The sequence below is a fragment of the Ipomoea nil genome, unplaced genomic scaffold (assembly GCF_001879475.1).
Source record: "Ipomoea nil cultivar Tokyo-kokei standard unplaced genomic scaffold, Asagao_1.1 scaffold0688, whole genome shotgun sequence".
Taxonomy (NCBI): domain Eukaryota; kingdom Viridiplantae; phylum Streptophyta; class Magnoliopsida; order Solanales; family Convolvulaceae; genus Ipomoea; species Ipomoea nil.
The window spans coordinates 5937174-5995715 of record NW_017617116.1 but is presented as its reverse complement, the minus strand read 5'-3'; the positions used below and the strand labels follow the sequence as shown (position 1 = coordinate 5995715).

The 58542-nt window shown below is 33.6% G+C and overlaps 4 protein-coding genes and 1 long non-coding RNA gene across 6 annotated transcripts; 1 reads left to right on the top strand and 4 right to left on the bottom strand.

Moving 5' to 3' along the window:
* The first annotated feature begins 15803 nt into the window (after positions 1-15803).
* Positions 15804-24777, top strand: LOC109176172. Its single transcript, XR_002053348.1, has 3 exons — positions 15804-15814; positions 22125-22130; positions 24640-24777. It is a non-coding gene; the product is annotated as an uncharacterized LOC109176172 (long non-coding RNA).
* LOC109176171 (heavy metal-associated isoprenylated plant protein 33-like) lies at positions 22735-25671 on the bottom strand. Its single transcript, XM_019325615.1, has 3 exons — positions 25141-25671; positions 24786-24861; positions 22735-24596 (listed from the first exon to the last, which is right to left on the bottom strand). Exons 1-3 carry the CDS (start codon positions 25168-25170, stop codon positions 23134-23136), a joined length of 1569 nt encoding a protein of 522 aa, XP_019181160.1. The 5' UTR covers positions 25171-25671; the 3' UTR covers positions 22735-23133.
* Positions 25672-38485: 12814 nt separating this feature from the next.
* LOC109175669 lies at positions 38486-39469 on the bottom strand. Its single transcript, XM_019324988.1, has 2 exons — positions 38840-39469; positions 38486-38676 (listed from the first exon to the last, which is right to left on the bottom strand). The coding sequence occupies exon 1, from the start codon at positions 39422-39424 to the stop codon at positions 38873-38875; it is 552 nt and encodes a 183-aa protein (XP_019180533.1). The 5' UTR covers positions 39425-39469; the 3' UTR covers positions 38486-38676; positions 38840-38872.
* Positions 39470-42440: 2971 nt separating this feature from the next.
* On the bottom strand, positions 42441-44905 carry LOC109175663. Its single transcript, XM_019324979.1, has one exon. The coding sequence runs from the start codon at positions 44395-44397 to the stop codon at positions 42703-42705; it is 1695 nt and encodes a 564-aa protein (XP_019180524.1). The 5' UTR covers positions 44398-44905; the 3' UTR covers positions 42441-42702.
* Positions 44906-47005: 2100 nt separating this feature from the next.
* Positions 47006-52075, bottom strand: LOC109175667 (UPF0613 protein PB24D3.06c). 2 transcript variants are annotated; one of them, XM_019324985.1, is made up of 9 exons: positions 51755-52075; positions 51161-51237; positions 50409-50514; positions 49491-49583; positions 49287-49352; positions 48608-48753; positions 47836-47944; positions 47486-47550; positions 47006-47329 (listed from the first exon to the last, which is right to left on the bottom strand). In XM_019324985.1, the coding sequence occupies exons 1-9, from the start codon at positions 51956-51958 to the stop codon at positions 47182-47184; spliced, it is 1014 nt and encodes a 337-aa protein (XP_019180530.1). In that variant the 5' UTR covers positions 51959-52075; the 3' UTR covers positions 47006-47181. The 2 variants fall into 2 exon arrangements, with proteins under 2 accessions (XP_019180530.1, XP_019180531.1); XM_019324986.1 differs by lacking the exon at positions 49287-49352.
* Between the last annotated feature and the right edge of the window lie 6467 nt (positions 52076-58542).

Sequence of the window (58542 nt, the reverse complement as noted above, 5' to 3'; positions counted from 1 at the left end):
AAGCTGAGCGGTGAATGTGGCTGTAATTCTCTGTGAACATCTGCAGTAATAGTCGGCGTCCCATTTGCTTATCCAAGGGAAATGTTAAATTTATTTTTTTTAAAAAATATTATTCTCAATGAAAGGGTAAAAATATAAATTACCGTCTAAGAGCAACCTCAATAGATTGAAATTTAACTTGGTTTTTACATGGGTCATTGGAAGAAAGAAAATGAAAGAGAAGGAAAAGGAAGAAAAAAAAAAGTAACAGAACTAACGTGCCCAGATGACACGTGCAATCACGCGTTTTCTGGACGGATGAGAAAGTCAGTAAGAATTAATCATAGTTGATCGACTCAAATAAAAAATATCAAAATATAGCTCTTATCAATTATCAAACTTAGTATCTTTTAATTACGAAGCAAATTACACGATCAACTTAAATAGAAAAAAAAATTGACAACTATATAAAAAAAAAAAACGAATTATATAGAGGAAAATAAAACAATAAAAAAATGCAGCTATTGATAGTAACGTATAGGACGTTATAGTCATGTGACTATCCTGCAAGATAACAAGTCATTGGGCACTGAGCATTGAACGTAGAAAATTTTGCACTCACTTTTTTGACCTCTATTATTCAACTCCTTCTTGTCCTCCTTTAAGTCTCTCTTTTTTTCTTTTTTTTTTTTTAGTGTAGCGAGAATTTCTATTGTTAAATACAGTGACTAATCTACTCGTAAATTGTAAGTATCTTTTTTGTATAGGACAGTTGACCTAGAAATTTATGAATGCTTTATACTCAAAACCAATGATCAAACTATTGACATTTGGTTAAGGATAGATGAGTCCCTTTCACTCAACGACACCCTCAGATTACTTATGACTTCTTTAATTCTTGATTTCATTTAATTTTGTGTGTGATCATTATCATCAATTTAAGATCACAAGATTGAGTCTATCTTTTGTAAAGTATTACTACAATCACTTTAGGTGATTGATGTTTATACAATTATATATGGATGAACTTTATATAATTTACTTTTATAATTTGTTCAAATATTTTTATATCAATTATTATACATAGAATCGAGCTATCATTGAAATTCATTATCAACTAAACAACTTCTTTTGATTATAGTTTGGAACTTGAGTTTCATGATCGAGTTCAATTCCATGAATTAACCACCACTTTTGCCCCCTCTAAACCCCAAGTTATGTGGGAATTGCATTGTCACATTTTATGTAGGTTCAATTTCTTTGTTCATTTTTTTTTCTTTGTATTTGTGTAAAATATTAATACAAAGAGCATTCTCTAAGCATTAGTTATTCTACTAACAACATTCAATCGCAATACCCTTCTAGAATATTTCAACTAATGATACATACAAGAAAATAAAATGAAGCCCACATGAGAAAATGAAGCCCACATGAGCTACCTCACTGGTTTAGTAGACAATATTTAGGAGAAAAGATCAGGTTTGAATCTCAGCAGCGACAATGTGAAAATTATGCTCAATGTGAGCAGATCCTTGTTATTGAGTCATCCATCGTGATTTACATCATTTCAAATACTCTGTCAGGCCAAGCTCTGGGGGACTCTTGAGATTGGGATTCAACTTTTTTTTTAAAAAAAATTCAAGTGTATTTATTTCTTTATCCTATTATATGAATATTGTACTTATGCATTAATACTTCTTGTAAATGACAACTTGGATTGACTTCATAGGATATGAACATCCTTTTGTGATGATCAATGTCTTACTTTTTGTATAGATACATTGAAATAAGCACATATTGCCATATATGGACGACATGCACAGTTTAATTTTAAAGTCCACGTATTTTTTATATTTTTTTTTGAAGAGAAAAGTCCACGTAATTTTATGTTGTATTGTTTCCTAAGTCCCAACTCCTAATAACTATTGCCCATTGTACCATATTTATTGTGTTGTGACTGTAAAATAATTTGTTTCCTGAAAGAGTAATTGCATAGATTGAGCATAATTCTCATACCAAAAAAAATTTATAAATTTAATTTTTATCAACATATATTTTCTCAATTAAACATGTTATACAGATTAACTAATGATTTCACCTGCTCCACCAATTTTTCTCGTAATACTATGCGAATATGTGTATTTATATACTCTTAAGCCTCCCACTAAACTAAAAATAATACAATTTAATAGCATATTCAAGTGAATACCAATCAATTGATCGAATTTAAAATAATTACAATTAGTTAAACAAATTCTAAATCAAATATGTAAAGTCCTAATATATGCATAAATATAAGTTATATATAGTATTTGTTTGTCAATGCGAATATAATTTTGGGAAAATGGTCAAATAGGTCATTGAATTTTACACGAAAGTGAAATTAAGTCCTTGAATTTAAAAAAATTCAATTGATCACTTAAACTTATCAATTTGGTGCATCTAAACCCAATAGTCGGTTATCCACTTGAGAAAAATTGTCATTAGGGTTACGACGACACTTCTGACAGCCGGTGAACCATTCTAACAGCTAGCCAACAGTCACCGGCCGTAAGTACGATTGAAGAAGGTTGGTCACCTTCTTCGGTGGAGAAGGTAACCAGACGGCGGCCACCTTCTCCAACTGGAGAAGGCGTCGATCACCGCCTTTTCTAGTTGGAGAAAGCAACCAGACCGCCACCTTCTCCAAAGGCGCCGATCTCCTTCTCCAATTGGAGAAGGCGACTGGAATGGCGCCTTCTCCAACTGGAGAATGCCCCGGTCGCCTTCTCCAGTTGGAGAAGGAGAAGGCGATCTGAATAACGCATTCTCCAATTAGAGAAGGGGACTAGACAGTCGCCTTCTGCAACTGGAGAAGGCGCCGGTCACTTTCTCCATCGGTCAACGTTGGATATTTTTTAAATTTTGATAATGGGGAGTGGTATATGGTGGTCAACGGTTGTTAATAGTGATCATCAACGGATAATTTACCGGTAACTTATTGGTTATATGTAAATAGGATTTATTTAACTAATTTTTACAAGTTCAAATGTTTAATTGCACATTTAAAAAGTTCAGGGATTTAATTACATTTTTACGTATAGTTTAAGGGTTTATTTGACCATTTTCCTATAATTTTTTTATTTTCAATTTCTTTTCTCATCAATTGGTGGATTAACAAAAAATATATTCCAAAGGCATGTGATTTAATAATATTCATATACCCCTTACCATATATATATATATATATATATATATATATATATATATATATATATATATATATATATATTCATTTTTAAATATTTCTATGTCACACACATCTATGAGTATACGATATAATGAATAAAATCAATTAATTTTAATACATTATACTAGGAATCTTTGACCATAGCTGCAGAAGGAATTATTTAAATAAATACAATTTTTTTTATTAATGGAATTAGGACAAATAAATTTTTTTTTATGGTTAAATAAGAAGAATAATTGAAAGTTATGTACTTCTTGGAAAAAAGCGATGTCTCTCCCTCTCGTAGATCGATACAATTGCTTAAATCTATAAGATATCCAGCAAATTTCTGAATATTAAATTAATCCGTACAACTTAATTCTAAGAATTCAATTGTTACTAATATTTTATATTATTTTTTCAGTTAATAATAATTGGTTCAACTTACTTAAAATTTTGCAACTTTTCACCCAAATTGGTCTGATAATTAACTTACTAACCATAATATATGTTTCAAGTTTAACGTACTCCTCATAAGTGTGTTTATTAGTCTTTTTTATTTAATCTGATCAACTATATACTAAGAGAGGGTCTGATCTCATCCAAAGTGCACATCCTTATGGCAGGGCCGATTTTTAGATTTTGGTGGCCCCGTTCTGGTAAATAAATGGGCCCTACCAAAGTCATAATCTTTAAAATTAATACCGTATTTTTTTAATAATAAGGTGATAAAATATTGTCGTGCGCAAAAAAAAAAAAAACATGTTATATAATAATAATAATAATAATAATAATAATAATAATAATAATAGTATTTGCAAACTCACAATGTAAAAGGATTTAAAAAAATAGAAGAAAAAAACCAAAAAAACATATTATGGAATAATAATAATGTGCGCAACTCAGAATGCAAGTTAAAGCAGCACTCAAGTTTCGAACCTTTGACCTCTAAGTTAAAATATAATAAACACATATTCTTATCATTCCTCCATGGAGCCTTTTAAATTTATTTGAAAATTTTTAATTTTTATTTCTAAACTAGCTAGGTAAAAATTAAATATTGAATCCTCTAAAATTTGGGGCCCCCTAAAATTTGGGGGCCCTGTGCGATAGCCCAGCTTGCACAGCCTAAAATCCGGCCCTGCCTTATGGTGGTTGTGATTGTGCGCTTCTACATAAATCAAAATATTAATTTCGTAGCACTTTAGGTCTTCAATCAAAATTTTATTATTGAATCTCCCTAAATCATTTAACTTTTTAAAGAAAAATACCAAAATTTATCCAAATTAGGAGATATGGTGAAAAGAATAAGAGACCTTTTTTTTTTTTTTTTTTTTTTTTTTTTACCTAGTTTTGTTGAATTTCGAACAATATATGAATATTGAATAATGAAATTATATATTTGATCTTATTTTAAACAATCATTTGACATAAAATCTATTTAGAAACCAAAAGTGATACAATGTGTATATAAAACTTACATCAAAGTATTACTCCGTATTAAACGTTAAAAAGTTAATATTATTATCTTCAAAAAAAAGTTAATATTATTGAATAAAATTTAAAAAATAAATTTATAATATGATTCACATATATAAAATTATTCAATCTTTTTAATTAAAAATAATTAAAATTAGTTAATTGTAAAAAAAAAAAAAAAAACAAAAAAAAAAAAAACAACTTACTCCATAACTTATTTTCAAAAAAATACATTCTAGCTAATACCTCAAGTCATTGACTTAGTGGATATGAAGAAGACTTATTCCCAACGAGCAGGATAGATTGAAACTCTTCTTGCCACAAACCTTAGAAGTTTAAGTTTGAATTTTTAGTTAGATTGGGCTCTTGAGCTTCGAAGCAAGATCATCATAAAGTCCTCTGTAGAGTAAGTTTACATGTACTTCTATTCTATACTCCTTATGATGAGACGTGTTTTGATTGCTTAATACAAGACGGTCATGATTTTTATTCATTAATTTTTTATTCTCCAATAAAAATTAAACATTTAGTAAGAGTAAAAGTTTGGAGTAAGTTTTTGGAGTTCAAGTAGTATTTTTGATCATGTGAAACCTAATAAGTTATTTAAAAAAAAAATACATTATAATTTTGTTTTATCTATATCTATATTTGGATATAAAAGTCAAAAGTTACAAAATTCGAGGATCAATCAATCTTTACTGGATTTTTAAGTTATCTTCTCAATAAATAAATAAAATATAATAATATTCATCACATTTCATCAAACGTGCATGGCCTGCATTTGTTTGGTCTTTTTTTTTTTTTTTTTTTTTTTTTTTTTTTTTTTTAATTTCCTTTAGGCGACCAATTATGAATCGAAAATGTGTTAATACCAAAATGGTTCTCGATTATAATGATTTTTTTCAATTTCGTCCTAAACAATTTTGGTGACCTAATGTAGTCTCAGACTTTTGTGTTTTTGTTCAAATTAATCATATGTTTGTTATTCCGTCTATTTGGTGTTAAATAGATGGACTATTCAGTAATTTCAATATTGACATCTCTTTACTTTTAGACCTGTGAAGTGCGAAATCTCTTCTACTTTTATGAATTACTCACAGAATTACTTTTAAACCTACGAATATAAAATTTGATTCGTAGATTTGAAAATAATTTTAGATCATGTCACAACTCACAAGAACGTAACTAATGATGTCTGAATATTAAGAGTAACACTTATCACCAGTTCTATCATTCACGATATGATACAATGGGAGTTATATTTCACAATCATTAATCCCTTGTAATTAATAAGCTAGGTTTCCTTCTTAAGATGGACATAGTATAGTACAGATTAACTTTAATTATTCATTCACTATTCAAAAAAAGATGAAAGAATTATAATTTATAATTACAAATTGAACTAAAAGATGCCTCAAAGGTTAATAACTGAGTAGGTAAACATAATTCTTGTATTAGAAAGTGATAAGTTTGATTTTTAACAATCGGGATGTTTGGTAAATAGTTGTTAGCTGATTGAGTTAGTGTGTTTGACTAGTTGATAGCATTAGCTGATTGTAGAAAGATGTTGATAAATTAGTTGTATGTTGATAGCTGATTAGGTGCCAAATGAAATTCTCAAAAAGCCAATCGAACAGGTTTTTTGAATTTTAACATTTTAGAGCAATAAATGATTACACAAAGGTAATTAATCAAACATTTATATTGGTTGTTTAATCAAGTCAAACATCTAGTTGTGATCAAATAAGTCAAAATTAATTGATAAGCTAACTATATTATTAAACAGGACCCGTTTTCAGTCAAATCCATTATATATATATATATATATATATATATATATATATATATATATATATATATATATATATATATATATATATGATCTTACTAATGCGTTTTATTTTTTATTTTTTAAAAATGATTTACGAACTTTGTATAAAAAATAATAATAAAATTTACTCCCTCTCAAGTAGTTTCTCCTATAACTAGAACTCTATAGATATTGATGGGTTTAGTGTGCAATAATTGTAATTGTTAAATTAGCAGTTTTGGTGAGTGGAGTGAGCAGGTTTCAGGTTTAGCTTAATCTTTATTTATGTTGACTTGAAGTGCAATGGATTTGTATGCAAATTTGATGACAGTGACAAGAGTTATGACTTTATTGGAGTACATGCCATGGTGGATAGTAGTTGAAAATTTTCAGTGAATCTTTTTTTTTTTTTTTTTTTTTTTTTTTTTTTTTTTAAACCACGAGATAGTTCAGATCTTTCTCTGTTCGTTTAATAGTCACGGAAGTTGACCCGAGGAGAATCGTCACTTGTGGAATTGAATTCGGGTTATTCTGAAATTCTCCTTATAAAGAGAGCTCATTTGCCACTTGAGCTACCCATTAGGTTTTTTTTTTTTTTTTTTGACTCTGAGCTACCCATTAGGTTATTTGTTTATTTTTTTATTATTTTTTTAGTGAATCTATTACTCTACATTTAATTCTATACTTGATTACTATAACCTGGGATGTGGTTGAGTGAAAGAAAGTCATTTATTCTTTAATTAAAGTAAAGCGTTCGATTCTTGACTTTAGGTATGGAACAATCTTAAATTTCCATATCAGCTATCCCACTCAAAAGAGGTGTCTACAAAATTAGTCACTATGTTTAACGGTGACAACCTCGGATACACCCAACACAAAATAATTGATTACTATATTTTTGTTTTTTTTTTAAATAATACGGAGTAATTCTTTTACTCTATTAGTAGATTTTTTGGGTATTATCCAAACATTATCTCTTTGTGCTCGGGTTTACGATTTTTAATATTTATACTCTAATCGACATTAATTAAATTAACTATATGTTAAAAATTTCGTATTAAAAATATTCTGTGTGACAGAATTGACAGTGATAATGTTGGCAAGTATCAAATTCATGACATACATTTAAGTATGAAATTCATGTTCCATCGATCTACTCGACCATCCTTTTCGAGCCCTATTATATATATATATATATATATATATATATATATATATATATATATATATATATATATATATATATATATACCTATGTTATGATAATTTGACCTAAAAATATTGCTTTTATTTGCAGTATGGGAAGGGATCTTCTAGCATGAAATCAGTGATATGCTATTACTTTAAAAAAAAAAGATTTATATTAGGTATGCTGCTTGACCTAATCCACCACTTTCCAATCAATTTAGGTAGCTTTGTATCCTTTAGCCTACTACATACTACAGTAATATATAGGTTTTGGTCAGAAAGTGCATGTAACAATGCAACTCCAATTACATTTCAATTGAATTGACATCCTCAAAATTAAATTAATCATTTAATGTTCTTTTTAATAAAAAAAATCATTTAATTTCATCTTAAATATACATATATTTCTTAATTCGGTCTGGACTCTGAATTGCATTTCTAAAACTTATAATTCAAACTCGAAAAACGATTTTACCCATATATAGAATCGGTGGGTATCTAAATATAATTTTATAATTCTTCCAAAACATATATATATATATATATATAGAGGAGCGCTCACATGTGGCCATGTTGTTAGGTGTGGTCATATGGTCAATTATAGACCATTAGATTAGATAGATCTAATGATTCATATTAATCAAGATTTTTTCCAGTATTTTCGCGCACATTCTCCTACCCAGAGAACTGTAAGGGTAAACTTGTCATAAAACACCGGAATAGAAAAAATCACATTGTTGTGTGTTTTATTACACTATTGGTGCATGTTGTCAACACTGTTGGTGTATTCTGGAACCCGACCGCTATAAATGGCCATTGTAATTACCATAACACGGGAATACACCATTGGTGTGTTTCACTGTGGTGTATTTTATTACACTATTGGTGTATGTTGTCAACACTGTTGGTGTATTCTGGAACCCGCCCGCTATAAATGGTCACTGTAATTACCATAACACCCCCACTTACTAAAACGCGCGAAAATTCTCAGAATTACCACTGCCTTTAGATTAAACTGATTCAACGACCCAGATACGACCACACGACCATACCTAATGACATGACCACATAGGAGCGTTTTTCTATATATATATATATATATATATATATATATATATATATATATATATATATATATATAATTTTATAATGAAAAAAAATCAGATTTGAAACTTATCAACATCTATCGACGAGTTGTCGTGTTTATTTAAACAAAAATAATCGACATTTTCAAGGTAGTGTTGCATGCACAAACTAAATAGGGTTTCAGAGGATGTCACCCTCCTACCATGTCAAATGCATTGGTTCTCCCCATATTCCCTCCCCCTCTCTCTCTCTCTCTATATATATATATATATATATATATATATATATATATATATATATATATATATATATCTCAAACCTCAATCCTTCCTATGTAGCTCTGCTGTGCCTATTTGTCTGCAAATGTCCGTTACAACTTACAAGGAAATACCCTACCTATCCCACTATCTCTTCACTCTTCAACCATTCTTTTCTGTCTGGGAGAAGGTGAAATAATAAACATTTGATTTTTTTTTTTTAAAAAAACTTCTCAATTTGTCTTTTGTTTTATCTTTCCTTTATTTCTATTGAATTCTAGTATACTCCTATGTGACAAGATCTGATAAGCTAATTTTTTCATGTGAGTCCTAGTAAAGTATCCACGTGGAAGTAAAATAGTTAGAAGTAAAAAATGAGAGTATATATAACATTTTTCATTTGTCCTTCTCTTTTGTTGTTGGATCTGAAAAATTTGAGCAAAAATTTAAACTATTAGATTTGCTTTAATAACACTCGAGCAAGTACGATTTTAACAAATACTCGATTAAAATTTCATTGGATAACAAATTATGAATATCGGTTAAGAGAAAAAGAAGGGAGGGAGAAAGTTAAGAGAGATCGAATATAATACATGATTAAGTGTGAATGAGATGGTGATAGTGAAGAGATGATGACAAAAGACATGTAGCTTATGTATACCAAATAGAAGACCATATTCTAAGCAATGTTGGTCAAACGTTACTTAAACAAGCAATATAAAAAATAATAATAATAATAACGACAGGCAAGCTAAGAAACAATGGAAGAAGAAAATGTTGATGAACTTTAGACTTTAGTCCACTGTATAGAATTGCTGTTGAAGATTTCATGGTCACCTTTAAACATCATGTAAGCTTTTTATAGGCTGCTTTTATGGATGTAATGATTGTTAAAACTGCATGATTGGCATGGGGGGCATGGCTAACATCCAAGACCTGCTACCACGTGAATGAACATTTCACTGAAAAAACAAAAGCCACCCTGTCTTGCCTGCCCTATAATTTCGCAGCTTTTCTTGACTTCAAACTTAATCAACTTTTTATTAGGTGGTGGAATATATATTAATCTAATAGAAAATGGGTTCTATATCTATATTATTTTAATGACTTCATATATATTTGAAAAGTGGTATGTGATGGGGTCTTAAATTTATTATAGACGTAATATTGGTGATTTCGTTGAGAGTCGGTAAAATGACGGGATGACGCATAAAAGGTAATTTAGTGGCACTTGCTCGATCGGGTACTGTGGAGTTGAAACGAGTTTGGAGTAACAACTAATCAACTTTTATTGATTGATGGTGATAGGGATATTAATTAGGATTGGACTTCGGCCAACTACTGGCATGGGGTGGCTTGCGGAGGAGGTTCGAGAGGGGGTAGCCGCGGGCACTCAACAACCACCGGGTGGTGCAACGGATTCCGGCCACTGAGGAGCCTTGGGGTAGCCGGGTGCGCCCACGTTTATGGCACGACAAAAGTCCTCGGCGGGTGCGCCCTGCCGCGCCCCGGTAGCGTGGCCAGGCGCCGGGGTGTTGTGGGACGTGGTCGGGGGTGTGTTAGGCAGTGGGGGTGGTAGGTGACGATGTGGGACACGTGGTTGGCCGATACTGACTTGCATAGATGGCGTACACGTGGACGAGGCATGTTAGGGGTATGACAATATAAAAGGAGGGGGATGGTATGCTTAGGACAGGACACATAACATAGAAACCCTTTTAGTTGGGTGGTCTGGGCCTCTTTCCACAGTCCCTTAGACTAGTGTTCGATTCTCAACAGTATTGGCTTATGTTGGGCTCAGCTAGCTGGCCATGTTCGTTTGGGTCAGTAGCTTTCCCGGCGCAAAAATTATTGCCTTGCATATCCGATTTTTGAAGTACTCAGTCTTAATAAAACAATTGTATGGAATATATATTATATTTTATCTCGAGTATGTAAACGAGATCTTGTTTACTCAAAAAATAAATGTAAAGGGTTCACACATTTGAAAAATGTTATATCATCATATTTTCCTAAGTTCATTATAAAAGGCATAATATTGGTGGTTTCATCAAGAGACGTGGAGGAGCGACCTAGGAAAAAGTTGACAAGGTCCTATATAAGAGCTAAAAAGAGTTCAAAGTGCGGGTTGAGTTGAGTGATTTTTTTTTTTTTTTTTTTTTAGGTGATGAGTGAGTGATACAAATGTGACATAAAAACTTCTATAATGTTTAGTATTCCTACTACTATGAAATTAATCCAAATTCAATATGAATCACAATCACAAAATTTAACTCTTATTAAAAAAATTTAGCACAAAACTCTTCCCTCTTTACATCTCAATAACAAATTAACAATCCCTCCCTGCCTCAAGTCCAATCAATATTCTCTTTTAACCTAATTTGGTTAAGGCTTACTCAGAAGCAATATCTCTGCCAGATCAATTTTTTTGGATTTTTGTACCCAAAATAAGTGTGATAATTGTGGACATGAGATACTTAAATGTTGCAAGTCATACAACGCGACAACATACAAAGTTATAAAAGCTTGGATTTATCTTAAAATGGGTTTGGATAACAAATGAGTTAACACAAAAAAATAAGTCTTTAACAAATTAAATGGTTAGTTTTTGACACAACTGGTTTGAGAGTTGGAAAAAAATTCGATATACGTAATAGATCGCGTCACGATATATTTATTAACTTTTATATTTAAAGTAATCTTTTCTTTGTGTGTTACACAAAAATAAATCATTAATATTAATACTTAATGTTTAAAATATAATTATATTGAAATATTTTTTCAATATATATATAATTTTCACAAAATTCATAGTTCTAGAATTCATATTATTATTTAAAAGTATACTTGATAATTTGAGTAATAATTGTTAAAATAAAATATTGAGATCAGAGTTAAATTACTCAAAGTCTTTAACTTGATCTCAATATTATTATTTTATTCAAAATGTTAAATTAAAAATTTTATTTAAAAGAAATCGAATTCTTTTCGTCCACACTATAAATATCTATCTATCATGAATTATTTTCCACATTTATGGAGTTTGGTTATAACCATATTCCTATGCATGCCAAGCTGCCAACCTTTTTTTGGAGCAAGTAAACAACTGATGAAGACATGCACCAAATTAATGTCAAATCTAGTATCTAATTGTCAACAGAATTAAATATTATTCTCGTACTAGAAAATCATAAATTTTATTGTTGGTAACAATGCCTTCACGGTCAAGTTTATTACACATAATCTTTTTAGTGCGGTTTACCTCTCGTGTGTGATTTGTAGACTATTACACAAAAATGAAATTTACGTAATACGTACTTTCAGAAAATAACTGTTGTTTCCCACGTCATCAAAATAAATTATTATCTAAATAACTTATAAATCAAAGCATTTCAAGTTTACAAAAAAAAAAAAAAAAAAAAAAAGAAGAAAAAAAAAAAAAAAGACCTAAACTTTTGACTATTTTTCACCCGTTAAGAATCTTGAATTTTCTCACAATGATATAATTCAATAATGTCTAATTTAACCGAACTACTCATTCTTTTTAGAATTTCACAATCAATTACTCCAAATCTTCAATGCTCTTTTCTGTAAGCGCGCACAACAAACAATCTTGACAAAATCCCTTCTCTACAAGCCTAACACAACAAAGAAAAAGTGAAGATTTTTGGGTAAAACTTAGAAGTAGGCAAGTTTAGAAGTTGAAGATTGAACTTTTTGAAGGGTTTTTCTTTAATTTGTCAAAACTCAAAAGCCTTTTTTTTTTTTTTTTTTCTAAGTTAACCTTACAAATTAAGTATGATGAAGTGATGGGGACTTCATGATTTTACTGCACTGCACTCCCCCTACAATTTGGGACAAGTGGCTCTAGCTACAAGCTGAGTACTAGGACGACATACACATAATATGTCCTTTTAGTATTGGGACTCATGTCTCATCTGTTGTTCCAATCAACATACATGTCAATGCATGTCTTTTGTTTTTTCAAAAGTGATTTCCAATTGAATCCAACCACAATGTGTCTCTCTCTTGTCACAAGTCAACTTGCTAATAAAACCTTCAAAAAGTTTGTAACACATCATCTCCTTCTTACACACTATCTATAAAATTGAGTACATCTGCTATTTAAATATGCGCTCTAAATGACGTTATATTGTGACCTTAACCGTCTAACTGGCAAAGAATTACAAGGTAAATATGATTGCAGTTCAATTTCAATTTTGAACCGCCGATTCACGATTTCAAAAGAAATAATAAATTGAAACAGTGGTTCCGATTTGAACTTTTTTTTTCCAATTCGGAACCGGAACGAGCATTCTCAATTTTAATAAACCAAAATCAGAACCTTTAGAGTCCCAGTTTTTAAACCATAGTCAGAACATTTTGAGTTTCGATTTCGGTTCAGTTGCTACAGTGTTCGATTCAGTTTGAATTGAATGGTGATCATCTCTACTGCAAGGAGGAGAACCACAATGAGATAAATCAGCCGTAGATTGTCCATAACTGAGCGACTCAAACTAAGAAGGCTTATACACAATCTTGATAAAGAGTCGAACTTGAAAACCTTGTAGTAATCAAGCCAACTGTCCAGCCAATTTTATAAGAAAAATTCTGAAGTGTTGAATATCATCATTCTAATTTGTTTTATATATCATCATAAGCTACAGCATATAGCACCAAAGTAATTTTGTTTTCGGGGGAAGAAAATTCATTTTCTTTAATCAATTCTTGATAAAATTTGTGAATTCATATATAGTTATAATGAATATAAAGAGTAAAATTTTAATCTGCACGGTAAGCTACAATATAGGGTAAGGTTATACACAAATCTTTTTAAGGAAACTTGCTCTTTTAAAACTGTAATAACTTTTTAATTTAAAAAGAAAAAGTAAATTAAAGTGTGAAGTACAAGGTTATTCGTGATGAGAATCATCAACTCATATCAAAAACTGTCTAAAATATATACTGAGGTACAGAAAGTCAGAAATTGCATCATCACTGGAAATTTAGTTTATTTTATTTTTTATTTAAAAAACAAATCATCCCAAGAATATTAAATCAAGCACATTAATTAAAGTGTGCCCTCTAATTTTTATTTTTTAACAATTGTTCATTTTTTTTTAACGGGAAAGGCATCTTATAACATGTATTCGATGAATTATAAATAAACTTTTTAAATTTGAAATTAATTAATTATAACATGACGTATGAGACGAGATTTTTTTCGAGAGAATTATACTCTATTATTTCTCATACATAAATTTGTTCTCACGTATTTCTTTAAAAAAATGTCATATCATATGACTATATGAGATTGACCCAAGAGTACTGTACTATGCCATTTTTCATAAGTTACTATGTGTTTGCTTATTTCTTAAAAGATATCATATCAGACAAAATTGACCTAAAAATATTACACTTATTTTCTTAAAAAATAAGACTACTGTACTCTATCATATCACTTATTTTCTCACTTATTTCTTAAAAAATGTCATATCAGATGAGAATGGCCTAAGACTACTGTACTCTATCATTTTTCATACGTTAATCTATTATCACGAGCATCTTCAATAACTTAATTTTTGCACAAATTTTAAGATGACAAGTATGAGAGAATGATGGAGGAAAAAAAACAAGAAAAATATATTTCAAGAAGAAAAAAAAAAAAAAAAAAAAAAAAAAACTAAACTTGCGTTAACGTGCCCAGCGAGCACGTGGAGTGCACGCGCCCGACTGGATGCTTCTGGTGAGCTTCACGTGCACCAGAAGAATTAACGTTTTTTTTTAGTATGGCCCACTTTTCTTCCAAAAACCTTATTCTACTACAACAACTCATTTTCTTCTCTTTCCTCCACATAAGCACTAACCTGCAAAAATCAATGAAAATTCCCCTATTAAAGATGCATTTATAAATAATAGAGGTCCGGAACTATTTGATATGACTGTAATTTGTCAATATTAAATCATTACGAATTATCCTATAGTCCTTCCCACATATTTTACGTTTATACTAATAATTTAATGTAAAAAGGATAACTATTAGAAAGAAAAAAAAATAGGAAAATAGATAAGGAGAAAATGAAGTGATGATAGAGGTCACATGCAACTCATACAAACTAAAGTCGTATGCTTAAATTACACTAGAAACAAATCACTGCAAACAGAGTTGTACTTTTAGCCAAAAGTACAACTCACCTTCTTAATAAAACAGATTACGCTGGGTCCCATCATTTTGTCATAATACATTGATAAATTTTATTTAAACATCTCTAAAGTCTAACCATTCAAAAATAATATATATATATATATATATATATATATATATATATATATATATATATATATATATATATAGGCGGGTTCAGGTGCGGCAGTGTCTTACGGTGCGGTTATTTCTTACGGTGCGGCAACACCAATAGTTCACCAAATATGCACTATCAACGTTAAGAAATACACCACACAAAACAGAGTAAACAGAGCCCTGCATCACCAAACACACACCATTAGGTGTGAGTAAAAACACCATACAATGTTCGGAAATACACCATTGGGGGTGGTGAGTTATATGATGTGTTTTTTTGAGTCTGTGGTGTATTTTGTGATGTTTTATTACATTTCATTGGGGTGTGTTTTTATTACACTGTTGGTGCATATTGTTAACACTGTTGGTGTATTCTGGAATTTGACCGCACCGCCGCACCGTAAGACCCCGCCGCATATGAGCGCTCTTCTATATATATATATATATATATATATATATATATATATATATATATATATATAAAGTATACATAAGCATATATAATAGTAAAGAAAATTTATGCCCCGAAAGAGATATACGAGTAGCTGGAACATGATTTTAGTATAAAAATATCACGAGAAATAATGACAAAATTACAATCATTATCCGAGAGTTTTAAACTATATAGGAGAGGTAACTGCACTAGAGTACCATGTGTGACGAATTTGACAAAAAAAAAATATTGGTAATAATCAAACTCGTGACATCTAAGTACAAGAATCATGTTTCAATACGAGAATGTTTATTTTTTCCCTTTATATGTTCGGATGCACATACATATAATGGCACTTTCAAATACCATTTAAAACCTTTAATTTTTCTTTTCAAGTATTACATACAATTTTTTATTTTTTTTTAAAATTACATTCTTAAAATCTATATGAAAAAAAGAGTTGAAATTGTATACATTCTAGAAATTTAGGAAAATTTTATTGTGTTGTGAATTTTGTAAAATTATATATTGTGCTTTGTAAATTATATATAAATAGAGAGCACAATAAAATATAGTAACTTTGTAAAACATATAACATTTATAATTTAGAGCATTGTAAAATTTATTGTTTCCTCGAAAAGAAAGAGTCAAATTGTGGTGACAAATAGGAAAAAATAAAAATAAAAGAAATGTTTTTATGCTGGTGTTTGATATGCAGTAGTACAAGATGCGCTTTGTAGCGATGTGACGTGACCATTTACCCAAAGGAATTCCTCCCTTCCTGCTTTGTGGTGCATGACCGTCTGCAATTAAAATGAATGGTTAATATTATTTTAATTTTAGTATGTTTATTATTATTTGTTTACATTATTTTTTATTATATCATTTATTTGTTAAAATATCGTTACATTTTGTTAGTGTAAATTTTAGTAACGGAATATTTTGTTAACTATTTATTATTTTAACGTACCCATCGATTTTCATAAGGAATGTTTTAGATTCGAACACATCTCGACCAAAATTGACATAATTGTTAAACATATACTATGAATATGTTAGAGTGTATTAAAAAAAATATAATATAAAATTTAATATGAACTTTGGTCAATTAATTAGAATCACCCATTGGGTATCGATGAAACGGTACGTACACCTGATTTACAATATATATTCAACACAGATGAGAAAACTATGTCTATTATCATTGTCTTTTTGTGTAAGGAGGATTTGGTTATGGTTTTAAAGGTGCAATGCGCCAATTGACACTAAAATTGCAGTGAAGCACACCATGTACTAGATTAAATTATGAATTCATTTCTGACAAAAATGGTAACAGAGGAAGCATGGATCACGCCAATTAAGAGGGTTTTGTGTTGCAAAAATTATGCTAGAATATTGTTATAGTAGGTTCGTTTTAACTATTTTCAGATCACTCACACTTTCAAATTTTAGACCATGGAATCAAATGACATGATATGTATTCAGATAATTAATTATTATGGTAACATCATTATATTCATATATATCATAGATTTCGCATCATATTTTCCATTGAAAATAACATTTCGAAATAAAAAACAATTAAAACCAAAATATTTAAATAATGATTGATTAACAAGTGGTAAAGCAGATAAAAAAATTAAAAAAAAAAAAAAAAGATGAACAATTGTTCAAATTTATTCCCTAGTTATATCGATTGAGAAGATTAAACCAATTTTCTTGGTTCCCCTCGCTCTACCATTGCCTCCGCCGTGAACGGAGGAGAAGAGCCCTACACCTCCATGTTGTAAATTGGTGCATATTTATAGTGTTTTTGACCCTAACAACCCTCAATACTCCCTGCAAATTTTCCTCCATGAGATTATTATTATTATTATTATTATTATTATTATTATTATTATTATTATTATTATTATTATTATTATTATTATTATTATTATTATTATTATTATTATTATTTATTTGCCAACATTAATAGCATTATTCAATTTTTACTCTTCAATTATAAGTTTTTTTCTTATACTATGACCACATATATAGAAAACATTAATTTTTAATAAAACTAAATGTAAAATTCAACTTATTAAAATAAATTAATATAAATCTAAACTAAATAATATATATTTATCAATTAGTAAAATTAAATCATAAAAATAAACAAAGAAATAAATAAATTATATAAATATTCGAAGATGAAATATTATTTTTCATGATAAGAAAATATTGTTATCTAGCATAAATTAAAAAAAAAAATGCATTGAATTTAGTAGGTATTATCCGCAAACCCCCCCCCCCACCCCCCACCCCCACCCCCCCCCCCCAAAAAAAATTATATTTAGCTTTTAGCAAATGTAATTAGTTGTTTCTTAATAATTTTTTATTATAATTAGATTTTAACATCTACACCATAATAAATGAAATGAAAATATTTTATTGACAATCACTACTAGAAATTATGGAATTTCCGACCACCTGAAAGTGATCTTAAATCAAGTTGATACCAATAAGTGGTCGGAAATAGCAACAAAGGTTTTTCCGGATACCAAAAGTGGTCGGAACAAGACTTTTTACTTGATTTAAAATCATTTTCAGGTGGTCGGAAATTTCATAATTTCTAATAGTGAATAAGCCAATAATCGATATATTCCACATCAAATAACATATGAAATAAAAATCATAACTCGTTTAGAGGTTTACAAAAAAAAAAAAAAAAAAAAAACAAAACAAAACAAAACAAAAACAAAAACAAAAACAAAAAACAAAAAACAAAAAAAAAAACAAAAAAAAAAACAAAACAAACAAAACAAAACAAAACAAAACAAAAAAGTGAATTTTTATTGTTAAACAATAGTTCAAATTTTTAAATACAAAAATCATATCAAAATAGATACACACTATTCATTAATTAAAAAGTATTACAAAATTAAACTATATATACACATATGTATATATGTTTTTTTTTTTTTTTCATTTTACATAGTAAGGGTAAAACTAGCAAAATGAAAAATATTGAAGATAAACTTGGTAAGAAAGTATGAATGTAAACATAAATAGTACTAAATAAAAGCATTTAGGCCAACCAAGAAACTTACTGTGTAAATTTCACCTTATGACTCGCTAAAATCATATCAAAATAGATACACACTATTCATTAATTAAAAAGTATTACAAAATTAAACTATATATACACATATGTATATATGTTTTTTTTTTTCATTTTACATAGTAAGGGTAAAACTAGCAAAATGAAAAATATTGAAGATAAACTTGGTAAGAAAGTATGAATGTAAACATAAATAGTACTAAATAAAAGCTACTGTGTAAATTCCACCTTATGACTCGCTCCTACTGAGAGTCGAACTAAAAACCTTATGATCCTATTCTGTTTTTACTTGATTTCCTATCCATCAGATCTTGCAGATTGATAGTTTAAATTTGTCCAAATATTCTCACATAGGGAATGGTTCTCATTTGAACCGTATATATATATATATATATATATATATATATATATATATATATGTGTGTGTGTGTGTGTGTGTGTGTGTGTGTGTGTGTGTGTGTGTGTGTGTGTGTGTGTGTGCGCGCTTGTTTTATAAGTTGGATTCTATATTGTGTACTTTTTTCAAAGCACATTTTACAACTTTATCAAACACACACTATTGTAAAAAATTTCAATTTAAAAACGTAAGGCATGAAATATGAGATAAATGTGTAATGGTAAGAAATATAACATTATATTTCCAATTTTTTTAGATATGCATAATTATTAATCATTGCGGAATGCACATTATTGAATAACAGTTGTGAATTGTGAATTTCTCTAATCACCTAAAAGAAAAAAGACATATTGTACCATCGTTTATAAATATTGTTTTCATTTTAATAAAATTTTTCTTTTTAAAAATAGCATTGATGAGTTTCACTAGTTTAAAAAAAAAAAAAAAAAAAAACACATAAATCACATATATTTCTAGATATATCATATAATCAATTTTTATCTTGAATGTCGCCCATAATATAAATTTGTAATTCTAAGGATGAACATTTAAAATAAGCAAATCGAAATGTAAAACCAAATTCACATATGCTTAGGCTCTACCCTCAAGGTAATAGGCTTTATTCTTTTCATACATACCCCAAAAAAAAATATATATATATATATATATATATATATATATATATATATATATATTTAATACAGAAAAAAAAAAGTAAATTTTTAAAAAAATGTTGCATGAGAGTCATCATTATGTCTACCTCTCCAGTACACAAATTATTCGAATAATCAATTGAAGTAAAACTTACAAGCATCGTATGTCTTATATATATAAGTCTTACAATTCGAATATACAAGGATCAAATGTGGACAGGTCTGTCCGGACGGTTTAAATTGCACGATTAGGTATGTATAAATGCACTATACAATATTTGAAAATATATTATTATGAAATGCATAAATGCATCACATATCAAAAATTACACCACACCTAATTGTACATTTTTAACACTTTGTGATGCATTTATGCGTACTTAATGGTGAGTTACCGCACGACCACATGGAAAACCCTATTTGCACAAGAACCTGACCTTTATATATATATATATATATATATATATATATATATATATATATATATATAGAGGGGGGAAATGCTGACATCTTACCTCTTATACAAACTCGTTAAAAAGTGTGAGACAATATTAATTTTGTATTTAGTACAAAATTCAAAGTCTTTATCATACATTTTTTTTTCTTGTTTGATAAGCTAAGTTTCTCGACTTCACCAGACTATATCCTGAACTCATAAACTGGTTCTAGGCTCATGAGGAGTTAAATTGAGTCGATCTAATTTCGAGACTCAATACGATATTGTATACTTATGTAAACTTCATCATTAACTTTGTGGTGATGATATCGCGTAAAAAGATTATGAGTGTTAATCGGGACGTTAAAATTTTTCACATATATATATATATATATATATATATATATATATATATATATATATATATATATATATATATATTTTGAGAGAGTGAAGTTATAAAGGAGTGTCCTCTAGTAGGGCACCCCTATCATAATATATACGATACATTTATTACTGATCGTATATCTATAGCTAAATATAGACAAACAGCATGGGCAATGGTACCTTACACAGCCCCTTTCAATTATATGTATGCAACTACTATACAAGTGGTTAATTATAGGGTGCCTCTTTCAACTGTCACGTTTCTTGATACAGTATTTATGTCAAACACATGTGATGTTAGACTTGAGAATGGATAAAGAAGTCGGATACTAGTCGTGTCATTGAATAAATTAGGTCATAATACATTAATAAATTCAGACCAATTAAATTAAGTTTAAAAGGGGAAAGTTTGGACCAATTGACTGAACTCAACGTTACTTCTTTTTTTTTTTTTTTTTTTGGTGGTGAAACAAGACCAGGCAACAGGAAAAGGCCTGTTACTAAACTCTAATGGCACTAGCCAAAGGCGTTAGTCGCGAGTAAAGAGTCTAAACTAGCAGATGGCAAATCTAACAAAGTAGTCCCTCGGTCTTTAATTATATTAGTCGATTTGCTCAATGTTGACCAGATGATCCGCGCACTTGTTCCCCTCTCGCAGGATATGTTGGAAAACGATTTCTTCTAAACAAAAGGAAAGGAACCTACCGTCCTTGAGGAGAATCGATTTACACTTGTCCACGTCTTCTTCTCCTCTCATAACGCCCAAAGTTGATTCAGAATCAAGTTCAAAGATCACCTTTTTTAAACCCTTGTCCTTTGCCAGCCGTAGACCCTTCCTTACGCCCCACAGCTCAGCGACAAAGCTATTAGAAACCTTAATCTTAGTGGTAAAACAAAAAAGCCACTCCCCCATATGATTCCGATCCAACCCCCCGCGCTGGCTAGCCCCGCGTTTTTCTTACAGGCACCATTCGTGTTGATTTTCATCCATCCTTCCACCAGAGGGCACCAACACACCCAACACATTCTGATTACAGGAACAAGAGCTATTTGATTCATTGATCTACGAACATGAATAATAATAATACTATCAAAATTCCGAATTAAATTATGATGACAAGTATTTTTTATTTTCTTTTGAAGGCCAAAGAATGTGGATTATATTAAAGCATAACAAACGTCCAGAAGTGGAGGAGGAACATCTCTCCAGACAGACCGAGCAGTCACTGCTCTTACATTTTTAGTTAAAGCATCAGCCACCCAATTAGCATCTCTGCTGATAAAATGAACATGATAAGACGAAAACAAACTAATAAACTGGCAACAAGAAAATAAAACTGAACCAACATAAGAACGAAACAAATGTGACTTAAAAGATATAATGATGACGAGTATAATTTCACAAAGTATAAGGTAAATGTCACAAGTCACATAGTGGATTCACTTGGTGCAAAAGAATTAACACATCTAATTTTAATTATTTATTCTGTCTTTTAATTTCTATAATCATATGATATGACATTGTAGGGGGGATGCCCTAGTTATAAGCTTAGTAGAAAAAATAGATATAGGTGGGGTAATAAACTTCCTCTTTTATATGCTATGAAGGGAGGTGTGGGAGTAATAATTCATCAGTGGTGAGTCTAATCATGTTCATATAGAGACTATATATATATATATATATATATATATATATATATATATATATATATATATATATATATATATATATATATAATGCAAAAAGATAGTAGATTGGTTACCCTACCACAATAGGCTCTCCTCCATTATTTGGGATCACACTTAATTACTAAAAGGACAATATAATAATTGCAATTTTCTTTCAAAACTTTTACCACCCTTTCAAATATATTATTATCATCAAATTCCTTTTCTTTTTTTTTTTATTGTGATTTTCCTCCATAGTATTTAAAAACTTATAACATAAACATATTTGGGGGGGCATATTTTTGTTGGTTGTCTTTTAATATGAAATTAAATCCCATTCTGTTTTTGATGTCAACTTTTTGGCATTTGTTGAGTTTATAAAAGCATATACAAACATCTCCATTGACCTTTAGAGACACATAACTCAAATATCCCACTTACAAATGGAGACTTCTTCCCTATCATAAAACCCCTAATCTAAAGCTTAGGATTACAAAGGGAAAAGGGAAATTTTAGGGTAAACAAAGAAGAAAAATGGGGTGAAAACTAAGCCTTAATAATAAACAGCAAATATAATTAAAGGGGAAAATTCATTTTCTTGTATATAATGGGCATTAAGAGAACTAGCTAGCTAGTCATTGGACTGTTTATAACACTAACCAACCACTCCAATACCACCGGCACCGACACATCGACCACCGGGACTAGGGCAAATTCTGGCTCCCGGCCCCCGGGGGCGCCGGATTCTTCACATCACACTGCAACTTGAGGTGTTCTCATCACTAAAGAAGGTGCTGTAGTTGTCACTTGGAGGGGGAGGAGGGTAAGGGTAGTAAGGGTAAGGCGGCATGTAGTTGACGGCGGGTGGGGGGCGGGCGTACATCATCGGCTGGAACCTCTCGTTGCCATTGGCCCGTTGTTGGTTCATCATCATGGCGGCGAGTTGTTGCTGGTGGTAGGGGTTTCCGGCTGGGTGATCGGGGCCGGTGGCACCCCCTTGGTGGAAGTAGCCACCACCACCGCCACCGCCCATGGCGGCGGCAGGCAGGCCTTGGACTGCCGGTAGCTGGCCCATCTGGCCAATTGGGAGACTACCCATTGGGCCCATCTGATGGCCCATTTGACCCATGGGCATACTCCCCATTGGGCCCACACCAGCTCCTCCGGCATTCATTGGCATCATTTTTGGCATGCCTGGTAGCCCATCATTCATCCCACCACCTTTCTTCCCATTACCATTATGATTACCACCACCACCGCCGCCACCAACGCCGCCACCACCCGCTCCCTTATTCTGACCACCGCCACCGCCATTGTTCTTCCCATCTTGTGGCTTACCGGGGTTACCCCCACCATTCTTGCCACCCTTTTGTGCAGATCCACCGTTCCCATTACCACCACCACCACCGCCGCCACCTTTCTTACCACCGTTATTATTCCCGCCACCACCCCCTCCGCCGTTCATCTGAACAGGAACATTTCCGCCACCGCCACCTCCGGGCTTCTTACCATTCCCTCCACCACCACCACCAGCGCCGCCGCCTCCATTCCCAACATGCATCATATTAGGCATCATCTGACCACCACCACCTCCGCCACCGCCCATAATCGGCTTCATCTTATTCTGCGGAAGCTGCAGCGGCGGCGGCATCTCATCAAATTCATCAAAATCATCGTCGTCATACTCATCATCCAAATCGTCATCGTCAAACTCATCGTCACTCAAATCATCCTCCTCCGGCGGCAAGCTCTGCTTCCCCGGAACCCCCGCCTTGGCATTCGGCGCCGCCTTCCCGACAAACCCGGGCATTCCGTTCATCGGAATCTTCAAATCCTTAAACTGCGGCGGCAGTTTCATATCCTGCAGAGCCTTCAACTGTTGCAGATGTTGCAGCTGCTGAAGCTGCTGCGGGGTCGGCATTACCGGATTTCCACTTTTGCCCCCCTGCCCCTGCCCCTGCCCCGGAGTGCAATTACCCTTCTGCCCTTGCCCCTTGCCGTTATTCCCACCTTTACCACCACCCCCCTCAATCTGCATATTCTTCATCTGATTGTTCAACTGATTCTGAGCGTTATTACCCCCCTTAGGGGCACCCCACAATTCAGCATGCTTTCCATGCTTGGTAAGCTTCTTGATCAGAGTCGCCGGGTCCACGTTGCCGGAGACGGTGACCTTGCCGGACTCCGAATCAATTCCGATCTTGTAAACCCCTGAAACAACAAACACAAAACACCCCATTTTCACAGGACTTAGCTGCCTTGAATATGTGAAAAAGAATATGGAATTAGACTTTTGGGTTGGTGTTACTATTTTGGGTATGTAATCCAAGGGCAAAATTAAAGAGATGTGAACCAAAAATCAAATCTTGAAATAGAAGTTTTAATTTTTTTTTTTTTTACCTTCAATCTTCTGTAAGATCTTCTTCACTTTATGCTTGCAGCCATCACAGTGTATATTGACTTTTAGGACACAAGTCTGCATGCACAAGCAAACCCAACAAAGCCAAAACCTTTAGCCTTCAACACATTACAATACAAAGCCCCACAATATTATAACCGAGAAACAAGAAATTGAACAAAATGGGGGAAAAATCAGCAAAGGGTATTTTCAAGAACAGATTTTTAGCTCATGGGCACACTGATAAACATTCAGACAACAAAGAATGGTATACATTCGGCGGCGGTGGCGGCGGCGCAAGGCGGCCCAGCCACCACCGACATGGAAAAGCACAGGGAAAGAGGAAATGGGGAGTACCTGGATCTTCAGGAACTCTTCTTTACTCATTTTTAAGCCTCAGGACAGCAACCCAGGAGGAAACAGACAAGAAATGAGGGAATGGGGATTGAGAGGCTGTAGATCTGAGCTGCAAATTAGCGCTTAGAACCCCAGAAAAAAAAAGAGCTTCTTTGCTTGTATATCTGTTGTTTTCTCCGGTGGGGTTTCCCCAAACCACCCAAAATGTGACTCTCTCTCTCTCTCTCTCTATCTCTTTCTCACCTGAATCTTGAGAGAGACAACAGCAACAGCAACAGCAACCCAGAGAGCCAAAAGTTTCAGTCTTTCAGACACGAAAGAAAGAGAGAAAAAGAGTGGATTCAGAAGCGGTGGAGAGTGGACTTTAACATTTCCTCTATTTCAGAGATGGAGAGAGAGAAAGAGAGAAAGAGAGAGAGAGAGAGATTGTGTAGTAGCTGCTACTAGTACTGCTATTAAACAAAGAAGAAGAGAGTGGCACAGAGTGAGAGGAGAAAGGAGAGGGAGAGGGGTATATCATATATGGTCTTGTTGTTCAATTCTTTTGCTACGAGGGCTATATTTATTATTGCTACTATTTTATCCTTTTCCTGATTTTAGGTTTTCTTGTAGTTTTATATTAATAAAGCCATTTTTTTTGTCTTCCATTACCCTTCTCTTTTTTCTTTTTAAATATCACAATGGTAAGGTATAACAAATTTTATTTATACAATCCTTATGTCATTGACAAAATAAGAAAAATAGCGGATTAGTCCCTAGTGCTTTTAACGCAACCCTTATATTATTAGTGAAATAGTTTACTGTGTAATAAATATGTCCTTTGTAATTTTAACGCAATTCTTATGTCATTGACGAAATAGTTCGCTGTGTAATAAATACATCCCGCGTGCTTTTGACGCAACCCTTATGTCAATGACGAATTAGTCCCTAGTGCTTTTAACATAACCCTTATTCATTGACGAAATAGCCCATTGTGTAATAAATTTATATAATAAATCTACAACGAATAACTAAAATCTATACCGCAACCTAATGCATTTAATCTAGCATCGTGTTTTTAACGCAATCCTTATGCCATTGAAGATATAAGCAAATTGAAAATTAGTCCCTAGTGATTTTTATGCAATCTTTATGTCATTGATGAAAAAGTCCACTGTGGAATAAATTTATCGACTATATTTACAACGTTTAACTAAAATATATACAACAACCTAAAGCATTTAATCTATAAATTGTTACAGAAATTGTGAAAATTAGTCACCTATACTTTTAACGAATTCTCGAAATCTTTATATCATTGTCAAAATAGCCACTAATATATATATATATAATAAATCTACAATAAAGAACTAAATCTATATCACAATTAAAACTAAAAATATTATATTACAAATCCAATCTTTGCTACTCGATCAAATAAATTTTAAAATCAAATAATATAAGTTTATGACTTCAAAATAAAATGTTATAAATTTAATTCCCACAATTCATATTGTTAAGCATATAAGCTAAGGTGGCATGTTCTTTGTCTAAACATAAAATTTGGTTGTTTGACTCGTCTCTTGTCATTCTTGACAATTTGAGGTTCGATCTGGCTCGATTAATGAACTTTCTAAATTTAAAAATAAATAAATATATATCTAACTATTAATATAGTATTTTAGTCTAGCGTAAATACATCATTCGGAAACACAAATTATGCTCTGGAAACGTGTTCACCATGCGCATGGTGAACACAGATGCAGATCAATAATTTCTATACTGTAGATTCATAATTTTTTTTTTAAAAAAAAAAACGTAGATTCATAATTTTGTTTTCATTTGTTGTTATAGATATTATGAATCTACAGTACATAAATTATGAATCTACAATATACATGTTATGAATCTACACTATAGAAATTATGAATTTACAGCTTAGAAATTATGGATCTATCCCGTTAACAACAAATGAAAAACAAAATTATGAATCTACGTTTATTAAAAAAAAATTATAAATCTACAGTATAGAAATTATGGATCTATCCATGTGTTCATCATGCGCATGGTGAACACGTTTCCACAGCATAACTATTGATTGGGAAAAGGGTCAAATAAACCCTTTAACTTTTGATGAAAAAGCAATTAGGCCCTCATACATTAAAAATATTCAATTACACACTTGAACTCTTTAAAAGTGTATAATTAGACATTTAGACCTAATTTATCGGTAACCAACATGTTACAGTGTGTGTGTGTGTGTGTGTGTATATATATATATATATATATATATATATATATATATATATATATATATATATATATATATATATATATATATATATATATATTATTTTATTTATTTTTGGTCAGCTAGCACGTTAGCAACTTCCTTCCAATCTAGAAAGAGGCTGAACGTTACCACCTCCAACCTCCTTCCATAACGGAAGGATGCGATGTCGCATCTTTCCAGTCTGAAATTTATTTACTTTTGGCTGGCTTGCACGTTTGCAACCTCCTTCTAATCTGGAAGGAGGCTGAACGTTACAGCCTCCATCCTCCTTCCATAACGGAAAGATGAGATGTCACATCTTTCCAGTCTGAAATTTATTTATTTTTGGCTAGCTGGCACGTTTGCAACCTCCTTCCAATCTGGAAGGAGGCTAAACGTTACTGCCTCCAACCTCCTTCCATAACGGAAGGATGCGATGTTGCATCTTTCCAGTCTAGAAAGAGGCTATATATATATATATATATATATATATATATATATATATATATATATATATATATATATATATATATATATATGTGTATGTATGTATGTATGTATGTATGTATGTATGTATGTATTTTACCGCCTCCAGCCTCCTTCTATAACGGAAGGATGTGATGTCGCATCCTTCCAGTCTGGAAAGAGGCCGTCGTCGCCTCCTACTAGTTTGGAAGAAGGCGGTCTTTGCCTCGTTCCATACTAGAAGGAGGCGACGTTTGTCTCCTTCCAAAACCGAAGGAGGTGTCGTTTGCCTCCTTCCAAAACAGAATGAGGCAGACATTTGCCTCCTTCCAGAACAGAAGGAAGCAGATGTTGCCTTCTTCTTGATTGAAAGGCAGCAAAACGTCGCTTTCCTAAAAAATGCAGCTACGACCGAAAGGTCACGGTGGCTGGTAGACAGGACGACAATTTTTGGTCAGCGATAGCTAGCGATGGTGGCAGTAATAGTTGCTATGGTGGAAGTAATGTAGTTAACGTGTTAAAACTGAAAGGTTACAGGCTAAAATGTATTTGGGAGGATGTAAATCATGAATATACAACCTGATAATTGAATAGACAACCTCTTAACAACCTGCAAAAAAAGTCAATTGAACAAATTTAGCTGGTAGATGGATCTATTTGGCACTTAATTTAGTTCGTGGTGGGAATTGTGCACTTCGCAGTAGTAGATGGGTCTATTTGACACTTGTCCCATATATTTAATATGCAAAAATGCTAAAAATTATATTTTACATCTTTTTTTTTTTATTATTAATAATCGATTAAATGAGTTCTTCCTATAATTCGATGGTGTGCATTATTTAGGTTATTTAAATTAAACATTAACCCGAATGCAATTTTAAACTTTGAGTGATTTTATTAGTTACCGATTTAAATTTTTTTTTCGATCAGAGAAAGGAGCCCGAGGGTGGGGGTGGGGGTGGGGGTGGGGGGGACCCAAAGGGAGAAAAACCAACTAATCTATTTCCCTCACATTGCGAGCCCTAGTGACCCGCATGATATCATTAAAGACGATCTCCTCAGCTTCAGGAGGACAGTTGACAAAATCTTTCCAGTTACCGATTTGGTTGTTTTAAATTATAGTGTATTCAAAATAATATTCAAGTATCACTAATATTTACCCAATGCCAACAAATTGCATGCTAACTCCCAATTATTTGTGATTCTTTAAAATTCTAAATAAACAAAGTATATATATATATATATATATATACATACTAGTATTTTTATGCACGATGCGCAAAAAATAGGTGCCAGATATTAGTACATTATATTAAAATTTTAAATTTATTTAGATTTTAGATATTTAAATTTAAATTATTCTAAATAATAATAATAATAATAATAATAATAATAATAATATAAAACACTTTTATAAATTTGATATTTATATTTTAGGTAATAATAATAATTAACATACAACTCAAATATATAATGTTTATATATTATTATTAATGAAAAAGATAATAAAATATATGGTGGATGCATGTGCATGGTAACAATAGTGGAAAAGATAACGGAAGTTATAACGACAGGGGTATATTTGTCCAAAATATTTTAAAGTACAACTTTTATAGCATAATATAAAAATAAAAATAAAAATAAAAAACTTAACAAAAAAACGGACATAAATGAAGGATATAACTTTCATTAACACTTATTATGTTTATATATATATATATATATATATATATATATATATATATATATATATATAATTTACTTTATATTATATTATATTATATTTTTCATTTAATCCTTAGTCCCATGAGTATTTTTTTTTTCATTCATATTTTAATGTGTTTCTTGTGCTTATAATATTTTAAAATAAAAAGCTAAATAAAATATTGCAAAATAAGATTATTGATAACACTCATTCTTGACTTCTTTTAACCCCATGTTTTAAGTCCATTTTGTACATAAAGTGCCCTTAACTAAGTGTTAATTGAGACTCATTTGTGTGATTTATTTTCTTAGGTACAATTATTCACAATGAGTAAAGAATGGAGCACTTTGGAGCATTTCAAGTCTATTTTGGAGTCAAGGAAGCAGTGCAAGAAAGAATGGAGAATTGGAGCAACATTTAAAAAATGGATTCAGGACAACTGACATGGCCGTGTACATGGCCGTGTCAGCACATGGCCATGTCTGAAGAAATTTGGCACGGTCGTGCCAATCTGAGGCAGAATGCCTCAGATTTTGGCTGAAAATTGGACACGACCGTGTGCCTGGCCATGTCGCTGCGCGGAAATTTGACAGCTTTTTAATACCTTTTGTTCTGTTTTTTTTTTAGAGAAGTGAGAACCCTAGAGAGCAAAAACTCATTCCATTTTCACTTCCTTTCATTTCCTTAGCTTAGATTAGTCTAGTATTACATCTCAAACTCATCTTCCAAGCTTGTAATCACGGATTGGAGTAGGATTCAACCACAAAATCTTCATCTTCAATAGAGAAGTTTCTTACTCTTCTTTTTAAGCTTTTGTGCAATGTTTATGATACTTTCTTGTGCTTTGTTTTTATTTATGTTTATGAAGTGTGAGTAGTTCGTTTTTGGGCTTGGATTAGGGTGATGTTGCCAACCTAGATGCTAAATAGGTGATTATTGCATAAGGGGGAAGATATCTAACCTAGGGTTCATTTGTTTGTGAAGGATTTATGTTGAATCTTGTTAATATTTGGTACGTAACTCTTATTAACTTGCTTTTGGATAGTTTTTCTCTACAATGAAAGTTGGGGGAAGAATTTAAGCCTCTCCTTTCTCTAAACCCATTTTCTTTCTATGAAAATAGGGAAGAATTGGGGGCCTAAATGCTTATGTGCTTTGAGAGCTAGGATTTGATATACCATGAAAGTGGGGCAATCCTTGCTCTAATCCTTTTTTATTAGCTTATGAAAATGGCTTTAAGCTAGGATTTTTATGTGCTTTGCCCTTATGTTCCCTTGGTTGATGTTCTCCCCTAATCCCTAAGTTGTTAAAGCATCTAGAAGGCAACATCCCCTAATTTGAGCCCATCTTTAATCATTGTGTTTACTTGTGTTTAAATTACTTTGTCTCAACTAGATTTTTAGCCTTTAATTGTTGACATTACCCAACCATGAATTTGAATTTGCTTGGATTCTTGTGGGTTCCAATACTTTGGTGCCTAGAATTTTAGTTGTCACTCAAGTACGTGCCATAGTCCCAATCCCTTGCGGAACGACAAATTTACACCCGTTACTCACCATCTCTTTCCCATACACCAATTATGATTGTGAATGAAAGTTTAGCTACCACACATCTCAACCAATAACAATGCAATTAGATATTAAATATTTTTAAAAATATATATATTTATAAAAGTAAATTACTTACTTTGAAAGAAAGATTCATGCTTCATTCCCCTCAAATGTCAAAAAAAAAAAAAAGTTCAAAGAAAGAGATAAGCATCACTTGAAATCATCACTCTTTTTCTTTCTAACATCATTTCCATTACTTTTAGCCTTTAATTAAGGTGACTATTAATCTATTATAATACTTTTTAAATTGTTAAACTTAATTGACAAACAGAGTTTAAACATGACTCTTAGATACTTAAGTGGTAACAACATAAATTCCTAATTTGTCGGTTGAAGCAACCTCTTAGTTTTAATTATTTTTACAAATAAAAATAAAACAATTTTCCATCTCTAATTTACATTTACCTTGCAATAAAATGTGACTTTCGCCTAGTAACTTTACCTCATAATATTCATTTCTTACGTGGCAATAAAATTATTATGAGGAGAATATAATGATGAGTGGGGTCGACTTATTCATTATAATAATAAATAAAAAGAATTTTGTTATCATGTTAGAAGGTGAACATTATGAGGTAAAATCAAAAGATGAAAACATAATCTTAGTTGAGCCTCTCCTCTCACATTGTCTTCCTAGTACAATTTACATATCATGTATAGTTTACAAAATATTACATAATAATGGAATTTATCTAGCGTACACCTTGAAGTAAATATTAAAAAATAAATTATGGGCTCATGTAATATCAGTCGTAAATATATATATATATATATATATATATATATATATATATATATATATATATATATATATATATATATATTAAACAATCTTTTCATCAACTAACTTGAATGAATGAAAAAAGGAGGGGGAAGTTGAGAGAAAAGTGGTTGTTTGGCCATGGTTTGAAGAAGCAGTTGGGCACTTCGCTCATAGAATGTGTGCAAAGTGTCTGATGAAAGAGTGTGTGTGTGTATATATATATATATATATATATATATATATATATATATATATATATATATATTTGTGTGTGCGCGCGTATATGTATGTGTGTGAGAAAATATTTTTTATCCTTTTTTGAATTTTTCCTCTCATATTTTTATTATTGCTCTGACTTTTATTTATTAGGTGTCTATTAATTAGCTGCCTTTATCAGTAATTAAAAATAAATTTAATTGTGCAAACAGATAATGTCACGTCAAAAGAGAAAGATGATATGAGAAGAGAAATTTATGACGAGTGTGTAGCCAATGACCTTGTGGTTTAGCGGTATGAAGCGACTCTCCCAAATGGATCAGGAGATTATGGGTTTGAGCCCCAATGAGAGTGCAGCGTTATTGACTCTTTGTACTTCAGTAGATTGAGAAAGTAGCTATGAACAAATACTACATTGTAACAGAGTCAATAGTGCTAAAAAAATTGACGGGTATATATATATATATATATATATATATATATATATATATATATATTCGGTATTCCACTCTTAGCTTTATGTAACTGTTCTTCTCAAAAGCCTAACCCCATGATGGACTCTTGTGGGTAAGTGGAGGAAAATATGGTGGAAATTTTTGACCTAAAAACAAGGTTTTAGCATCCCTACCCTAACATTGTAAGTTGCATACATATACATATTTTATAAGGTTGGACAATTTTAATATTAAATTAGTTGTATTAGTTGTATTGTTAGAGTGTGATGATATGTACTAGCAAATTGTATGTTTTTTCCGAAGAAATATAATGAAATTTTCTTGAACATATATATAGAAAATATGACATATTTAATTTTTGAGTTATACTTCAAATATAGATTCAATTCTTTAATTATTGTCATGTTTATTTTTGTTTCTTAATTATGTTCTTAATTAATGACAATTTGGCCCTTTTTATTAATATTTCATTAGATTTAGACAGAAAATTAATTAAGAAAACTTAAATGATATGTGTAAACATGAAAATTTGATTTCTATCTTCTTTTTATACGAGAAAAATCCTCATTGAAAATTTAATTTCAGTGAATTTATTTGATAAACTTTAAACTCCAATTACAAGGAAAAATCAAATTTTTTTTTTTAATACTTATCCCTATTTTTTAATTGATTTTCTGTCAAAATTTAATAAAATAATAACAAAAACTAAAAACCAGCACTTCAAATTACGAAAATGCCATTGCGTTTTACTTTAAAAATTTGATTTGACCCGTTTAATTTTTTCAAATGTAAGACGGATGTTGGTTCTTATTTCTCTCATAAGTACTTGTTCTCATTTGACACACACACACACACATATTGGGGAAGGTTCAGGTGAACACCTCCCTTGTAAAAAGTGTGGACACATCCATACTTTTCATCTAGATAAATTATTAAATATAGAGAAATTAAAGGTTAGGATTTTATCTTCACTAAATATTCAAGTTTGTAATATTTATAAAATAATTCATACTCTTAACTTTTTTTAATAACTTTAAAATTAATCCCGCATTTTTTTTTAACTAAAACCCTCAATCATATCATTAATGAACTTGATAGACTGCTTTCAGTTTTTACCAAAAGATCATGTTCTCATTTGATCCTGCCTCGTATATATGAGCATTATTATCCCTATGACCATGGCTGTGAAAGGAAATGTGATTATGCAGTGGCAATGCATTATGTTGGGAAGGGGTGTGAAGAAGAAGTACATGTGGACCACATGGTGTGGGAGATGGTGATTGCAGAGGAGAAGAGATATATTGGGAAACTCATTTATAGTTTAATGGAGGGATCTGTTGCCAATGCCTCTCCCATTTGCATCCTTACCTCTCATCTGCAACCAATGCTCACATGCACTCTCTCTCTCTCTCTCTCCCTCTCCCAAACATTCATTGGTGCAGCCTAGTAGTAAAGCCCTAACCCCTTTAGGTAAAAGTGTTGTGTGTCTTCAAACAACCTCTTTCATGTCCATTAGTTTCCCAAACATCTTAGTTAGTTTAATTTGTCCAAGTAGACAATGTGTGTTAGTTCAGTTTGTTCTTGATTGTTCACAGATGCAATTGGGGCTGTTTTTTTAATAGATTTATGCCGATTGTTGTCGTGTCTTGTTCTCTCGTATCCAAAAACAAAACAAAAAACAGACAATGAGGGTGTTTTGGTAAATAGTTGTTAGCTGATTGAGTTAATGGGTTTGACTAGTTGATAGTATTAGCGGATTGTAGAAAGATGTTTGGTAAATTAGCGGTTAGCTGATAGTTGATTATATGCAAAATGACTTTCTCAAAAAGCTGATCAAAAAAGCTACTTTGAGCAGTTTTTTGAATTTAACGTTTTCGAGCAATAAGCTGTTACAAAAAGCTAATTAATCAAACACTCATATTGGTTGTTTAACTAAGTCAAACAAGCCAAAATTGACTGATAAGCTAAGAAGATAATGGTTCAAAGTCAATACTCTAACCAATTTGACTGGAGTTGCCCTTTAGTGCTACTTTTTCTAGATATAGATAGATTGTTGTCATATCTTGTTCCCTCTTAACAAAAACAAAACAAAAAGTAGACAATTTGACAACACAATGGTATAGTAACATGAGTTACGTTCATGAATCTAAGTAGAGAACTATAACATTTCAATCCTCGATCTTTTAGAGAATGTTAAAAAGATAATAGTATGACCGTTTAAATTAGTCTGTAGGTGACAGAACATTTCATCCTCGGTCTTTTAGAGAATGTTAAAAAGATAATAGTATGACCGTTTAGTATGTAGGTGACGCGTTACACGTTATGCAATTAGAGTTTTTTTTTGTGTGTGAAAAATGGAACCAATAATTATGATTTGAGGGTACCTAAGTGGGGTGTAAAGCAAAAGGGGGACTGTGAATTGGGAAATGACTTCTGGCACCATTTCACTCCCAGACTGGCTATATTACTCTGCAACCAAAATGCTCCTAAATTTGGTCTGCTAACAACCTCAAGAAAGAAAAAAAATAATAATAAAAAATTAAAAATAAAAATAAAAATTAAAAATTCCCTCAAGCTAAAAGTCAAAATGGATTATTGTACCCAGAGTCAGAAAAAGAGAATCTGTAAGGATCATAAATAATTGCTCTTGGCAGCACTAGAAGGAAGAAGGAACAGTGAGGGAAAATCAATGGTGAAAAAACTTGTATGCCATGGTTAAATCTAAAGTCAAATAATCTCAATTATAGCAAATCTGCAGATTCCTTCTTGTACATATAGATTTCTTCTTCAAACAGCCTTTGTTTCTCCATAAGTTTATGCAGATTGGTGGGAAAAACAGCAACTTTTCACTGAGAAAACCAGTGTTCCAACCAAGTCAAATTCTTGTGTTTATGAAGATAACAACAAATCACACCCATAATGAATGCCTTCTCAAGGTTACATATATATATTAGATTTCCTAACTTACACCAGACTAATCCTAACTCTCCAGAACCTATGTTCAAGAGTCGTTGGGAAAGACAAATCACGAGTCACACTGTCCGTCCCCTGGTTCCCACCCCTTATCGGTCAAAGTATCCTGATGACCCCCAAGTTTCAGTGGAATTCGAACCCCTAGAGTACTGTTAGAGTAGGATTTTAGGGTAATCAGTCGAACCAACTGAACTACCCCTTATTGTACACTTTGCGCACAAAGAGTCTTCGTCACCCCTGATCGGTCAAGGTTTGCCACTGAACCCCAAGTTTCAGTGGGATTCGAACCCCTACACTACTATTATAATAGGATTTTAGGGTGATCAGTCGAAGCAACTGAACTAGCCCCACGGGGCTATATGCATTAGTTGAGTCAAGAATGGTGTGTGCAATGATATGAAATGATACCATAAAAGGCTTTTTCACTTTTCACCAATCTTGATTGAGTTTGGAAGGTTGAAGCCACAGCAGCAAGCAGGTGAAAGAAACCACTCTCTGTCTGGGGTTATAGAACAGCTCAAAAGTTGGACCAGTGAGGGCAAAGAAAATCTGGTGTCATCACTTAACAAAAATATGAGTAGTAATTGCATCAAGCATATCCAGATGGCTCTCATCAGTCTTGCTGGAAACAAAAGATCTCATGAGATCACACAGCTTTGAAATTGGCTAAGCATTAAAGATGCAGACAATCCAAGAAGGGCTATGTGTTTTCTTTTGTCTGCTTTAAGGCTCCTTGGCAACTGTTTGAGAAAGAGGATGAATCAACAACAAAGACTTAACCACTGAAAGCCAGAGTGAGCTAGGATGGTCCCCGGGCTAGCGAAAACCGTGAATAAAAACAAAGGGTTCACAACGATCCAAAAGTGGGGCGCATAGATGCTGCCTGCTGCATCTGTATTCACATGGAACCTATTCCCATGTTTGTCTCTCATGTTGCTAACTTCTATGGCAATATTCTTTCACAGCCACCCCTTTTTGGCTGCTTGTTAACTCTGTGAGCTAAAAAGGGGTAACACACTAACACATGCCTAGAATGTGTCACTTGGTCATGTGCCCATAAGTCTTTCCTTTTGTCACTTTTGGGATAACCCCAAAGTTAAAACTGTGTTTAATTAGCTGAACCTGCAAGCAAGAATGGGAGAAATTTATCACTTTTGACCTTTAGTTACACACCGTATCACATTGGAGCTTCGAGCAACACTTTTGGTCAAGAATTGCTGCTATTTTCATTCGGTAAAAGAGACGAAAAGAGCAGTAATGAGAGGAAACAAGTTTTTGCAGGTGAAATTGCAGCAAAGAATTAAGCCCAAATCATCAATGCCAGTACTAGAAGGCTAACAAAATGGGAATGGCAGGCCCAGTGCAATCTGGAAAGGAATGCTTGCTGATCCAAAAACTTCAGGCTGCACAGTCCGGGCGAAAATCCTTAGAAGAATGAGTGAATTAAATAGACGAAAAACGTTTTAATTAGCTCTTCCTTGTGTGATTCATGGAAATGATGCTATGAGTGTAAAACTATGTGACTTCGAGAAGATTTCGGTTATGCTCCGGCGACTAAAATCAGCTACCGACGAACAGTCACCGGTCTCCTTTTGCCTTTTCCACTGGAGTTCTTGCATCAAAGCCCAAAACCGGTTATTGACTTGTAATAGCATTTCACTAGAATTCTGAGAAGATTCTAGTGATTCTCCGGTGACTGAAATCAAAGACCGATAAATGTTCACCGGCCTCCTTTGAAGAAGGCGACCAGTGGTTGCCTTTTCCACTGGAAAAGCTACTGGAGGATCAGTTGTTGGTTTTAATCATTGGAATTTCTCTGGAAGCTAATGACCTGTTATTACTGGTCAATAACTTGTTTTTGGACTTCGATGCAAGAAAATAACATGTTGATGAGCTTAATTCTAACTTTTAAAAGCTTAGGGGTCAAACTGACTTATTGTACAACGTTTAGGGTTTATTTAGATGCATATGTGACTAACTGGCTATAATCTGACTAACTTAAAGGGACTAAAAAGGTTCATTATCCTTTCCTCAACTCCTACTCAAAGCAGATGTTATGCACAAAGAGAATACTTAGCTTAGAAGTGTGTCCCATGTGATACATGGTGTCGGTTGCTGTCTGCTAGGGCTAGCTTGTTGGGAGATTCATTCAATATGGTGCAACAAGAATCAACAACCAACTGGAGAAACCAGCTTGGTTGGCGTGAGTAGCCGTGCATTCTTGTGCCTTAAGAGGTCAGGAGTTCAAACTCGTTCTCGTATAAAAAAATCAATATGGTCAACACTTTGCCCCTTAATTGGGTCAGCCCAGTGCGAACGGAGATTAGTCTGAGTATAGGCTGCTGGAGAATGAACCATTGAGGGAAGTGGAAGTGGCTGACTGTGAGGATTGGATGGTGGGGTTTATGGTGAAAATTGGCATAAATTTCATTGTGGAAAAAGATGGGTAGTGAATCAATGGTGCCAATGATGATGCCTCCAGGAATTTTGTATCAATACACATGTAATGTAATGTAATCTAACTGCAGATATCATATCACTGAACTGTAATGGATCTGAAATTCTCAAAGTCAAGGCCCAATAACAACATGCTTGATCACTTTTCCATTTCACAGACAAATTTAAAATGATGATCTATGTACTATGTATCATACAGTAACAAGAACTGTACTGATCTGACATCTCTCACTGCTGCAGCTTAAAGAAAACAAAATGGAAGGGAGAATCTCAGCCAAATTGGTTAGCCCGACGACTTCGTAATCACAAGGCTGAACGATCTATTAGCCTTCTTAATTTAAGTCAATCAGCTATGATCTTTGAATTACACATTCCATCTCAACTAAAAGTTTAAGCTGATAGTTGATTGCATATTAATGGTTATATGTTCAACACACATTACACTCAGAATTCAGAAACATTCTGCAGCCATTACACAACAATCCCATGAACCAAAAACTCTCACAGACAGGAAAATGCAGAGAACATCAAACCCTACTCTATACCCATCCTAAATCCAAGGAAAAACAAGAAAAGATTAAATCTTGACATCCCACTTACCAAATATCATACACTTAGAACCCCACAATCACTCGTCCACACACTACTGGAAATTATAGAATTTCCGATCACCTGAAAGTGATCTTAAATCAAGTCAAAAGCCTTGTTCCGACCACTTTTAGTATCCGGAAAAACCTTTGTTGCTATTTCCGACCACTTTTTGTTTTCAGGTGGTCGGAAATTCCATAATCTCCGGTAGTGACAATCTGCCACTCAAGAACGAACTGAGAAGATGATTCAACACAAGTCCCCTCTGGGTTTCTTGCGAACCGCAATGCAGCCTCTCTGGTGATCCCTGAAGATTCTGATCTCCGAACAGTCCCTCAGATCCTCAAGACTGATGTACTGCTGCTTCACCATCCTGGAGAAATCGCAGCCGGAATCGTGAATCCAAATATAAGGGTGGCAGGTTTCATCGTAGTAATAAAGCAGAGTCTTCATCCCTGCGTTATTCTTCCCTTTTCCGGGCATGTAATTCTTGTATATGTTCTTGCTCTTGAATCGCTTCGAAGATCCCGGCTTCAAGGTGTGGGCTTTCTTCAAGATTGATCCCACTCGCACTTGCAGCTCGATCGGCTTGTCGCTGAGGTTCCAGATCCTTGTTCCCTGGCCGCCGGTGATCGGCGCCCGCAGGCCGCCGCCGCCGCAGCCATTGAAGCACTTCGACAAAGAGAGCATTGTTTTGTTGTTCTTCGTTGGATCGTCGTCGCCCATGTCTTTGTTTCTTGCGGTTTCCTTATAGTCTGCTAAAAAGTTGGCATGAATGTTGGGTTTTGTCGTAGAAATCATGTGAAGACTGACTTTTAGAATTCCAATTTTCTATTCCCTGCCGTCAATTCGTGGGGACATCGCCATTATCTCACCTTATAATCAATTCTAAATTGCTTTTTTTTTATTGCAATTTATAGCTTAATTTAAACTATTAATAAGATGGAGCAAATAAACTTTGAAAGAATGACCAGGGATCGAGTCTCACCAGCGGCAGTGTGGGAGCAACCTCTCAAAGTGAGGGGGTTCCTTGTGCACAGTGAGCACAAGTCTAGCCTATGTGGTTCATGTTCAATTGAGTTACCATGATTTACATCCTCCCAAATGCTCTGTCGAGTCCAGGTGTGTGGGGCCTTAGGGTTGGGGTTTAGCCTTTGGAAGAAGATAGAGCAAATAAACGCGGGCAAGGGTAAAAAAAAGAATGAGTAAATGAGTAAAACATAATTTTCATACTTAATATAAGATAAATTATGGTGACTCATTGTTCACAAGGAGTCCACTATATTGGATGTAATTTTCACACTGGAACTGATAAGGCTCGATCATGTATTCTTGTATATAATATACTATTCAAAAATCACTTGAGTTCTTCGTGCGAATCATTAATCTAATTTTTGCTAATATCCTCTTAATTAAATTTATTTCATAAAATTTTGTACATCTTAAATAGTGATTACGAATTTCATTCATCACTTTACAAGTAAAGGCGGGCAAATGTCAAGAACTGTACCCTACCATGAACATAAAAAAATGGATCTTTCATGATTATGCTCATGCTTTCCAAGAATTAATAATTAGTCATTTCCTTTAGCGTATAGTTTTTTTTATAAAGAAAAGAATAGAAAATAGGGGGGAAGAAAAGAAAAGAAAAATTCTAGAACATTGGTCTAGATAAAAAAACTTCACTTAACAGTTACTTTCTGCAGTAGACTGGAATTTCATTCCTACCACTAATATTGGAATTGGGTGTTAGTTCTTTTTACGCAAAAATATACAATTCAATTTTGAATGTAAATTAATTAAAAAAAAATCCCATATAGCCCTTGGGTAAAGATATAATTCAAAAAAAAAAAAAACACAAAACAAAAAAATAAAAAAAATAAAAAAAATCCTCTTCTGCTAAATTTAAGGATCAGATAACACAAGTTAGCAGTGTAAAGTACTGTGTGGACTTTGGTCCTGAGGCCTGCCCCACCATCCTCATTTGGTGAAGAATACGCGTTTTCACCTTTCACTTTCTCAATCCTTTTCTTCTTTTTACTATATTACACTATTATATTTTTATAGAATTGATAAGAATTATAAAAATCGAATTTAAATCATAAGATATTTAAGTATATATATATGTATAGCTACCCATGAGATGTTACTTGTTATTGAGATTAGAGTTGTAGATTACAATATGTTAGATTAAGATTAGATGTGTAATCATGATTTATGAATAAGATATTGTAATGCCTACACCTAATCTTTAGTACACAAAGTTATATTCGAACTTAGAATGTCAAGAATGTTCTCAAAAAGCTAAGTCGGGAAATACTAAAGATATTCTTTAGGTTCAATCTCATCCTATATAGAGCAAGTTGGCTTTTATAGTGTTAAGTCAGGAAGGACATGCCAAAAATCCCCTTGACAAGGGTCGAACTTAGAATGTCAAGAATGTTCTCAAAAGCTAAGTCGGGAAATACTAAAGATATTATTTAGGTTCAATCCCATCATCTATAGAGCAAGTTGGCTTTTATAATGTTAGGTCAGGGAGCACATGCCAAAAATCCCCATGACAAGGGGCACATTGCATGGCGCTCGCCGACAGGTCAGTCAAGTTAGTCATGCCATGTGTTAATGCAGAAGAGATTCGAATGGGTGTGACAACTTAGAGGACACTTCACATGTTATTTGTTAATTTAAGTAGGATCCACTTCTCGACTTGGGAAGTTAGAAATGACGGGTAATGTCAACAAAATTTTGGAAATTTATAATTAGGTCAATACTCTCTTGAGTGGCTTTCACTTACTCTTGATGCCTTATATTGTATATGAAAATATGAGATACTAACTCAACTTTGGGCTCTTAAGATTAAATTGCACCAAGTTAAATTCAACAATGTAAATCATATAATCAAGAAAACATTTAGTAAGTGATAAAGAAACGAAATTTTGACTCAAAATGAATGATCGAGTATTTGTACATAGCAGGATTTCCATACCTCAATAGTCATGAATTCAGTTTACCTATAATGATAATATAAAAATATGAGAGTTGGGTGAGTGGTGGACAGTTGGGGTGGTTGAACTAGCAGTTAATAACATCCTTTTCAGCGCAATGGGTAAAAGCTAAGGTTGCTTCATTGTCAATTCCTCACCAAACACATGACCGGGAGAAGTAACAAACAAGAAAATGTTAGGAGACTTCTATAACTATATACTCTCGTTATGTAAACTACACGAAATTAATAGGTGAAAGTAAAAGGTGAGTATATATGGAATAAAACGATATCAGTCGTTCCGCTTACACTAGACTAATCTTAAGTCCTCAGAATTTTAATTAATTCGCACTTTCTACATTTACCTGTACACTTTACACACAAGGAGTCTTCATCACCGTAGATCAATTTTTTGGGCTTTCGGAATCAAACTCTCATCCGACTTCTAAGATAGCTCTTTGACCATTGAGCTAAGCCCCGCAGAACTAGAATAATAATTTGCCCCGAAACGGTAGACAAGTGGTGAACATAAATACATAATTCTCCTACCAAAAAATCATCAGTTTAGTTCTTATCAACACCCTCTTAGTTGAGCCATCACACAGGTCTTCCGACCAATCCTAGCACAGTTTACCTCTCTTGTATGGTGTACGAGTTATTACACAGGAGCAGAATTTACCCAAAATACGCACCATTAGGTAATGACTACGAATGAACCCACGAAACCCAAAAAAAATAATAATAATAAAAAGAAAATTGCACTCTAATTTAGACTGAACACAAAGAATAATTGCACATCAACAAACAGACAATTGTGTCTAACACATGATATGTTGAACAGTTACTCATAATCTGTGAAAAAAACAATGAAACAACAATAATCATAAATTCATAACTATAATAATATACTAACCTACTATTTACATCACTATGATACTAGTTACATTACAAGTTACAACTGCCAATGTGTGGTATATGAGAACTGACAAGACAACAATTGCACAGATCAAGAACATAAAACAGTTCAAATCAATGCAGAAACTCATGGCTTCATACAATCTTTTGTCAGGTCAGCTTGCACCTCGAAGATCGAGCGTTACCATCTCGAGCACAGAGCGTTGAGCAACACGTGCCCGAGCATGAGGTCGACGAAGTACTGGTGCCCGATCTGCCCATCCCTCCACACGAGCTTGGCGGGAGCTCGGCCATAGTGGACCCCGTCGTTGCACCTATTGTCGTAGTGCCACGGATAGGTCATGTCGAAATCGTCGATGACCATATCCAAGGCGGCGTATGCCCTCAGCTTATCCAACACGACCCCGTTGAACGCCTCCATTTTCTGGGGATTGTAAGCCAATGTTCTTGCATAGCCGCCGGTTGTCACCGTGGTTCTGTATAGAAGCTTCGGTGGCACCTTATGCCGCTGCTTCACCGCTTGGATCACCTCGGACCAAAACGCTGCGGTGTAATCTGCGCCCTTGATGAAAGCTCGGATGCTAGGCCAGTACACCCCGTCGTGCAAACCCGAGTTCATGATTATAGTGTCGGGGACAACATTACCGGAAAAATACCCTTTTAAGAACTCTCTATACTCGGCATTTGCTAGTGAATACAAGCCGTGGTAATTCCCCGTCTCGTTCGGGTGGCCATTGAAGATGCTGGTGAGTCTGACAGTTTGGGATGGATCTTTCGGGTTCGTGATGTTGGCATCGAACCTTCTTGGAACATCCGGGATGTCATGGAAGTCGAGAATGAAGTGAAGGATGTTGCGAATCGTATCACAATGATTCGAATCGCCCCACCAAAAAATCCATTTCTTGTTCAAGCAATTCCACGCCTCCTCGCTAGAGAACATCTTGAACGAGCAATGAGCTGAGTATACCCACCCGTTGCTCTCCAGCCCGCCCATGGCACCATGGCACCACGGTTTTTGGCAAGGGAAACTCGGGTCTTGGCATATAAACCGCCCGCCATTGTCAACAAGGCAGGTGTCGTTCTTGGCATGCCGAGTCCACCTGCCAGACCAAACGTTTCTAGCAAGATCAGACCTCACACATTGCGAGATTTCGGGCAATTCAGCTCGGGATTTGGTGAATTTGACGGGGAACACTCGGAGGACGCGATCAAACGCGAATCTTTGAGGCGAAAACCTCATTCCCTCGTAATGTTGAAACAATAGGATTATGGTGACATTGTAATCCCCATGGAAATCAGGGTGTACTTGGAGGTGAAACCTATAGGTACCATTGCCCAAATCCTTAGTGGGAGGCCGAGACTTCCATTTCTCCCCGGACAGATCAATCTCAAAGTAATCGCCCCCCAAACAATGCGCCTGCCCTTTCTCGTCCACCGCCTGGAAAACAAACTCGTGGATATCCCCGGTAGATAACTCGAGGCCCTCACGATCATCCAAACCGGGAACCCTAATCCCCACACTCCTTGAATCCTTACATGGCTCACCCCCAGGAGTCAACCAACCTTCTAAAAGCTTTGATGAATAGTTATCCTCTAACTCAGCCAAAACCCAATTCCCAATTCTTGATCCTGAAGGCTCATCTTGGGGGGGCAATTGCAAATTGGAATACCCAAAATCTTTAAATTCTGGCCTAAATTCTTTAGAACTACCATTGAATTTCAGAATAACAAAATCTTTTGGGGCATTGATGACACTCAAATTGACACTATGAATGCCCCATAGAATCAAGATTACCAGACAAGCCCCCAGCACCACCAGCTTAAACCACCAATGAACCCTGGGGTTTGCCCTAAAGCTTCCACCTTTCTCAGACATCTGTGAACTTTTGATCTTGAAACCACAATCTATACATACATACTCTACATATCACCCAAGATCAAAACAGAAAACTTGAAAATCCCAGAATCCCACATCCAAACAAGATTCAAGGAAAAACAATTTCTGCCCTTCAAAGAAATATAACCCCCCCGGATCTCCAGGCTACCTGGTTGGAGGGCAAACCCCCAAAAGCTAGCTTGAGAGGAAATATTCCAAAGCTCTTAAAACCCACATCCAAGATGATCTCTTGATTCAAAATTGGGATTGCAACAAAAATTCAAATAAATAAAGCCATGAAGAGAGATATAATGAGCAGAACTTACAGCCCTTTTCTTTCTCCGGACCGCTGAAAAGCTGTGGAAGCTCTTAACATTGCATATAAAGGCTGTGAAATGTGTAGAAAAGATGGGAGAGCAGAAGAAAATGGAGGGGGGTCGTTAATGGTCGTTAGTAACGGACACAGAAAATGACAGGTCAAGGTGAAGAAACAAGAATGCGAGATGGATTTTCTTGTGGTGTCCATAATGCCCTTTGATTGCTCTAGATATTACTGTGGGGACGTGGACGATGGTCAAAGCGCCCACGAAGAATTGGAGGTTGACGACACACGCTGCAGGAAGGGCATTTCTGTCTTTCTGTATGATCTTCAGGTGGTTTTGCATTTTGCAACATATTGCCAACTTCTAAATTCTAATGGGATACATGCATTTTTTAAATTTACATTAGTTATCAATTTCGCCGGACTAATTTTGAACCTCCAAGATTTTATTCTTAGAGTCATTAAAGGAGGTAAATCGTCAATTGCTCAAGCAGCTCTTGAGGTTTCCATCTCAGTCAATATAATGCTGCACACAAGAAGTCGTTACTCTACTGATTAGTCAGTGCTCTGAATACTCAACACCATGGTCAACACCTAAGTTCCTAGCAGGGTTTAAATTCCTATCCTACTACTGAAAGCCAGACTTGAGTCGATTATTTTACATTCAAGCTAAAATTTCTATCCTACTACTGACAGACCGTTTGGTTGGAATGAAGGAATTAGGGTGGAAAAGAATTGTAATTCGGTGGGAAAAGAATAAGGTAGGAATTCAAATTACAGTGTTTGGTATGCAAAATAAGATTACAAGAAATAGAAAGGGAATAAGTGATACAATGACTGAAATGCCCTCCATGTACTAATAATAATAATAGATGTCAGGGACAAAAATGTATTTACAATCTCCAATCAACACTGAATTACAATTCCTAGGGGGGAGTCCAGAATTTTAATTCAGCATTTGGAGGGATTGCAATTCCCTCCAACCAAACAGCGTAATTGTGGTCTCCGCAGAATTACAATTCAACTACACCTAAATTACCTCCAATCAAACAGCCCCGAGAATTGAGTCGGTTATTTTACATTCAAGCTACCTTGGGGGATATATATCTTTTTTTCCTCCATCATCATTGTCCATTATCTTAACCACTATAGTACTATACAACTAATTTAGATTCAATCCAAATTAAGCCCACAAAATTTAATTTTTATTCGGATGAAAGTTTAATAGTATGCCACACACAAAATCAGTTAATACTATCAATTAGTCAAATTCACTAACTCAATCATCTAACAATTATTTACCAAATACTCTCAAAAATATTATTTAGATTGTAATTAGATATTAAGAATAATATTATTTTGATTAACAATGACCGTTACCAATATAATTACGTGATTAAAAGTGTACTAGTTTAATGGTAAAAATATAAATTATTAAAAATAAAACTTGTATATATTTTGATGCACCTAATGATGTTTTCTAACGAATCCGACTTTGATCCAAAGCAATCAAAAGCTTCCATTTGATATGGTATTAATTAAAGTGGGGGCTGGTTTTCCTATTTGGGTGTCACACTCATAATCAATGTTGTCTGCCTTTGACTCCTTTTCTTTTTATGTTCCAACCCAAACTTAAGGCCTTTCACTCCTAAACTAGAGACATATGCTCAGCTATAACAGATAAAAAAAAAAAAAAAAAGTATAAAACAGATACTATTCGTAATAGAGTCAATAATATTTAAAAAAAAAAAAAAAAAAAAACTAGAAACATATTAAGGAAGTAAATGCTTACCTGGTTAATATAGTATGGAGTAATTATTATGAGAAATAAGTAAAAATAAAAATAAAAAATTATATCGGTAGCAAAATAACACATCAAGTCATTTATATTTCTTTAATAGTACATATTAATATATTATCATTTTTTTACATTAACTCTCTATAACAAATCAACAAATTTTATTAGGAGTTATAATTTTTCATGCAAAAAATGTCACGATCAAGATATGAAATCTTTAAGATACTTGCACCAGGTATTGTTAAATCATTAGGTGAAAGAGAAAGAGGTAGTGAATAAGAAGTCGAGATATAAAGTATAACTCTAAACCTTAATGCGGGAAATTTTCAATAGGAGAGTATTGAATATGCATTAACTATTGGATTTTCTCTACATCATGAGAAATGGCATACAAAGTTCAATCAATCAGATTCTTGGTTGGAGAAACAGCAAAGATATGTGATTCCAGTTTGGGGTAAAACACTTCTTTCTTGACCAAGAGAGAGAGAGAGAGAGAGAGTCAAAATCCTTTACTAAAAACTGCAAATATGTCCAAAACAAACCTGTAAAGTGCAATGATGTACAGATATGAAAACAATTGAAGTTATGAGACAATGCACAAGGATACAACACTAGACACAATAAACAATTCAGTGATGAGGGGAAGAAGGTGCAAAGTGACCATTCAACTCCAAGGGTCATCCCACCCACTAGGACCTTCTCTCTTGACAAAGTTCACTATGGCTTGGACAGCCTCTTCAACTCGGTTTGATAAAGAATGGTTTCCGTGCTCGATTTCAACTTTTTCAGCACCACCCATTGCTCTGCATAGCCTGTGCAGTTCAAAATGCATAGACAAGAGGAAACAATTGAGTAATCTGCTATTGTGCGAATGGATTTAAGGACATGTGAGAGGCAAAGTATACTTGGCACCGCTGTCATTACAAAGTGGGAAAGACAAAAAACATGAGAAAGATTAATGTGCTTGCCTATCGACCAATGCTTTCTTGTCAACGTAATCCGGAACATATTCATCACCCATGGAAAAGATCACCTGAAGAAAAGACTTCTCAATCAGTGCCCACCATTAACCATTTGGAACAAAAGTGAGATGAAATATGTGCTGCTCATTGATACTATGGAGTAGAATATCACTGTGAAATAATGTCAATTGCAGAAGGTTCTGATAGAAGTATGCTAAAAAAAAAAAACCTTGTATCCAGTATTCCATTTACAATTTGTTAAGGAAACATGAAAGAATATAATCATGACTACATTTCTCAAAATGTTACAGTCCAGAAGAAGCAATCTTTTGTGAAAATGGGAACACAGATAATACCTGACAAGGCGTGTTACACATGTGACCAAGTCTTTGTTTCAGCTGATCATCACTTAGGTCTGAACTGAATAAGTCATCATCACCATTGTAGGCACAAAGTGAGTGATATCTGCAAAATAGTTTTTATGAAGGCAGTGATGAGGAATAGGGAAAGCAGAATATTTGAAATTTAAAGTTTAGGAATGGTGTATTCTGTTCTCTGTAGACCTACACATCATGCATTATGACCTCATATGCTCCTAGGGTTCTCAACTCAACAAATCAGCTAAGCCTTAAAACCCTGATTAGTTCAGCTTGGCTACCTCAAGTCCTCAACTTCAAGACATGAATGGTGTATTTGTAGACCTACACATTTGCTTAATAGCCTCTACCTAGAAAATAGGGGACACTTTTGGTTGGCATTTAAAGTTCCAAATCTGCTTCCAAGGAAAAGAACTACAAGAAGTTTGGTATAAAAAGTTAAGTAGAAAGGTTAAGCTAAAAAATTATTGTTCCTGTTCTTAAAGTCTATTTGTTTAAAGAGTTCCTCTGTACTATTATACTGCTATATAAATTCAATTTCCATTGACTTTCATAGAAGTCATTCTTTGATATCTCAAGCATAAAAGATAAACTCAGATCCCTTTGGCTCTCCATATATTGATCTCTCCCAAGAACTAGCAACTAATTCAACAACCAAGGCAATAAAAGTAATAAATAATGAAATGTGGCAGTTTACAAACTAGTAGCTAATGTTAGATGAGGGAAATAATAGTTGAAGGTGTGACCTAACCTATAGGCAGTTATAGGAGCATCTGGATTTGCTTCCCTTGGCATTAGCTCTGATCCTTGACCTTCACTTATCATCTTTGAGGCCAAATCAATCATTGAAGCGGTATCAGGAAGAGTCGCTCTGTATTCACGGTCACTAACTGGAGCCTGTACAGAAAAAGGAAAAAAAAAAAAAAAAAAGGCACATTGTAATGAAAGAAAATAACAGCAGAACTGGGTAGCATGAACTTGTAGCAACATTGAGTCATTAATGGCAATATTATAACTGTTTTAAGATTCACAGGCAGCAAAATGGCTGCATTCTGTGTCTCTGTATCTGAGGCAAGACACTCAGTTAAGGGCCAGAAAATAATGCAGGCCTTTCAAGTACCCCTGCATCACATATTGTGCTTTGATTTGAGGGTGCTTGTTCAGTTGAAGGGAACAGGGAATGCTAGATAGATGAATACACCAGTTAGCCCCTTAGAACAGACACATAAACCAAAGGAAGAAGGTTCTTCAATTGAAAATTTCCATTTTCTAAAGCATGGCAAGTAAGCAAGTTAGACACCTGTAAAAAGGACATAAGCATAGATGAAACCATTGATTAATTCTATTAAGTCAAGTGAAGTTGAGCAAGATGTGATGAAAGCACACATACCAAATGAAGCAACATAAATTCTATTTTTGAGGTGTATTACCTGCAAAATGGCTGAACGAACTGCTCTAGAGCATGCAGCATTGGTACGCAAGTAATGCACAATGTCCTAAGTTCAAAGGCCAGTAGAGTTGTCATTTTGGGCTCTAATTGCATGAGATGCTCTTTACTTAGAAGATAGATTATAATATAAAGCTTTTATAGTTTTATCATTTCAAAATTACAATAAAAAGAAAGGATTGACTACCTGACATCCAGTACTGTGTCCAAGAAGTACCACACCCTCAGAGTCTTCCTTGTTTATCAAGTAATTTATCAACTGATCAAGCTCCATGGCATCCTTCAGGTATTATAAGCAGAAAGAAATTTTACAGACAATTACAAGGAAAAAAGATCACACAAACACTTGAAAGCAATTTAACAAAGGATACAAAGAAAAAACTTGCTCAAATGTTCACTCCAATAAAGAAATTTAACAGACACAAAGTGCAAGCATATAGGCCATCTGGCAGTAAAACTAAATTTAAGAATAAGCTAGATGGTTATTGTATTTCTTTGCAAGAAATTGGAGTAGAAAGTTATCACCAGATGAATAACCATAACAGCCAGAGGTTAGAATATCTTGGACAGATTTAGAGTATCAAGCATGGAAAAAATCACACAACTTTCACAAAAATGCTTTGAACAGGTAAACATGGTAAAATGGCTGCCAAGTGACAACCGTGGTGTTCTCTGGAACAACAAAAACCAAGTTCTGGTGCTGAATGGACTGCTTTCTTTGTACATCAGTAAGGTGGATAGGGGAGCAGGAGCAAAAAGACGTTACAGAAATATCTTAGAAATCACAACCCTGAATCTCTTTAATACATACAAATGAACGAAGAATTATACATAATAGTTGTCTTACACATTACATATAATAGGTAACAATAAGCAACTCTGTACTTCCAGAGAAACTGTCCCATACCAATGATACCATCAAATCAAAATACAAACATCATAGTATTGAAACAGAGAATCCAATTCCCAACTTCATAGACAAGTATATGCCATTGTATAAATAATAAATACTCCGTAATAAATAATAAATAGTTAATCAAATCAAGGTAAGCATCTAATATTGTGCCAATATCAACATTCTGAGGGATTGGAAACAACAACTTACTTGTTTCAAGCTTGAGGTTCCGTATCCACTATAAGATGAGGAGAACAGAAATTGGACCAGTGACCATTTCTCTCTATCCAAAGCAATTGCCAGCGGCTCCAAATATCTGCAAAAATAGAGACTATTAGCTTCAGAAACTACAAAACATTAAAATATAGTGAGATAGATCCTATTTTATACCTAACAGAAAGAGTTAACTTGTCCAAAGATTCCAAATAGATCATTAATGTGTGGAAAATTATGTCTTTTGTTAATAAACCAATACTCCAGGAGCAGCAAGAGCCTTCTCAGTTTGTCAAGCGATTTCATACTGTTTCTTGAATTAAAGTGTTAAATATACTAATGATTTCCAGTGCCCCCATCCTCCATTGGATGCACCGAAAAAAATAAATATATACTAATAACTCACAGAGCCAAAGGTACAAATCATGTAAATATTTTGTCCTTCTCTTCCTAGTTCCACATTTGTACAGGAGCTCCCATGTAAATTTCAAACTGATATTGTCATTCTCACGGGCCTCTTAGTATAATTTACATTCAGCAAGGCTAATGCAACCATCACCAAATTGATCTAAGAACTATGTGAATGCACAAAGTTTAAGAAACCATTATATAAGATTAATCAACCTTCTCTGGAGAAAATTACATTCCAAGCCAAGTTCTATAGTTTAAACAATACCAACAACATCAATCACAAATCACAAGAAGTTCAACAACTTGAAACACACCACAAGCTTCTTTTCGATACATACTCAGTAGCCAAAAATCCATCTGTCAGTCCACCTATGAAAATGACTTGTTGTTTGTAGTCACCAGTCTTGAAAGCTACCTGCAACAAAACAGTGCAACAGATAATTAGAAAGGATGTAAAGCGATGGCTAGCACCCTAGCAGCATTACCAAACTAAAAGACACATTAAAAATTAAGAAATTATGCCCTACTGTTGTGTACGATTTCTTTTACTAAGGCAGGCATTGGCAAATTCCCCTTACTCTATTCTCAAACACATTAATTCTGAGCAGTAAGCTAATTGCACCATATTGTCTTTACATTGAAAAGTGGAAAATTCAAATCCAATCTTATACTTCCTAGATATCACGTTCCGTTTTCAGAGTCAGACCTTATATCTAACTGCCCATCCAACCATCACTGAATCAGAGACGTTATTTACAAATCGTTGAACATCTTCTTATAAAAATTTTTTTAAAAAAAAATAAAATAAAATAGTTGCGCACATAAATACCATGCTCTTGGAACACTTAGGCACTACGGAACTGAATTTACAGATAGTTTTCAGAGAAGATTAGCAAGAAAAACACTGCAACTTCGGTAATCTTTCTGCATACCTGAATAGGCTTAGGGCCGTACTTTAACAGGACTCCACGGAACTGCTTTTTCCGATTAACTGGCGATTCGGTAACGGAGTCGCTGGCGGCGGAAGCGGTTGAATTATTAGGCATCTTAACGCTTTGTGAGCGGCCTCGAACAATGCCGGAAAACCACGAACCGGTGGATGGTGCGGGTGGAGAAGCTGCCATCGACGGATCCATTCCTTACATCTCCATCTCCGACTTCAATCCGCTTGCCATTTCCGGAGATAGATACGAGTTTAGGACTGTCAGTTCTCGGTGTAAGGAATCTTGAAAACTTGCTTGTTGATTTTTTTTTTTTTTTTTTTTTATATGACAAGTTTATAATATAATTAGTTTTTGAATTAATTTTAACTTATTTGATCATTATTAACTATTTAATTTGATTGAACAATTAATATAATTTTGAATAATAACCAATATCGTGCATACATTTCAAAGTTTGCTCAATATTAAGAACATTATTTAAGTTTATTGAGCATGCAAATCATTGAAATTTTGAAAAAAAAAAAAAAAAAAAAAAAAAAAAAAAAAAAAACTTGACAACTAATAAAATGTACAGTTAAATTACCACAGCCTATTAAAAAATTAGTATTTATACGGGTGGCCGATAAAAGTAAAGATTTAACATTGTAAAAATAATTTTGATCGCAGGACTTAATTGATCAATCAAGTCAAAATTATTAGACTAAATTAATAATCAAAAATACATTTTATTTATAATTTTAATTGAAAAATATATATCTAATTATGCGTTTTTCAATGATGATAAAAATTCATAATCACTATTTGATAGTATATGCTTGATAAATTTTATAAATTACATAATATAGATAAATCATATTAAGAGGACATTGTACAAGTAACTCCATCTAGAGGTGTGGAATAGTGCAATTTTGTACGTACAAAAAATGTAGCAACCTCTCCAAGCACCGTATAAGTGCCTTGAATTATTTGTGCTTCTAGAAAAGTTCTTCCGCCGCCAAGTTGGAAGATGACCGTGGTATCAAACTTCTACATGATTCAATTATTTACATTCTTACGAAATTTGTACTTCATTTTTTTTGTACTTCATAATATGTACAGATGACAAATAATTGATAAATTTGTATTATATGCTTTGTTATTAATTAATTATATAAAATGATTATATTAAATATAAAATAAAGTTAATTATCAAAACGAACCATTGACTATAAATAAATTATCGAAACTAGTTATGCTATGTGTGACAATACCTATTTATGTGAACCACAAGAGCACATCATCAACTATATATATTGTGGTTCCTCATTCTCCAAGGACATTTTCTTTTACTAGCATAAACGTTCTGGCTCTATTATTGGCATTTCAAATGCAATGAGACCACAAACACACAAAATTAAAATATGTTGCTCAAGTTATGTCACATCAATTAAATGATGATGGGGAGGAAGAGGATATGTATGATCTTTTATTCACGACCATGCACATCCATATAATAAAACGGTTAAGTTGTATGGTGGTGGAGGACGTGAATCGAAAAGGACATTGTCATGTTTTAGTGCACTTATCTTAAGTATGAGTTAATACTCAAAATTGTCCTCGACTATAGTGATTTTTCTCAATTTTGTCCTAAACAACTTTGGTGTCATAAAATAGTCCCAGACTTTTGTGTCATTGCTCAATATTGTCCTCCGTTAGTTAATCCGTCAAAAGGGTGTTAAATATAGGGATAATATGGTCATTTAAGGTGTTCTCTTGGTCTCCTTCGTTTACTCCACGGCAGCCGGCATTACATGGTGATTGTGTTTCGCAACACGGCGACTTGCTTGGAAATTGAAATGGCTGGAGAACCTAAGAGCCACTCTCACTCTCCTCCCGGTCGGCGGCGACGTCGGCTGTGATTATTTTTCCCAGTCGTCGTCATCTCCGAATGAGTGTAGGCCGATGGTGCAAATACTAATCAGATGGTGCAGCACACTAGAGAGGAAAGAGATGCAGCTGTGCGGCAAACACAACTGCAGCAAGACCTGAATATGCTGAAGAGACGAAGAAATAGGAAAAACGACATAGGTTTCTCCCTAAAATGTGCGCCCACTGCAGAATAACTTCTTCACTCCCTTCTTCCCCAAAATACAGTTCTTCCGCCCCTCCTCCTTTCATTTTAAGCAGTAATTTTCTCACTATGATCAAGTGACAAATACGATTCTATTCATTCGTTGTAAATTTAATTTGGATTCTCCTTGATATATTTTTGTCCGAAGGTTTTGAACTTTTGATGTCTTAGATGCTTCTTGTAATTTTTGGTCAATCAAGGATTTTCCTTTCTGTTGAGTTAGCAGCCCGCAACAAAAATAAAAATAAAAATGAAAGTCCTGAGAATAGTAAACTCCGACGACCCATAACCAAAGTCCCTGGTTTCGTCATCATCATCGACAACGACAACAACAACGTAAGAATGAACAACAATGAGGCTCTCTATAGAGGGAGGGGACAAGAGAAGACTTAAATATAAAATGACTATATTATCCCTATACTTAACACTCTTTTAATGAATTAACAAACGAAGGACAATATTGAGCGATAACATAAAAGTCTGGGACTATTTTATGACACCAAAGTCGTTTAGGACAAAATTGAGAAAAATCACTATAGTTGAGGACAAGTTTGGGTATTAACTCTCTTAAGTATTGTTGCACAGTTTGGCGTCGCTAAATGGGAGAGGAAGAAAGCTTGTAAAATGATAATTTTGTCCCCAATTTTGATAGTTAATAAAAAAAAAACAAAAAAAAAAAAACAGATGACTAAATTGGGTAAAAATTACATAATTGATGACTTAATCGAGTAAGAATGATAGTTGATGAACCAAATTGATAATTGTTTGTTAAAATGAGAGTCAATAAAGTTAGGTCCTTAACGAAAACTAAAAAAATATTGTGTAATTGTTGGTTTAAATTAATGGTTCATATTATTTTGATTTTAGTTTTTTTTTTCTATTGTACCCTATATTATATCATTTACTTTTCCTAAATACTCATGTATTCCGTCAGTGTAAACCTTATTAACGAGATATATTTCGTTAATTATTGGGTGAATCAACGATTTGGTCCATCACTTATTCGCGACTTGTCAATGTTGCCCCTGAATCACGTATTCATCGATTTAGTCCCCGAAAATAATTGTTTTTCGTCAAATCAGTCTCTATGGCCGTATTCCGTCAAGTCTCAGGCGAGAGCTCTGATTTGCCCTGGACATTTTGGTCTTTTCACGCCTTATTCTTCATTAACTCTGACCAAGCTTCGCCGGAGAAGCTCAAGCTCGCCGGAGGGAGCTCCATCTCTTCTCTGCTCGTCGAAATGAGCTCATCCGCAGTAGTGATTTTGATTCTTGATGTTTCCTTTTAATAATTGAGGAATATTGTCTTTAGCATTTGTGCCCTGAAAATTTAAAGTTTGGTGTCTAGGAAATGTGTCTAATAATTGAGGAATATTGGCTTGTGTCTTGTACGTTGACGACGATGGAATGTCATAGGTATCGCCAATGGTGGCGCCGACGCCAGTGCCGGCCCAGGTTACTGTTCCATCTACTCAAAACCCTTTTGGTGCGGGCGTTCATAATCCGATCAATGCTCCGACATTTCCACCATCATCCCAGACGAGATCGTTGTCGTTGCCGCCGCAGCCGATCGCGAATACCGGTGGGTTTCCATCTCAACAGAATGTCCCTGGGAGCCCAATGTCGGATTCGACATCATCGTCTACTTCGTCGGACGAGGATATCCAGAGGCGGCACCGGCAGAAGAGGAAGTGGAAGGACTTCTTCGAGCGGCTGATGAAGGATGTGATTGAGAAACAGGATGAGCTGCAGAAGAGGTTTCTAGAAGCTCTCGAGAAGCGGGAACGCGACCGGATGGTGAGAGAGGAAGCGTGGAGAGTTCAAGAGATGTCGAGAATGAACCGGGAGCACGATCTCTTGGTCCAAGAAAGATCCATGGCGGCGGCAAAAGACGCCGTCGTGCTTCAATTTTTGCAAAAGGTCTCCGAACAGCACAATCTTCAAATCCCAATAACCAATGCAACTACTCCAGCGCAAATCCAGATATAATTGCCGGCGAAGAAAGATAAATCACTACTGTGGATGAGCTCATTTCGACGAGCAGAGAAGAGATGGAGCTCCCTCCGGCGAAGCTTGGTCAGAGTTAATGAAGAAGAAGGCGTGAAAAGACTAAAATGCCCAGGGCAAATCGAAGCTCTCGCCTGAGACTTGACGGAATACGGCCATAGGGATTAATTTGACGAAAAACAATTATTTTCGGGGACTAAATCGATGAATACGTGATTCAGGGGCAACATTGACAAGTCGCGAATAAGTGAGGGACCAAATCGTTGATTCACCCTTAATTATTTATTATTGTTAACATACTCGTTGATTTTTATAATAAAGGTTTTAGGTTCGAACCCAATTTCAATCAAAAGTAACATAATTGTTAAACATATACTATGGATATGTTAAAGTGTATTAACAAATACAAAATAAAATTTAAATTGAATTTTGGTCAATTAATTAGAATATAATCACGTATTGGGCATTGATAAAATAATATACCAAATTTACAGTATATATTCAACCCAAATGAGAAACTATGTCTATTATAATTGTCTTTTTTGGGAAAGGATGACTTGGTTTTGTTTTTGAAGGTACACTGCGCCAAGACACTAAAATTGCACTGAAGCACACCAGCGGACTATATCAAATCAATAAAGGGAAAATGACACTTTTTACCCCTGAGTTATATACTTATAGCACTTTTTTCCCATCAATTGTTTAGGTAAGCACATTAGCCTCCTCAATTATTCTAAAAGTGGTGCTTTTTCCCCCTGATATATTAAATTGACATTTATACCCTTAAAGTAAACATTTTATTTATTTTACTACTCCAACAAATTATTGCGTATACGTAGGGATGACCACAATTCGGTTTGAATTGAATCGGATACTAAAGCAATCGAATTAATAGTTTCCGGTTATAATTCAGATATAGAACCCAATATTTAAATGTCAATTTATTAAAATTATGTATCAAAAAAAATTGAATCTTGAACCGTGAACCGGCGGTTCGGGATCCGATTCGCGATTTTGAACCGTCTTTATTTTAAAATTTTATTTTTTATTTTAAAATAATCTAAATTCAACAATAAATGTATTTTATTTTTTCAGTTCAGAACATGAACCACCCGTTCCGGTTCACGATTTTAATAAACTCTAAATATCGAATTTCAATTCTAAATTGTAATTGGAATATTTCGGTTTGGTTGCTATAGTGTTTGTTTGGTTTGAACCAAATTATGGTCATAATTTGTTGGAGAAAAAAAATAAATTGAATATTTAGTTTAAGGGTAAATATGTCCATTTAACATTTCAGGGGGAAAAACAGTCACTTCAATAATTTAGGGGGAAAATATGTTATAGGTATATAACTCAGGGGGAAAAAGTGTCATTTTCCCATCAATAAATCATTTTTGGCGGAAGTTGCAACAAGAGGAAACATGGATCACACCAATTAATATGATTTTGTGTTGCAAAAACTACGCTTAGGTACTGTCTAGTGAGGGTGTTTCCCTCTAAAATTGCTATTGCATAAGTTAGTCCAACACTTCTGGCACAAGTAATAGTTATGCATTTTTGAAATATTTACTTTTATGAAAGATTTGATAATCTTGTATTGATATACACCATGATATCAAATTATACTTTGATAAATTAAAAAACACTAATTTAAAAATGAGTACTTCTACTCCCAATTCATACTCCCATTTTGTATTTCCTATGATTTGGCATGCTTTGACTGCTCAATTTTATAGGGGGCCATGCTGTTTATCTATTTTTTTTTCTTCCTCCAAATTGAACACAAGCGGGAGTAAAAGTAGGAAGTAAATTTTTGGGGGTACATGAAGTATTTTCCTTTAAAAGTATACCTTGAGAATTAAATTATTTGCACAATGCACGTGTGGTAACTAGTAATTTAATAGTTTGAAATATTATTTGTTGATTTATTTATATTATATACACATATTTGGAGTCAATTATCAGGAGCATTATGTTGTGCATTGTGCATACAGATGCAAAAACGACGTTGTTTTGGCATCTAACTTAAAAAAAAAAAAAAAAAACAGAATTGCATAATTACACATCCATAATTTCACTACAATTCAATAATTTCATAAATATACATCTAGAATTGCATAACTACACTTCCATAATTGCATAACTATAATTCCAGAATTGCATAACTACACGTCCATAACTTAATAACTACACATCCATAATTGCATAACTACACTTCCAGAATTGCATAACTACACTTCCAGAATTTCATAACTAAAAAATTCAAAATGAATGAACTAAAAATGAATAACATAATATTGTTGCTTGGAATCGAAACTGATTTTTTTTTTTAAATAGGACATGCGTTTTATGTAAAACGATGTCGTTTTTACATCTGTATGCACCATGCAGGGTGTATACGGATGCACAGCATAATTTGCCCAATTATCAAATGCTTGGCTTGAACTTTCGGTGAAATGGATTAGTCACGTATATGGAAAAAAGAAATTTCGTACGGGGTTGCGGAATACGGAATGGCATTTGGTCATTGAAAACGACCCATCATACGCGTAGACGTTAAAAATCTATCTGAAATGGAAATTTTACCGCGTGTGGGAACAATGAATTATTTTTAAAATAAAAAGTGCCATTAATAATGCATATTTATAATTGTTTTA

Excerpts from the sequence above, each read along its gene's own strand:
- LOC109175669 (XM_019324988.1), bottom strand. The coding sequence starts at position 39,424 with ATGATTTCTACGACAAAACCCAACATTCATGCCAACTTTTTAGCAGAC.
- LOC109175667 (XM_019324985.1), bottom strand. The coding sequence starts at position 51,958 with ATGGATCCGTCGATGGCAGCTTCTCCACCCGCACCATCCACCGGTTCG. Across the intron at positions 48,754-49,286 it reads TTCGTTCAGCCATTTTGCAG|GCTCCAGTTAGTGACCGTGA; the intron begins GTAATACACCTC and ends TTTTCTGTACAG. Across the intron at positions 47,330-47,485 it reads AAGAAAGCATTGGTCGATAG|GCTATGCAGAGCAATGGGTG; the intron begins GCAAGCACATTA and ends TGAACTGCACAG.
- LOC109175663 (XM_019324979.1), bottom strand. The coding sequence starts at position 44,397 with ATGTCTGAGAAAGGTGGAAGCTTTAGGGCAAACCCCAGGGTTCATTGG.
- LOC109176171 (XM_019325615.1), bottom strand. The coding sequence starts at position 25,170 with ATGAGTAAAGAAGAGTTCCTGAAGATCCAG. Across the intron at positions 24,862-25,140 it reads AAGAGTTCCTGAAGATCCAG|ACTTGTGTCCTAAAAGTCAA; the intron begins GTACTCCCCATT and ends TTGTGCATGCAG. Across the intron at positions 24,597-24,785 it reads GATCTTACAGAAGATTGAAG|GGGTTTACAAGATCGGAATT; the intron begins GTAAAAAAAAAA and ends TTGTTGTTTCAG.